The sequence below is a fragment of the Arachis hypogaea genome, chromosome 11 (genome assembly GCF_003086295.3).
Source record: "Arachis hypogaea cultivar Tifrunner chromosome 11, arahy.Tifrunner.gnm2.J5K5, whole genome shotgun sequence".
NCBI classification, from domain to species: domain Eukaryota; kingdom Viridiplantae; phylum Streptophyta; class Magnoliopsida; order Fabales; family Fabaceae; genus Arachis; species Arachis hypogaea.
Window position 1 is genome coordinate 119542800 of NC_092046.1, and position 72089 is coordinate 119614888.

The 72089-nt window shown below is 38.3% G+C and overlaps 1 protein-coding gene and 3 non-coding genes across 4 annotated transcripts; 2 read left to right on the forward strand and 2 right to left on the reverse strand.

The window, feature by feature from the left end:
• The first annotated feature begins 2582 nt into the window (after positions 1–2582).
• On the forward strand, positions 2583–2690 carry LOC112725802 (small nucleolar RNA R71). Its single transcript, XR_003164885.1, has one exon. It is a non-coding gene; the product is annotated as a small nucleolar RNA R71 (small nucleolar RNA).
• A 20769-nt stretch (positions 2691–23459) lies between these two features.
• LOC112725514 (small nucleolar RNA R71) lies at positions 23460–23566 on the reverse strand. Its single transcript, XR_003164618.1, has one exon. It is a non-coding gene; the product is annotated as a small nucleolar RNA R71 (small nucleolar RNA).
• Positions 23567–36132: 12566 nt separating this feature from the next.
• LOC112721687 (uncharacterized) lies at positions 36133–45311 on the reverse strand. Its single transcript, XM_025772725.2, has 9 exons — positions 45092–45311; positions 39571–39659; positions 38991–39042; positions 38816–38865; positions 37683–37865; positions 37303–37504; positions 36841–36954; positions 36605–36741; positions 36133–36511 (listed from the first exon to the last, which is right to left on the reverse strand). The coding sequence occupies exons 1-6, from the start codon at positions 45309–45311 to the stop codon at positions 37331–37333; spliced, it is 768 nt and encodes a 255-aa protein (XP_025628510.1). The 3' UTR covers positions 36133–36511; positions 36605–36741; positions 36841–36954; positions 37303–37330.
• A 10907-nt stretch (positions 45312–56218) lies between these two features.
• LOC112724442 (small nucleolar RNA R71) lies at positions 56219–56326 on the forward strand. Its single transcript, XR_003163604.1, has one exon. It is a non-coding gene; the product is annotated as a small nucleolar RNA R71 (small nucleolar RNA).
• Positions 56327–72089: the final 15763 nt, after the last annotated feature.

The following is a 72089-nucleotide window of genomic DNA, read 5'->3' on the forward strand; positions in this document are numbered from 1 at the left end:
GTAAATCACTGGTGAGAATTTCAGATAAGCGTATGGAGATGCATTCGTTCCTCTGAACCTCCACTTTTCTGCTGTCTTCATCCAATCAGTCTTACTCCTTTCTATGGCTGGCTTTATGTAAGGATGTCACCGGTGCTAATGGCTACTTTCAATCCTCTCGAGAAAATGGTCCAAATGCTCTGTCACAGCACGGCTAATCGTCTGGAGGCATCACCCTTGTCGTTGGTTGCATCCTATTCCTCTCTGTGAAAATGGTCCGATGTGCTGTCACTACATGGCTAATCATCTTGGAGGTTCTCGATCATACTAGAATAGGATTTACTATCCTTTTGCGTCTGTCACTATGCCCAGTACTCGCGAGTTTGGAGTTCGTCACAGTCATTCAATCCCAGAGTCCTACTCAGAATACCACGGACAAGGTTTAGACTTTCCGGACTCTCATGAATGCCGCCATCAATCTAGCTTATACCACGAAGATTCTGATTAAGAGATCTAAGAGATACTCATTCAATCTAATGTAGAACGGAAGTGGTTGTCAGGCACGCGTTCATAGGGAATGATGATGATTGTCACGTTCATCACATTCAGGTTGAAGTGCGAATGAATATCTTAGAAGCGAAATAAGATGAATTGAATAGAAAAACAGTAGTACTTTGCATTAATCTTTGAGGAACAGCAGAGCTCCACACCTTAATCTATGGAGTGTAGAAACTCTACCGTTAAAAATACATAAGTGAAAGGTTTAGGCATGGCCGAGAGGCCAGCCCCTCTGATCTAAGAACTAGGCATCCAAAGATGTCTAATACAATAGTAAAAGGTCCTATTTATAATAAACTAGCTACTAGGGTTTACAGAAGTAAGTAATTGATGCATAAATCCACTTCCGGGGCCCACTTGGTGTGTGCTTGGGCTGAGCTTGAAGTCTACACGTGGAGAGGTCATTCTTGGAGTTGAACGCCAGCTTTTGTGCCAGTTTGGGCGTTGAACTCCACTTTGCAACTTGTTTCTGGCGCTGGATGCCAGAATTGGGCAGAGAGCTAGCGTTGAACGCCAGTTTGCGTCATCTAAACTTGGGCAAAGTATGGACTATTATATATTTCTGGAAAGCCCTGGATGTCTACTTTCCAAAGCAATTGGAAGCGCGTCATTTTGAGTTCTGTAGCTCCAGAAAATCCATTTTGAGTGCAGGGAGGTCAGAATCCAACAGCATCAGCAGTCCTTCTTCAACCTCTGAATCTGATTTTTGCTCAAGTCCCTCAATTTCAGCCAGAAAATACCTGAAATCACAGAAAAACACACAAACTCATAGTAAAGTCCAGAAATATGAATTTAACATAAAAATTAATGAAAACATCCCTAGAAGTAGCCAGATTCTACTAAAAACATACTAAAAATAATGCCAAAAAGCGTATAAATTATCCGCTCATCATGGTGCCTATGGTACAAGGTATTAGGAACTTTCCAGGATCCTGTTTCTTCTGAGGCAATCTCAGTTGATCCAATGCATTTAGTTCATTGGTGAACAGGGGAGGTTCATCTCCCCAATTCTCTTTAACAAATAAGTTGGCATTCAGCTTCATGATTGCACCAAGGAACTTGGCAACATGCTCTTCAGTAACATCCTCATTCTCTTCTGAAGAGGAATACTCATCAGAGCTCCGAAAGGGCGTAAGGAGGTTTAATGGAATCTCTATGGTCTCTAGATGAGCCTCAGATTCCTTTGGTTCCTCAGAGGGAAACTCCTTGTTGATCACAGGATGTCCCAGGAGGTCTTCCTCCTTGGGATTCATGTCCTCCCCTTCCTCTTTGGATTCGGCCATGATGGTTACATCAATGTCCTTGCACTCTCCTTTTGAATTTTCTTCTATATTGCTTGGGAGAGCACTAGGAGTGGTTTCAGTGATCTTCTTATTCAGCTGGCCCACTTGTGCCGCCAAATTTCTAATGGAGGACCTTGTTTCATTCATGAAACTCAGAGTGGCCTTAGATAGATCAGAGACTAAGTTTGCTAAACTAGATAGATTCTGTTCAGAATTCTCTGTCTGTTGCTGAGTGGATGATGGAAAAGGCTTGCTATTGCTAAACCTATTTCTTCCACCATTATTAAAGCTTTATTGAGGCTTTTGTTGATCCTTCCATGAGAGATTTGGATGATTTCTCCATGAGGGGTTATAGGTGTTTCCATATGGTTCACCCATGTAATTCACCTCTGCTATTGCAGGGTTCTCAGGATCATAAGCTTCTTCTTCAGAAGATGCCTCTTGAGTGCTGTTGGATGCAGCTTGCATTCCATTCAGACTCTGAGAAATCATATTGACTTGCTGAGTCAATATCTTATTCTGGGCCAATATGGCATTCAGAGTATCAATTTCAAGAACTCCCTTCTTCTGATGCGTCCCATTACTCACAGGATTCCTCTCAGAAGTGTACATGAACTGGTTATTAGCAACCATGTCAATGAGTTCTTGAGCTTCTGCAGGCGTTTTCTTTAGGTGAATGGATCCACCTGCAGAAGTATCCAATGACATTTTAGCTAATTCAGACAGACCATCATAGAATATATCCAGGATGGTCCATTTTGAAAGCATGTCAGAAGGACACTTTTTGGTCAGTTCCTTGTATCTCTCCCAAGCTTCATAGAGGGATTCACCTTCTTTCTGTCTGAAGGTTTGAACATCCACTCTAAGCTTACTCAGCTTTTGAGGAAGAAAGAACTTGGCTGAGAAAGCCTTGACCAGCTTATCCCAAGAGTTCAGGCTATCTTTAGGTTGAAAGTCCAACCATGTTCTAGCTCTGTCTCTTACAGCAAACGGGAAAAGCATGAGCCTGTAGACTTCAGAATCTACTCCATTAGTCTTAACAGTATCACAGATCTGCAAGAATTCAGTTAAGAACTGAAAAGGATCTTCAGATGGAAGTCCATGAAACTTGCAGTTTTGCTGCATCAGAGAAACTAATTGAGGTTTCAACTCAAAATTGTTTGCTCCAATGGTAGGGATGGAGATGCTTCTTCCATGTAAATTGGAATTAGGTGCAGTAAAGTCACCAAGCATCCTCCTTGCATTATTATTATTTTCGGCTGCCATCTCCTCTTCCTGTTCTTAAATTTCTATAAGGTTATCTCTGGATTGTTGTATTTTAGCTTCTCTTAGTTTTCTCTTCAGAGTCTTTTCAGGTTCAGGGTCTGCTTCAACAAGAATATTTTTGTCCTTGCTCCTGCTCATATGAAAAAGAAGGAACAGAAAAATAATAATAATAGAGATCCTTTTTACCCAGGTATAGAGGTTCCCCTGTGTAAGTAGAAGAAGAAAAGAATGTAATGTAAAGAAGGGAAGAAGAGAAAATTCGAACACAGATGGAAGAGGGGGTTCGAATTTGGGTGAGATAAAGTGTTAATAGATGAATAAATAAATAAAAGGAGATAAGAGGGAAGGAGGATTTTCGAAAATAAAATTTTGAAAAGAGGTTAGTGATTTTTGAAAATTAGGAATGAAATCAAATTAAAATTAAAGATTGAAACAATTAGTTAATTAAAAAGAATTTTTGAAAAAGAGGGAAGAGATTTTCGAAAATTAGAGGGAGAGAGTTAGTTAGGTAGTTTTGAAAAAGATAAGAAACAAACAAAAAGTTAATTAGTTAGTTGAAACAAATTTGAAAATCAATTTTGAAAAGATAAGAAGATAAGAAGTTAGAAAATATATTTTAAAATCAAATTTTTGAAAAAAGATATGTTTTAAAAAGATATGATTAAAAGGATATGATTTTGAAAAAGATAAGATAAAAAGATCTTTTTGAAAAGATATGATTGAAATTAGTTTTGAAAAAGATTTGATTTTTAAAATCACAATTAATGACTTGATTCACAAGAAATCACAAGATATGATTCTAGAACTTAAAGTTTGAATCTTTCTTAACAAGTAAGTAACAAACTTGAAATTTTTGAATCAAAACATTAATTGTTGAGGATATTTTTGAAAATTATGAGATAAAACTAAGAAAAAAATTTTTGAAAAATATTTTTAAAATTTTCGAAAATAAATAAGAAAAATGAAAAAGATTTGATTTTTGAAAAAGATTTTGAAAAAGATAAGATTTTTAAATTGAAAATTTGATTTGACTCATAAGAAACAACTAAATTTTAAAAAGTTTTTGAAAAAGTCAATCCAAATTTTCGAAATTTATGAGTGAAAAAGGGAAAGATATTTTTTTTATTTTTGAATTTTAATGATGAGAGAGAAAAACATAAAAAAATGACTCACAACATGAAAATTATGAATCAAAACACATGATGCATGCAAGAACACTATGAATGTCAAGATGAACACCAAGAACACTTTGAAGATCATGATGAACATCAAGAACATATTTTTGAAAAATTTTTTATGCAAAGAAAACATGCAAGACACCAAACTTAGAAATTTTTCATGTATAGACACTATGAATGCAAGAATGCATATGAAAAACAAGAAAAGACACAAAACAAGAAAATATGAAGATCAAACAAGAAGACTGACCAAGAACAACTTGAAGATCATGAAGAACACTATGAATGCATGAATTTTCGAAAAATGCAAAGAATTTTTAGAAAAAATGCAATTGACACAAAACTTGAAATTGACTCAAGACTCAAACAAGAAACACAAAATATTTTTGATTTTTATGATTTTATGAATTTTTTTTTTGGATTTTTCGAAAATTAATGTGAAAAAGAAAAATAAGGATTCCAAAATTTTTAATATGAATTCCAGGAATCTTTCAATGTTAGCCCAAAGCTCCAATCAAAGGGTTGGACATGGCTTAATAGCCAGCCAAGCTTCAGCAGTACAAGCAATTCCCTAACATGTGGAGGCCTCAGTCCAAAAGAATTTAGACATGCCTCTATAGCCAGCCAGGCTTCAACATGCTTCATGAAACTCTAGAATTCATTCTTAAAATTTCTGAAGAATATATTTTTGAAAAGATTATAAATTTTTTTTTCGAAAATAAAGGAAAAATTTTTGGAATTTTTTTTTGAAAATAAAATAAGAAGAAAATTACCCAATTTGAGCAACACGATGAACCGTCAGTTGTCCAAACTCGAACAGTCCCCGGCAACGGCGCCAAAAACTTGGTATGCGAAATTGTTACTCTGAGGTTGTAAAATTTGTTGTTCATTCTCTACCTGGTAATGGCGCCAACAAACTGGTGCACAATACCATGGTCCAAACATAACTTCACAACTTCGCACAACTAACCAACAAGTGCACTGGGTCGTCCAAGTAATAAAACCTTACGTGAGTAAGGGTCGATCCCACGGAGATTGTCGGCTTGAAGCAAGCTATGGTCACCTTGTAAATCTCAGTCAGGCGGATATCAAATGGTTATGGAGTTTTCAAAAATTAATAATAAATAAATAGAAAATAAAGATAGAAATACTTATCTATATCATTGGTGAGAATTTCAGATAAGCGTATAGAGATGCTTGCGTTCCTCTGAATCCCTGCTTTTCCACTGTCTTCATCCAATCAGTCTTACTCCTTTCCATGGCAAACTTTATGTAAGGGCATCACCGTTGTCAATGGCTACATCCCATCCTCTCTGTGAAAATGGTCCGATGCGCTGTCACTGCATGGCTAATCATCTGGAGGTTCTCGATCATACTGGAATAGGATTTACTATCCTTTTGCGTCTGTCACTATGCCTAGCACTCGCGAGTTTGAAGTTCGTCACAGTCATTCAATCCCTGAATCCTACTCGGAATACCACAGACAAGGTTTAGACTTTCCGGATTCTCATGAATGCCGCCATCAATCTAGCTTATACCACGAAGGTTCTGATTAAGAGATCCAAGAGATATTCATTCAATCTAAGGTGGAACGGAAGTGGTTGTCAGGCACGCGTTCGTAAGGGAATGATGATGATTGTCACGTTCATCACATTCATATTGAAGTGCGAATGAATATCTTAGAAGAGGAATAAGTTGAATTGAATAGAAAAACAGTAGTACTTTGCATTAATTCGTGAGGAACAGCAGAGCTCCACACCTTAATCTATGGAGTGCAGAAACTCTACCGTTTGAAAATACATAAGTAATAATGGTCCAGGCATGGCCGAATGGCCAGCCCCCATGAAGGTCTAAGAACTAAACGTCCCAAGATGTCTAATACAATAGTAAAAAGTCCTATTTATACTAAACTAGTTACTAGGGTTTACAGAAGTAAGTAATTGATGTATAAATCCACTTCCGTGGCCCACTTGGTGTGTGCTTGGGCTGAGCTTGAATGTTACACGTGCAGAGGCTCTTTCTGGAGTTGAACGCCAGGTTGTAACGTGTTTCTGGCGTTCAACTCTGGTTCGTGACGTGTTTCTGGCGTTTAACTCCAGACTGCAGCATAGAACTGGCGTTCAACGCCCTTTTGCATCGTCTAAACTCGGCCAAAGTATGGGTTATTATATATTGCTGGAAAGCCCTGGATGTTTATATTCCAACGCAATTGGAAGCGTGCCATTTTGAGTTCTGTAGCTCCAGAAAATCCACTTTGAGTGCAGGGAGGTCAGAATCCAACAACATCAGCAGTCCTTCTTCTACCTCTGAATCTGATTTTTGCTCAAGTCCCTCAATTTCAGCCAGAAAATACCTGAAATCACAGAAAAATACACAAACTCATAGTAAAGTCCAGAAATGTGAATTTAACATAAAAACTAATAAAAACATCCCTAAAAGTAACTAGATCCTACTAAAAACATACTAAAAACAATGCGAAAAAGCGTATAAATTATCCGCTCATCATATTGCAAACTCATGCATTAAGTTTTAAATTTTGTCCCATGTGCATTGATTCTTTTTATTTTGCAATTGGGAAAATTTGTTATCCCCTTTTATTTAAATACTGAAAACTTTTTTTTTCAATGCACATGGTAATTCAATTGTTTTGCTTTCACATGAGCATGCTTCCCAAATCTGTTTTTGAAACAACTTATTCTTTTTTTTTTTAATTTCTACCTTGTTTCTATCATCCATGTTCCCATAAAGTTTCTCATACTTAAACAATACACAATTTCTATCTTAAGCTAACCAAGGATTCAACTTGGAATTTTTATTTTATTTTTCTGCTTAAGGCTAGTAATGTGGTTATAGAACAAGAGGGGATTTAAAAGCTCAAGGGGGCTAACAAGGGTGATGTAAAAGGTAGGCTAATTTGGGATAAGTGAGAAAAAATTCAAATAATGGCCTCAATCATCTCTTAGTATGTATCTATATCCTATAATTGGACATATAGATTAAAACAAAGTAAAGAACATCAGAATGAAAAAGAAGGGTAAGACACACAGGAATAAAATTTATGGTTTGAATGTAACCATACAATTAAGCTCAAAACTCACAGGCTGTATGTTCTCCAGCTCAAACAGCATATATCAGTTATATATGTCATGCAAGTAAAAATTCAGAGTTCCCATTATTCTCAATGTAAATCATAGGGTGGCCCTTAAAATCTTAGTATTGTTCCTTGATGAAATGTTGTTAACTAACTAACATATAATGCTATATATACAAGGTGTGTGGATTGTTTTAATATACTAAAGTCTCTAGTTTACTTCCTTTTTATTTTCAATTTAAACCAAACTATCATATGCTAAAAGGGTAAACTATACTAATGAATCCACATATTCTATAACTAATAAGTTTAGAATTGCAAACTAAACTAAATGGCTAAAATATGAACTAAAGTGCAAAATGCAAAAATAAAATAAAAATATAACAAAAAACAATGTATAAGTACTGAAAAATAAAAATAAAGATAAAAAATACAGAAAAATAACAAAATAAGATAAAAAGAGTCTATAGTGGTTCACCAAAAAATACGCCAAGGATGGCGACCTCTCCGCACTTAAAATAAAGCATCGTCCCCGATGCTCACTCAAGCTGGGTGTGAAGGAGTGTCATCACTGGAAGGATGGGCTGCTGGAGTCTCTGAGGTGGCCTGAGGATCTGCAGACTAGATGAGGGTAGGAGGATCTGTCTGCTGCAGTAAAGGCTCTGACTGTATAGGAATCTCTGGATCGGTGGCCTGTATCTGGTGCGGCTCCACATGCTGTGACGCAGCCTGCTCCAGTCCTGCCTGCTCAGCCTGGGCATGTGTCTCGTCCTCATGATCGCTCGCCTCCGCCTCAAATGTATCAGAAGGGGTGTTAGGCTCGGAGTGGATGTCGCCGCCGGATCGGATCATCAACTTGAGGTGCTCATAGTGTCGCTTATTGCGACGCTCCATACGATCCAAGCGGGTGAAGAGTCGATGTACCAAATGATAAATAGGCTCAGGAGCAGGTGGAGGTGCAGTGGGTGGGGCTGGTGCAGCAGTAGATGAAGAAGGGGCAGCCGAAGATGTAGCTGCCTCACCAGAAGTGGTAAGGAATGGAGGTCTGTGGCCTAAAGCCAGAAACTTCCTGCTGTGAGGAATGATCTTCTTGCAGTCTACAGCAGGTGGCTTCTCATCAGCAAGCTCCCAAGGCACGTCAGCTCGACAGCCTAGCTGGGTGACCAAATAAGGGAAGCGGAGAGTGCCTCTGACATGGACCCTGGCCATATAGTGCCGGATGAATCGTGGCAGATACAGGTCCTTACCCTCCAGTACACTCCAGAGAAGGGTGATCATAGTAGCAGGCAGCTCCATCTCATGAGTGCTCGGCATAACAAAGTTGCTCAGGATCTGGTGCCAAAGCTGAGCCTCATCATTCAGATACATCAGCTTGATTCCCTTAGGCATTGTAGTGTTCTTTCCCATGACCCATGGGACAGTAGGATCAAGGGCTATCCTCTGCTTGACAGTATCCCAGTCAAATCGCATAAACCTTATATCCTCTTCAGCCTTTTGGTAACCGTCAGGCTGATCTGACTTAGGCTGAAGGCGGAGGATAGCCTCAATAACTTCCTCAGTGACCAGTATTTGTTTCCCTCTGAGGTGCACTGCATCCAGGGAAGTCTTGAAATAGTTGCAATAAAACTCTCTAACCCAGGAAGCCATGACCTCTGTCAGGTTTCTCTCCAAGAAGAACCAGCCTCTCTGTTTTATCTGATCGGAGGTGTACTGCTGTAGTTCTTCTGGAATTTTCAGAGTTCTCTCCAGGTACAGGTTTCTGGAGGTGGCAAACACTGGATACTTCAGCTCACAGTATCTATTTGCAAATTTTACCGGATCATTGGCAGTGAGGAGCTGGTCAGCCTTCTCCTGCGGGGTAAAGTGCTTTTCCCGTCAGGAGTCATCATGCATAATATCCAGCATAGACATAGAGGATTCTCCTCTTTTCCTTTTACCAGTGGTTGCCTTGCCTTTTCCTTTTCTTTGAGGGTCAGACATCCTGAAAAGCAGAAATTCCAGGATATAAATGAAGAACAGAGCAGGAAAACAAGTAGGCAAATAGAATAATAGCAATATAAGCACATAGTGGCAAAAGAGCAGTAGAATTATGAGATGAGTTAAGTATATGTGCATAAGGGATTGTATTTGAGTTGGGAATCCGAGATGAAAAATCACAATCCAAAATGTAATATAAACAGAATTCATGTTAATTAGGAAAAACCATAATCATGCCTTGAGTTAAAAAGTTAAAGTAAATAGTTAAAAACCAAAAAGAGAAGTTTGAAGGTTAGATCGGTTAGGATTGAGAAAGAGGTTAGAAAGTGGAATTCAGTGAGTTAGTAAAAAGAAAGTCAGAGTAAGTGGCATGATGATCGGTTTCTAAGTAACAAGAATTTCACAATTATAAGCAACAGTTAACTCATATTCAAGCAAGGAAATCAGGTTGATGATGATTCATATAGATATGGAAATAGCAAAAATGGAAATCGAATCATCAAAAGTGCAATTTATTAACCAGAAAATCGAAAAGAATAAGAATGTTGGCCCGTGCATTCAAGAATTGGTTTGGTAAAAGCTAAGGAATGGAAAATTCAAAATTGCCAAAACCAATGCATGAATGAGAAGGAAACAATTTGCAGAAAATTGGGCAGCATTCCGGCTAAAATTAGATGTTCCCGAGTAACAAACAGCAAGCAGAATAGTTCATATAAGGTAAAATAAGGCTGCAATTATACATAAGTAATTTGAACATGAAAGAGCAATGGAATAGCAGCATGAAACAGTGAAGAATAGCATATGAACAGTATTAACATCACAGCAATATCAGAATTGCGAAAACTATAAAACAAGTAGCAAGAACAGCGCAATTAACAGGCCTAAATCCACTAACCACATCCTAGTCTACCTAACCACCTAGAATCCACTACAAACATGCATCTCTAACTAACCTAATTTGAACATAATTGGAAAAATATGCAACTAACTACGAATGAAAAAAATGGTGTTCGGCGGAACCTGGTAGGCGTATGAACTACGGTAAGGATCAGAGGGATGGCGGGGGTGTGGTGGTGGTGCTGACGCGGCGGTGAAGGGCGGTTGGTGCGGCGGTGGGTGGCTGTTCGGTGGCAAGGGGTTCGGGTGGGGTTTAATGGTGGTGGGTAAGAAGAATCGGGTTGAGGGTGGTGGTGGTGGGAGGCGCGGTGGTGATGGCGTGGTGGTGGTGGTTGGCCGCGGTGGGGGCAGCGGTGGTGGAGGGAAGAAGAGAAGAGAGAGAGAAGAAGGGGAGGGAAGGAAGAAGGAGGGGGGTGGGCGTCGCGGTGGGTTCGGGTGGCTGGGGGTGGTGTGGCGGTCGGAGGTGGTTGGGGTGGTGGTGTTGGAGTAGGGAGCAGAGAAGGAGCAGAGGGGGGTTGGGAGGGAAGAGAATGGGGGCGCGATGGGGTAGGGTTTCGCGTGACTGAGGGTTAATGGATTTGAATCCACGCGAACACATGAGGCACGCGATCGCATCGCTAGGATGAAATGGGGTTGACGCGGTCGCGTGGTTGACGCGATCGCATGGAATGGGTAAAAGTTGAATGACGTGGTCGCGTGAGGCACGCGATCGCGTCGCTAAAAATTGTTCTAATGCACAATTCCAGCATCATTTCAGCGCAACTCTGTGTCTCCATTTAGGGTAGTATGCAATCCACGCGACGCGGACGCATCGCTCACGCTTTCGCGTGGGATAGGTATTTTGCAAGTGACGCGTTCGCGTCAGGGATGCGAACCCGTGGGTCGTTTTGTGCTAAACGCACACCAGCCACACGATTCCAGCCCAGATTTCTGGGCGTTGGATTTTTACGCCGATTTCCAGATCACGCGTTCGCGTGATTGACGCGGACGCGTGGGAGGTGTTTTTCGCAACTGACACGAACGCGTTAGCAACGCGGTCGCGTCGCGCCATTTTTTTTTAATGCAATTATGCAGTATGCAATGCTAATGAATAATATTCAGGTTCAATGAAAATAATGTAATATATAAAAACAAACAAAATGAAATAAAATTGAAAAAGAAACGACCATACCATGGTGGGTTGTCTCCCACCTAGCACTTTTAGTTAAAGTCCTTAAGTTGGACATTGGATGAGCTTCCTGTTATGGTGGTTTATGCTTAAATTCATCCAAAAATCTCCACCAATGTTTGGAATGCCAACAGCCTCCGGGGTCCCAAACTAGGCATGTAAAGCTTCTGAGCAGCTTCAAACAGATTCTCAGGCTCCTGGGGTGACGAATATCAAAATATTTTCCAGGATAAATTCCAGGATCCAAAACTTTGCTTTTAAATCCACCTTTGTCTTGATATATAATTTTCCATCCGGGCGGTTTAGGAATTAGATTCTCACCAAGATGACCAAACGTTTTCCGAGATCCATTCAATTGAACATGATACCAATCCGTGCACTTTGAATTGAAGCGTGGAACCTTATTGAATCTTGCGCACCAGCTCTGAGTACGAGCCATTTTCCTCTTACTCTTAAAGCCGCAGAGAGCTCTAAGCTGGCCATCTGTTTCAAGCAAACCATATTCAAGTGGAAAAGTAAAGATAAAGGTTAAAGATTTTACCCACTTAAAGCTTGTATTAGGTGGTAAAGGCCTTGGGATAGGTGTTTTCAGTGGTTCTATAAGTTCTACTCCCTTGTAATCTTCTGTGAATTCCTCCACTTCTTTACAAGATTCTTCAACTGCAACTGCGTCCTGATCAAAGTCTTCTATGTCTTCCTCATCACTCAAGTCATAAGTTGGAGGTTGAGAGAAATCTACCTCCGCATCATCTTCATATTCACTTGGATAAGGTTCTTCAATCTCGGAGAATTCATGTGCGGATGCAAGTTCATTACTAGGAGAACTTGACTTGAGACTATCATCATCAAGGAAACTTGCGTCTTGGGTTATTCCGTCTAGTTCTTCATAAAATACCTGCTTTGAGGGTTGTGCACTATCCTCCTTAGCATCAATTGTAACGTCCTTGACGAAATTTTTCACAACTCTGGATTCGCATGGAGGTTCAGCATCTCCTAAATCTTCAATCAGTACTTCTTCTTCTTGGATAATTTGAGCTTCCTCCAATTGTTCCAGAACAGAGTTATGCTCATTATTGCCCACTGGGATTTCTAGTGTCTCCTTCATGCGACGTTTGTCATTAAATTCTCCACATAAAGCTATTGGAGTTCCTTGAGTGTCTAAACGTCTGGAAGATAATTGATGTATTGCTTGCTCCAGCTGATGAAGGGTTGTATGAAGTTGATCTACTGTTTCCTTGAGGCGACCCTGTGATTCTTGAGGTGATGGATATGGACATGGTACATAGGGAAGTTATGGTGTTAGGGAGTAATTGGATTGGAATTGGAGTAAATAAGGATCATACGGTGGTGAATGGTGAAAAGGAGCTTGTGAGTGTGGTGGTTCGAAGTTATGTTGAGAGGATGGTCTATAAGCACAGGGTGGGGCTTCTTGGTAACTACCAGGAGGTCCACCATATCTATCAGCTTGGTATGCATTGTGGAATTGTCCTTGCCCATGATATCTTGGAAGGTGTTGTTGCCGAAAGGGTTTATCAGATCCTCTTGGCTCTATCCATCTTTGATTGCTTAGACCTTGATGCATATTCCTGTTATAGCTTCTACTCCCTTCAACAAATTCAGAACCAAACTCAAAGCGAGAGGGGTGAGAGTTCATAGTAGCTAAATAGAAATAAAAGAGAAGAACTAAAACAAATAAACAAGTAAAAGAAAAATATTTACAATAACCAATAATAAGGCACACGTTTGCAGATCCCCAGCAACGGCGCCATTTTGACGATCGGTTTTTCTATCGGTAAAGAAATCTAAAAATATGATCGCGTTGTAAGTATAGCTTCTAAACCAACAGGAAATCCTTTCGTACAAACGTTTTGGTTGTCACAAGTAACAAACCCCTTTAAAATTGATAACCGAAGTATTTAAACCTCGGGTCGTCTTCTCAAGGAACTTCAGGGAGGTGTTCTTATTATTGGTTATGAGTTTTGTAAATTGGGGGTTTTGAAAATAAGGAACAAGTAATTTAAATGACATGTAAAATAAATAAATAACTGTAAAATAAACTCTTGGCAAGGTATGAAAATTCGGAAGTCCTATCCTAGTTACTCCTATGAGAATTGAAGTTAATCCCACTTAGTTAACATTTACGAAAGCAAGGGAAAGTCAAGTGAACTAATTAGTTAGATTCCCAAGTCCTAGCCAACTCCTAAGGAAAGACTAGAGTTAGTGAAATTCCAGTCAATTAGCTGACATAACAATCAATCCCGAAGTTGATAACTCAAGAGCCTCCAGTTAATCAATTAAAGCCAAGAATATAAAAAGCTAAATAAGAATTATAAATCTGAAATACCTCAATTGCATTAATAAGAGAAAATCAATCTAAACATAGAGAGTTCATAAGCCAATTTGGCAACATAAGTAATTAAAGGATAGCATTGAAGTATCTGAAAGTAAAAGAGAAATATAAAGTAAAAGAAATATTGAACCTGATAGGAAGTTGAAATACTAAATTGAAATAATAAGAAATCCTAATTTCTTTAAGAGGAATCCTAAATCTAAAACCTAAGAGAGAGGAGAGAACCTCTCTCTCTAAAAACTACATCTAAATTGTGAAAAGTGAATTATTCTAGAGCTCCCACTGAATGGATGTATTTTTCCACTTTATAACCTCTAATCTGTGTTTTCTGGACTTGGATCTAGGCCAAAAAGGGCTTCAGAAATCGCTGGTAGTGTTTTCTGCTTTTTCTGCACGTGGCGTCTGTCACGCGTCTGCGTGGGTCACACGGTCGCATCATCTGGGAGTTTTTCTTGTCACGCATTCGCTTTGGTCACGCATACGCGTCATCTGTACTCTGCTCAAGGCATGCGTCCGCGTCAGTCACGCATTTGTGTCGCTGCCTTTTCGCGCTGGGCATGCGGCCGCGTTGTCCATGTGTTCGCGTCGCTGCCAGTTTCTTCAAAAACTCCATTTTGTGCTTTCCTTCCATTTTTGTATGTTTCCTTTCCATCCTTTAAGTCATTCCTGCCTTAGGAGATCTGAAACTACTTAACACACAAATCACGGCATCGAATGGTAATAAAGGTAATTAAAATAATTATTTTTAAAGCATACGAAATATGTTTTTCACATACATCACATAATAAGGAAGGAAAAGTAAAACCATGCAATTTCACATGAATAAATGGGTGAAGGGTTGAGTAAATCACTTAAATTGAGCACAAAATATATCATAAAATATGCGTTTATCAGTGAGCCACTGCGCGGAGCTATCGCCGCCATTCCTGCCGCCGGTCTTGCCGCCGGGAAGCCTCGGTTAGTACCGCCGAAGCTCCGGGCATCACCGTCGTTGAGTAAGCCCACCGGAGTTGCTGGAGGCTGTTGCCGCTCTGTCTGGTTCTGTGTTGAGTCGCACCGCCGTGCCTGGCCACCAGAAAATGCCACTGCCGTCGCCGGAAAATCCTGTCAGTAAGGGTGTTAAGTTGGTTCTCCTTTCCGTTGAGTTTCTTGGAACCTCATTGTCACTGTATATTGTTCCGGTCATCGTTGCCGCTTGAGGTGGCTGCCGGGCTGCCGCCGAACCGGCTCAGAGACCGCCGTTGTTTTGGTTCAGCCATTCTTTCTTAGTTTCAGTAAGTATTTCTGTTTTGAAAGCCCTACGTTAGTGTTCTATTCCGTGTAATAAAGTGTTTACGATGTTGATGGTTCTAGGAGTTAGAAACCGAGTTTACTTGTGGCGTTAAAGCTGTTTCTGCTCTTGAGAGAGAGCGAGTGGAGCCGAGGTTTTGGTTATCGGTGATTTCGGGTTGAGAGAGAAGGTCCCTGTGACGCGTTTGGGTTGTGGTTTCGCATGTCGAGGTAGGGACTTTTTTCGAAAACTCTGTTTTATATATTGGAATTATTACATATGGATACTGATGTGAGACATGGTATATTTGGTGATTGTATCAGTCTTATGTATTTTTTGGTTGACTTGAATGATTATGAATGTTTGTTTGACTGGATTGTTGTGCGGCTTTGTGAAACGGAATGCTTTTGAAGTTAATTCTTTTAAAGCTTTGAGATCGAGTTTAATCCATTGGAAATTGATCTGAGTTGAGTTGATTTTCTTAATAATGTGAAAAACAGAATATTCTCCTGGATTCAGCCTGGTCTGCTTTAAATGATCTAGTTTTGATAAATGATTGTTGCTGAACCGTTTCTTTAAAGCTTTAGAAATGAGTTAATCGGCTGATAATAATTTGATTTTGAAACGGTTTCCTTGAAATATGAAAATGAGGTGACTGTTGGATTCAGCTTGTCTTTGAACTGATTTTGGATTTTGGAACGGTTTAGTTGGGACCCGAACCGGGTGGCAAAGTCCAAGTTTTAGGGGAGGTGCTGCCGAAATTTCTATAAAATCCTAGACTTTGTTTGACAAGTTATTTAGAAAAGTAAAATATTTGAGAAATTATATTAATTGATTTATTAAGAAAATATTTATGTTTTCGAGCCTAATTTATTTAAGTAAACTATATGCCTCGAGTTCGATTTATTTGGAAATGAATTATTTTACCATTTGAATCCCTGAAGGAAAGTATTATGTTCTAATATTGGTTTTAATATAAAAAGGGGCTCTTGCTTTTGGTTATACTTAAAGGCTTCGTTCAGATGAGCTCTTTGTGATTTTAAAAGAAATGGGACTTTTGATTGAATAATTACGTTTGAGACCTTTTTGGAAGAGGTTAGGGAATTGGTTTCAAGAAGAAATCTGAAAGTGGTTTGATTCAAATGGACTGGTTCCGTTTCAAGTGAATGGATTTTTGGATTGGGTTGGGATTCATGATTTTGTATGACTCAGTTTCATAATAAATTCAGTTTTTATTTACTTGAACCGAGAATCCATAATTTTAAGAGTTTCAATGAGTTTTTAAAGAGTTGAGATAGGTTGTCCTTCCCTAAAGACTTGAGACTCTACCGAGAAATTTTTGTTATAAAATCCCATTGTTGGATGGGTAATTTTGAATATTTCAAAGAGATCCTTAATTTGCCCTGGTTTTGAAAGTTTTGGAAAGAGGATGTCCAGAGTGGCTTATTTTTTTAAAAGGGGAACTTACTTTGAGTAAAAGGGGCTTATGAGCCATAGATAATTTGAAGAATGAGAACTTTAAAGCCAAGGCTGAAAAGAGTTGAAATTTGATTTTAAAGTGAAATGAATTGAGAAAAAGTGATTTATGGCTTAAATGCCGATTTTATGAATTTGATGATGTTGAATGGTGGAAGTGCTATTTTGTTATGAGCCGGAATGGCTGTGTATGATAATAAATCATAGCTGATTGCGAAATATGTTATGAGTCGGATGGCTAACTATGAATTATGAATTTAAGCCGGATGGCTGAGATGAATGCATATATGCTAAAATATTGATAATTGTGATTTTGCACTTCCACTATCTGAGGCACGAGTTTCCCTGGAAGAAAGCAGTGGCTAGCCACCATGTGCTCCAGGTGGAGACTCGAGACTCTGTTGACCCTATGTCGTAAGTGTGGCCGGGCACTGTGAAAGTCCCGGATGAGCTCGCCCCCGTGAATATACATCAGTGAGGGTGTTGGATATGGATTATGATTATGATCATGATGATGATCGAGAATAACTCGAGTTGGGGATGCACGACAAAGGGACAGTCTAATGGTTAGCTACCAGGAGTTGTCGGGCTGGCTATATAACCGACAAATGATATCATCAGCCACTAGGACAGGCATGCATCATATGCATCTATGTGACATTATTTGGGTGTGCATATTGTACTTAGTTTGCCTTTGTGATTACTTGTGATTATTTGATAATTGTTCTACTTGTTGTAACTGTTTGTTTGTGCTTGAACTTTCCTACGTGTGTTTGTGACTGGGATTCTTTTGGACCGTGGTGATTGGTTGTTGGTTGGACTGTTTGGGCCTGGGCCGTGGTTGATCATGATTTGGGCCGAAGGCCATGTTGGTTGGTGTTTCTGGTTTGGAAAAACATGAAAGGCTAATTTGGTTCAGCTTAGATAAACCCTTTTGAAAGGCTTTTGAGTTTTTAAGAATTGAACGTTTCTTCTTTAAGAAAAGATTTCAGACTTCTCTTTTATAATAAACCGTTATTTTTGAAAAGATACATAAGGCGGTTATCAATCACTGTAACGATTTTATCTCTCGTATCCTATTATAGTAATTCTGCAACCCTACGGTGAGAACCCTTTCGAGGATGATGTTCTCACCCCCTACAATTTTTCCCTTTTAGGATATGAACGCAGAAGTCACGAAGAGCTTATCTAGATGATGTTGGGATGTTTTGTATTGCTTTAGTTATTGTTTCTTGTACCCACGCCTTTACCTTTATACTTTCTATAAGATGGATAGGGATTGTATTGATTAATGCTTGTAAAGTTATTTAATATATATGTACATATGTATGTACTCTTTGAGAGTTTCTATAAGTTGTATTGTATGTATGGATGTACGTTACATAATAAAAGTACTTTGGAGTAGTGTTGCGGTTTAAAGTTTTAAACAGGCTCATATTTTAGTATTAAATAGTATAAAAGTCGTCGTAATGTCCGACCTATCAGAGTCGCGCAGCCGGAAGCGTGAACTTTGGTAGTTAGGGTGTTACACAGAGTCCTTTCTGCCTCAACCCGAATTGACGGCAACCAACAACTCGACTCCACTTGCTTTCTCAACCACCACAACGACTCTAATTGCAACACATAATGATCCGGACTCGACCCCACGTTACCAAAGCTCATATTCATTAATCGAACACAACAAAATACTAACGCGAGGCTTTTCGAAATATACTTACTTACCAAAATGACAAAAGGAGGTAGCTGCGATTCCGAACCGTCCCGGTAATAGCTCCGGTAGCTGCCAAAAGCTCCGGTGGGTCAACTATAATAACCACGCAACATCAAAATCTTCTCGAAACCCAAAATGACAAAAACCACAAATTTAAAACCCTTACCAAAAAGTCGAAACCCGCATAAATCACTGAACAGAGCAGCTCCATCAACGGCGGCTTGTACCACAGCGACCCAGGCAATGGCATCAACTGAACAACAGCTCCGATGATGCCATTCCGGTGAGTTTTCTTACTTCGGCAGTGACACGGCAACTTAGAATCAGCATAGCCGCATCACAATCATCAATAGTGGCTCCATTAGCAACCACCAAAGCATCCTGGCCTCAGCAGCGGCTTCCAAAGGCAACGGCGGCGAGCTCAACCCAGAACCCAAATAGAGCAACGGTAAGAACGGCGGCCATGGATGACAGCGACGTGAGCTCCGATGGTGGCAAGATGTGATGGCGGTTGAGCGGGGTGGCTACTCCCTCACGGCATGTCTCTTTATCGCGCGACTGGCGATGGCGCGGCTAGAGGTGACGGCTGATGCCAGGGCATTTTGGCCAGTTTTACTGACCTTTTCTTTACTGTTTTAGGGTAGTTTCTTGCATTTTCTTAGTTAATAAGCAAGTCTTGGGTAGATAATCACTTACATCTTGATTCAAGCAAACATTATGAATTTTATGTGATTTTATGAGAATTATGCATGAATAGAATGACAAATTGGATAATGCATGTCTCATAACGTGGATTAGAGCTTTGATGCACTTTATTTGCTTGATTTCAGGACAAAGGAAGCAAGGAAGAGCCACGTTAGCAACCACGTTAATCTAATTAACGTGACCTCTAACGTGGAATGGGAATAAACTTGCAACGTTAATGAGAAAAGTGATTGCCAATAACGCCTTTGAGACCATCATGGCTCACGTTAATTGTCACGTTAACTACATTAACGTGGTAGTTAACGTGGAGAAAAAGGGAGCTCCAGCGTTAGTGGTAAAAGTGAACACCACTAACGCTCCAAATTGGCAATTAGCCACGTTAAGAGTCACGTTAACTTAGTTAACGTGAACTCTAACGTGGAAAGGAAAACCATGCCAATGTTAGCGACACTCACCTTTGTCACTAACGTTGAACTAAGCTCAATTGGCCACGTTAACTACATTAACGTGAACTCTAACGTGGAGGAGCAAGGAATCGCCAACGTTAGTGACACTCACCTTTGTCACTAACATTAGACCAAGCCACTATGAGCCACGTTGGCTGCCACGTTAATTGCGTTAACGTGGAGGAAGGAATGATGAGCCAACGTTAGTGACACTCACCTTTGTCACTAACGTTCGAGATGGCTATCACCACAACGTTAGTGGCCACGTTAAGACAATTAATGTGAGGCACTAACGTGAGAAGGGGCGTTTGGAGCGTTAGTGACAAAGGTAACTGTCACTAACGCTCTCGAGGCTAAGGCATGCCCACGTTAAGAGCCACGTTAGTTATACTAACGTGGACTCTAACGTGAGAAAAGAGGGGCTAAGAGCAACGTTATTGGCAAAGGTAAACGCCAATAACGCTTGCGATGGACTAAGAGGCAATGTTAGTGGTCACGTTAGTACCACTAACGTTGAAGTTAACGTGAACCATCTTGGGCTAGGAATGTTAGTGAAAAAGGTGATCGTCACTAACGTTCTCGAACCCACATTTTTACTTAACGTTAACGCCACTAACGTGCTAGCTAAAGTCCATGCCTACTTCACACTTTCTCTGCAAGTAAAGCTAAGCCCACTGAAGATTCCAAACTACTTCAAACTCAAGATCCAAAGGCCCATATCCAAAGACTTGAAGAGCCAACTAGAAGATCAGAAGAGTAGTATATATAGGAGTAGTTTTGAACTAGAGAGAGCTTTGGGGGGAATTGAGAGAACTACTCTCTGTATAATTTTACTTTCTCTACAACTTCTAGTTTTACTTTCAGAATGTATTTTCCATTTTTGCTTTCCATTCCCAGAGCCATGAACAACTAAACCCTTTTCATTGGGTTAGGGAGCTCTGTTGTAATTTGATGGATGATGAGACGCAGAAGCTGGTGAATTAAAAATTATTAAATGGTTACGTTGCAAGTATAGTTCTTAACTCACCGAAAATCTGCCTATCAATTTAGAAATATGTCACAGAGAATTAAATTAAAAATTACTGGGAGTTTTAAGTCCCAGGTCGTCTCCCAACGAGTTGCAGAAAAGTGTGCTACCTTATTAATCAGATGTTCCAAGAAGTTGAGCTAAGTAAATTGGAATGTAAATTGAGGAAATTTAAATAATATTAATAAAAGCCTTGACTGGGAGTTGATTGGTTGGAATTTCTACTATTGATGGAATGATTGTAAGATTAATTTATAATTAATGATTGTTCTGTTTGGTTATCCTTTACTAGGTAAGGGAAAGTCAAACAAGTTGGAATGCCAGATCTGTTCACAAGTTGCAACCCACTTAGTTCAAAGGGATTGGCGTTGGTGATAGGATAGCAATCTAACATTTAACCCAATTACAAATTTTTCCTTCAATCCTTCCAACTCAAGAGTTCCTTTTAATCAACTCCCCATCAAGTAAGGAAACTACTCACGCATTGTAAATAAAAAATCCATAGCGCATGAAAGGGAATTAAAAGAAGACATAATTATTGGAATTGAAATTGAATTAAAAAGAAATAATCCTTGCATTAAATAATCATAAAAGTATCTGAATGACAAAATTAAACGAGGCAAAGAACATGGAAGAATTAAACCAAGTTAAGAAAACAAACTAGAATGATGAAGTCTTGATGAGGAAAATAACTCTTCTCAATGTTCCAATGCTAAGACCAATTAAAATTCTAAAAACCTAGAGAGAAAAACCTAAGAGAGTAAAACTAAATCTAAAAACTGTCTCTAAATGAATGTGTTATTTGTTTCTGCATGTTCTCTGACTCTAGTCTGCTGTTCCGGGCCAAAAACTGGGCCGAAAAAGGGTCCAAAATCACCCCCAACGAATTCTGCAGATTATGCAGATCGCACATGTCACGCGATCGCGTCATCCATGCGGACGCGTCATTCGCGTTTTTTCCTTGCCACGCGTTCGCGTCGTCCACGCTACCGCGTCGCATGAGCTTTTCCAACCCGCGCGGCCGCGTGAGCCATGCGGCCGCGTCGCTGCAATTTGCTCTCCTTCGCGCGGTCGCATGAGCAATGCGACCGTGTCACTTCTCGCTGGTTATCTCCTCAAATTCTTGTATTCCTTCCATTTTTGCTAGCTTCCTTTCTAATCTCCAACTCATTTATGCCCTGTAAAGTCTGAAACACTCAACACACAGATCATGGCATCGAATGGAATAAAGGAGAATTAAAAATAAATAATTAAAGTCTCTAGGAAGCAGTTTTCAAACATGTAATAAATTCAGGAAGGAAATCTAAATGCATGCTAATTTAATGAATAAGTGGGTAAGGATCATGATAAAACCACACAATTAAACACAACATAAACCATAAAATAGTGGTTTATCAATGGATCAATAATAGTTTTCGTTATTCTTCTTCTTTCTTTTCTCTTGATTTTACTAGAAAGCTTTCAATCTTTATCCAATTGGATAGTTGTCTTGAAAAAGAATCTATTCATACTTGGATCTCTTCGGAACCTTGGAAGAGGAATGAAGAGATCATGCTAGAATTGCTTTCTCATGTTGGACCAAATTGGGGTTTGGATGGATATGGTGACATATAATCCTCCCAATACTTTGATTTGGAAATACATATAGTATAATCAGTGACCATACTTCATCTCTTCTCATGAGCAATTAGACCAAGGAATTGGCTATTGATCAAGGTTTGAGAGATTGGGTTGCCAAGGAATTGGAATCCAATCACTTAAGATTGCCAAGGAGATCAATGAATGCATTGATTGAGGAAGAGATGAGAATAAACTTGATCCGGAGAATACAACATCTCCTGAGCCCAATGAATTCCCTATTTCTGATCTTACCCATTCTCTTTACTTTTTGCCATTTACTTTCATGCTCATCTTCCCCATTCCCCATTTAAGATTCTGCAATTTACTTTCCGTCATTTACATTCAGTTCTTAATTTCCAGCAATTGCATTTTCTGCCATTTACTTTTCCGCCATTAAATTTCCTGCAATCCTCCAATTAAATTCTGCTTAGCTCAACTAGAACATTCCTCCAATTAAAGTTGCTTGACCAATCAATCCCTGTGGGATTCGACCTCACTCTATTGTGAGTTTTTACTTGATGACAATTCGGTATACTTGCCGAGGGAAAATTGTTGAGAGACAAGTTTCCGTGCATCAAGTTTATGGCGTCGTTGCCGGGGATTGATTTTGTATCAACAATAATTAAATTGGTGGATAACTAGATTGAGCATTTTTCTTTTGTTTGATTTAAATTCTGTTTGAGTAATTTACTTTCAGTTTTAGTTATTTCCTTCCCTTTACCCCTACCCGTTAGTGGTGTTCTCGTAGTTGTTACAATTTAGTTCACTAACCCACTAACTGTTTGATATATTGCATCACTCACACTAACAGCATTTTTTTTAACAAAGAATACTCTCTATCTCCCTTTTGCTTTGGCCTTGTTGGTTGTATGACAGGTAGAAGAAGTGGGGCTTCAACTTCTTTTGATTCTGAACCTGAGAGGACCTTCCTTAGATTAAGGAGGGAAGCAAGAGGAAAGAGAGTTGTTGGTGCTGAGGAAGAGGAAGAGTACTTTGAACCAGACATGGATGAGAATATGGAGAACCATCATGAAGAAGAGGCTCACAACCATGGCAGAGAAGGCCTAGTGCATCATGCTGGACAAGAGAGAAGAGTTCTAGGCTCTTATATCAATCCAAACCCAGGAAACTGTGGAAGTAGCATTCAAAAGCCAACCATACATGCCAATAACTTCGAATTAAAGCCACAGCTCATCACCCTTGTTCAGAACAACTGTTCATTCGGAGAAAGTGTCCAAGAAGACCCCAATCAACATCTAACCACATTCCTGAGGATATGTGATACTGTGAAGTCTAATGGTGTTCATTCTGACACCTATAGACTGCTTTTGTTTCCCTTCTCACTCAAGGACAAAACATCCAAATGGTTGGAATCCTTCCCGAAGGAGAGTTTAACAACCTGGGAAGATGTGGTAAACAAATTCTTGGCAAGATTCTATCCTCCTCAACGAATCAACAGGTTGAGAGCCGAGGTACAGACCTTCAGGCAACAAGATGGTGAGACTCTATATGAAGCATGGGAGAGGTTTAAGGACTCGACAAGAAGGTGCCCACCAGATATGTTCAACGAATGGGTGCAGTTACACATCTTCTATGAGGGTCTTTCTTACGAATCAAAGAAGGCAGTAGACCACTCATCTGGGGGATCTCTGAACAAGAAGAAGATCATTGAAGAAACCATAGATGTCATTGAGACTGTAGCCGAGAATGACTACTTCTATGCTTCTGAAAGAGGCAACACTAGAGGAGTAATAGAGCTGAATAATGTGGATGCACTGCTGGCCCAGAACAAGCTGATTGCCAAGCAGCTGGCTGACCTTACCAAAAAGATGGAGAGGAACTAAGTAGCAGCAATCACCACCTCATCAGCAACTCAAGAAGGAGTAACTGTAGAGGCAGAGGGTGATCAGGAACAAGCCAACTACATTGGAAACTCACCTAGGCAGACCCATGATCCATATTCCAAAACTTATAATCCTGGTTGGAGGAACCACCCAAACTTTGGGTGGAGAAATCAACAAGATCAAGGCCAAGATCAGAGACGCCACAACCCCAACAGCAATGCAGCTCACCAACATTCCACACAGAGATCATATCAGCACCCACCTAATAATACACCTCAACATCCATACCAAAGCCAAAATGGCCCTTCTCATCACTCCAACTCCAACTCATCAACGTCTGAGGATAGACTCTCAAGGATTGAGACCTTACTTGAAGGCATATGTAAGGAACTCTAAGAGAACAAGGTGTTCAAGGAGGAGGTGCGAGCTAATCTCAAAAACCAGGGAGACACCATTCAGAGGCTAGAATTTCAAGTGGGATACCTCTCTGAGAAGATTTCCAAACCCACTGACAGCTTCCCAAGTGACACAGAGAAAAACCCGAGAGGTGAAGCAAAGAAAGTAAGATGGGAAGACTGCAAGATGGTCACTACAAGTGATAAGGGGACTGAGGAAGAGCCGAACAAACCATTAGAACAACCTGGAGGTACCTCAGCAAAGAAACAAGAAGAGGGTCACCAAGAAACCAAAATTACACAAAAAGAGATGCTGAAACTCTATGCACCTTTTCCCCAAAAACTCAAGGGTGGTGTATTAAAGAGAATATACTCAAAGTTCCTTGATATGTTTGCATCTCTCCATGTGAACATACCATTCATCAAGGCTCTCCAACAAATGCCATCATACATTATGTGTATGAAAGAGCTGCTGACCAGGAAAGGCTCACTCAAAGGAGAGCAAACAATAGTGATGAATAAGGAGTGCAGTGCTCTCATTCAACCAGAGTTGCCTACAAAAAGAAAAGACCCAGGGAGTTTTCACATCTCCTGTGCCATAGGAGACACACTAATTGATAAGAGACTCTGTGATCTAGGAGCAAGCATCAACTTAATGCCTTTATCCCTTATGAAGAAGTTGCAGATCAATGAGCTAATGCCCACAGATGTAGTCATCAGGCTGGCTGACAAAACTCAAAAACAAGCAGTAGGAGTGGTGGAAAATGTGTTAGTAAAGGTTGGGAACTACTTTCTTCCTACAGACTTTGTCATATTGGAAATGGAAGAGAGTCACCTTCACCCAATCATATTGGGAAGACCATTCCTAGCTACAGCCAGAGTGCTCATAGATGTGGAGCGAGGAGAGCTAATACTGAGGATACATGACAAACAACTCGCATTCAATGTCTTCAAACCCTCACAAGAAGCAGATCAGGAAAACAAGAACCCAAGGGGAGAGCACAATAAAGCACTGGTGGAAGAAACAAGCATCGAAGCACAAGCTGTACACCTGGGAATCCCTTTGGTTGATGAACAAGACAGTCAGCAGTTGTCACAGCAAAAGGAAAACCAGGAGGAACCTAAACCACCAGAGTCATATGAGACCAGCAACAGAATTTCCTTGGAAAAAGAGGTCACAAAGAGCAGGGCAACATCAAAAGGAACAAAGAAGAAGGCACCAAGGAGGTGGAGGAACAAGAAGATCCCTACAGAGGACTTCTCTCCAGGAGATAAAGTGATCTCAGCTTATTTCCCAGTCTTCCCACCTCATCTCCCCACCATCCCATCTTAGCTACCTAAAGTTTTCACCATCAACAGAATTCTCTCCCTAGAACATGTAGAGATCCTTGATGAAGCCAATGGAGATAGATTTACTGCGAGGGGAGAAGATTTGAAGCATTACCAACAACCCTGACAAAGGAAGAACGTCAAGCTAGTGACGTTAAAGAAGCGCTTCATGGGAGGCAACCCATGTTTTATATGCTTTAAAGTAGTTAATAATGCAAGGTTCATGAATTCCAAATTAACATTGACATATACTTGACTGAATCCTTTTATGCAGCACATAGTGAAGAACAAGTTTGGTGTTCAAGGCATACTAAGAGCCTGAATGCAATTCATATCATGTCACTCTTAGAGCCTTGAACAAAACTTTGTATACCACATAGCCACAAACTAAGTTTGGTGTCACCAACGTTGCATACATGGACAATTAAATAGTCAGTTGGTTTGCATTCATGAATAGCACTTAATTAGTTAGAAACAAAAACTTTAAAAAGTAGTTATCCCAATTTTTTATTTTGCCGCCACTATCCACAATTTCATTAATCACATTCCTTGTGTTTTGTAGGAAAATTGATGGGGCAATTGAAGGAGGAAGGGTTCGGCCACTTCAAAAGAAGAGGACTATACACGTGTCTTCAAGGGGAATGCATTGGAAAATGTTGCCATGCAACATTGAAAGAATGACACGCTTGGAAATCGAACCAACCCCATCATAAATTTGATGATCCTTGTGCTCATCCCATGCTAAACCCCATCCGTTCATCATACACCCACTCCATCAATCCACACCTTTCATTCACTCACCACCTCCCTATATAAGGAGTTCCTAGTCCGTACTCCCCTTCACATTCCAACACCCACTTCTTCAAGCTTTTCACTCTCAAAACACAATTCTCCAAGCTACACCCTATCCAAACCCAATCAAATTTCACCAGCAACTCATACTCCTCACCACCTTTACATATCAACTCCTATTCATGGCATCATCAAGCTCTAAAAGAAGAAAGGGAAAGGAGCCTATGGAGCAACGCCCTTTCGATGAGAAGAAATTTAGAACCTTTCACCATGCATTACAATTCGGGTGGATGGTTGATAAGGAGATCATCTATGAGCTAGGCTTTCAAGTCAGAAAAATTGAGTGCCCCGAAATCACACAGAAGGTGGAAAAGAGGAGATGGGAGCTCCTCACTGATCCGGTCATAAAAGTAAATGCAACTCTTGTAAAAGAGTTTTATGCAAATGTAGTCAGGTATGATAAGGCTGATGAATCCTATACAAGCTTTGTAAGAGGGGTGATCGTGGATTTCAGTCCCATGAGCGTCATGAGGGCATTGAAACTACGAACCATACCATTTGCAGAAGAAAGCTATCACTCCAAAATAGATAGCAGTCCCAACTATGACTAGATTATGCAAGATATTTGCATACAAGGAGCTGATTGGGTACGAGATCCCCAGGGGAAGCCCAAGTTCATCAAGAGAGGGGACCTCACCTCTGAAGCGAAAAGGTGGTTCAAAATTGTAAGGAGATCCATCCTCCCTACCGGGAATAACTCAGAGATGAATCTTAAGAGAGCAACAATGGTGCAATGTATACTTAAAGGGGGAGAGATCAAGGTTCGTGAACTCATAGCCCAAGGCATTAGGAAGATGGCTGAGAAAAGTAATTCTGGAGGAAGGTTAGGCTACCCCAGCACCATTTTCCGTCTATGTGACAGGGCTGGGGTGGTGTTCAAGGATGAGGACCCTGAGTGGATAAAAGTAGGCATCCCAATTACTGTTTGACGGATGCATGCTGTTGCATCTCCCCTACCTCAACGGAAGCCAAGAAAGAGGCCAGCCCATCAAGTGGTAGAAGGACAAAACCTAGAGGAGCAAGCCCCTTTAGACATGCACCAACTACATGAAGCCATTGAGGGCTTATCTAGACAATACTTGGAAAATCAAGGGGCACAGAAAGAGCTGCAACTACAGTTGGTGGACCGTCAAGAAGAATCACTCTCTAGATGGATGAATCAACAGGGGGAGTGGCAAAAACAAATGATGGAGCAGCAATTGGAACAAGGGAAATAATGGGGTGAATCCTTCCACAGGATAGAGCAAAGGAAGGATCAACAACAAGAAGCCATCCAAAAGCTAATCAACATCCAAGCACATCAAGGTGCACACATACATGAAATGCATCAGAAACAATTGGAACAGGCAGAACTCTTTGACGACAGAGCATTTGCAGAGGGAGTTTACATGAACGAGACTGGACATCATGTAAACACTCAAGCCAGGCTCGGGTACTTAGTTAGACAACTGCCTGTACTACATCCGGAAATCACAAGATATGAAGAAGTAAAGGATGAATTAGCGCGAGAAGAAAGAGAGAGGATAGAAAAGAGTCATGAATCAGTAAGGAAGGCACTTGAGGAGTGGAAGAAAGCCAGACTGGCACGGATACAAGGAAGCACAAGTGGACACAAAGAGGACAAACAAGAGGGAGAGCATGAGCACTCCCATGAGTAAAAGGTGGTGAAGTTCCCTCTTTGTCCCATCTTTTTCAAGTTTTAAATAAGGAAAATCATGTATGAAATAGAACATGCTTCCATGGTAATTTAGGATTTTAAATTCTGGCTTTAAGTTTTTACTGCTTAGGTCTATGCTAGCTGTGCCAAATGATCTGCTGCATATTCACCTTGCTTACTTGTATGCTTGTCTTTTAAGTCAAATAAAAAGAGATGTTATGAAAGACCAGAGTGATGTTCAATTTGTGGATTAAAGTTCTTAAGCTTGTGGTGTAGTAATTACTTAGCTAAGTTGGTTCACCAACAAGGTAGGAAGGCAACTATCTGTCCTGAATCATATGCTTGAAACACACCCCATGAGACTAGCTAAATAACAATATCCTAATTAGAAAAAGAGAAAGAAAAAAATAAAAGTTGAGAAATAAAGAAAAAGAATAAGAAATAAGGCTAGGCACCAAGGGTTGAATTTTAAGGCATGTGTCTGTGGTGCTCTTGTGCAAAGGATATACTTGGATGAATAAGCTCTCAGGGGTGCCTTATCACTTGGTAACTTGGGTTAACTAACCTGGGATTATCAGCTCAAAGTCCACTATCAAGAGTAACCTTTGCTACAGAACGCTTAGTGACCCAAAGAGGTACTGGACACCAAGGTCTCAAGTAAGAAAATAACAAACCATGTGCCTGTGGTGTGTATGTATGGGGGAAAGAGACTTGAGGGAGTAAGTCCTTAGGGGTGTCTTAACACCCAGCACCTTGGACCAACTGGTTCGGGAGTGCTGGCTGAAAGCTTATCTTAAAGAGTCGCCCCCTTACAAAGCACCTAGTCTAAAGAACACAATTAAACCCTAAAAAGAAAAAGGGATCAATAAATAAAAGTCTCATAGGGTGCAATCAAGTGAGTATTCCAGGGCATGGTAAAGGTCTGAAAGCCAATAAAGGAATGAACCTAAGTTGCTATGCATGAAACCCCATAAAACCAAGGACATGACTTCCACAATAATGATTCATTTTTCTTGTCATTTCATTCATCATTCTTATGTTTCAGTACTTGCTTAGGGACAAACAAGCTTTAAGTTTGGTGTTGTGATGCCAGGGCATTTTGGCTAGTTTCACTGACCTTTTCTTTACTGTTTTAGGGTAGTTTCATACATTTTCTTAGTTAATAAGCAAGTCTTGGGTAGATAATCACTTACATCTTGATTCAACCAAACATTATGAATTTCATGTGATTTTATGAGAATTATGCATGAATTGAATGACAAATTGGATAATGCATGTCTCATAACTTGGATTAGAGCTTTGATGCACTTTATTTGCTTGATTTCAGGACAAAGGAAGCAAGGAAGAGTCACGTTAGCAGCCACGTTAATCTAATTAACGTGACCTCTAACATGGAATGGGAATAAACTTGCAATGTTAATGAGAAAAGTGATTCCCAATAACGCTTTCGAGACCATCATGGCCCACGTTAATTGTCACGTTAATTACATTAACGTGGTAGTTAACGTGGAGAAAAAGGGAGCACCAGCGTTAGTGGTAAAAGTAAACACCACTAACGCTCCAAATTGGCAATTAGCCACGTTAAGAGTCACGTTAACCTAGTTAACGTGAACTCTAACGTGGAAAGCAAAACCATGCCAACGTTAGCGACACTCACCTTTGTCACTAACATTGGACTAAGCCCAATTGGCCACGTTAAGAGTCACGTTAACTACATTAACGTGAACTCTAACGTGGAGGAGCAAGGAATCGCCAACGTTAGTGACACTCACCTTTGTCACTAACGTTGGACCAAGCCACTATGAGCCACGTTGGCTGCCACGTTAATTGCATTAACGTGGAAGCTAATGTGGAGGAAGGAATGATGAGCCAACGTTAGTGACACTCACCTTTGTCACTAACGTTGGAGATGGCTATCACCACAACGTTAGTGGCCACGTTAAGACAATTAACGTGAGGCACTAACGTGAGAAGGGGCGTTTGGAGCATTAGTGAGAAAGGTAAGTGTCACTAACGCTCTCGAGGCTAAGCCATGCCCACGTTAAGAGCCACGTTAGTTATACTAACGTGGACTCTAACGTGAGAAAAGGGGGGCTAAGAGCAACGTTATTGGAAAAGGTAAACACCAATAATGCTTGCGATGGACTAAGAGGCAACGTTAGTGGTCACGTTAGTGCTACTAACGTTGAAGTTAACGTGAACCATCTTGGGCTAGGAATGTTAGTGAAAAAGGTGATCGTCACTAACGTTCTTGAACCCACATTTTCACTTAACGTTAACGCCACTAACGTGCTAGCTAAAGTCCATGCCTACTTCACACTTTCTCTGCAAGTAAAGTTGAGCCCACTGAAGATTCCAAACTGCTTCAAACTCAAGATCCAAAGGCTCATATCCAAAGACTTGAAGAGCCAACTAGAAGATCAGAAGAGTAGTATATATAGGAGTAGTTTTGAACTAGAGAGAGAGCTTTGGGGGGAATTGAGAGAACTACTCTCTGTATAATTTTACTTTCTCTGCAACTTCTAGTTTTACTTTCAGAATGTATTTTTCATTTTTGCTTTCCATTCCCAGAGCCATGAACAACTAAACCCCTTTCATTGGGTTAGGGAGCTCTGTTGTAATTTGATGGATCAATAATAGTTTTCATTATTCTTCTTCTTTCTTTTCTCTTGATTTTACTAGAAAGCTTTCAATCTTCATCCAATTGGGTAGTTGTCTTGAAAAAGAATCTATTCATACTTGGATCTCTTCGGAACCTTGGAAGAGGAATGAAGAGATCATGCTAGAATTGCTTTCTCATGTTGGACCAAATTGGGGTGGATGGATATGGTGACATATAATCCTCCCAATACTTTGATTTGAAAATACATGTGGTATAATCAGTGACCATACTTCATCTCTTCTCATGAGCAATTAGACCAAGGAATTGGCTATTGATCAAGGTTTGAGAGATTGGGTTGCCAAGGAATTGGAATCCAATCACTTAAGATTCCCAAGGAGATCACTGAATGCATTGATTGAGGAATAGATGAGAATGAACTTGATCCGGAGAATACAACATCTCCTGAGCCCAATGAATTCCCCATTTCTGATCTTACCCATTCTCTTTACTTTTTGCCATTTACTTTCATGCTCATCTTCCCCATTCCCCATTTAAGATTCTGCAATTTACTTTCCGTCATTTACATTCAGTTCTTAATTTCCAGCAATTACATTTTCTGCCATTTACTTTCCCGCCATTAAATTTCCTGCAATCCTCCAATTAAATTTTGCTTAGCTCAACTAGAACATTCCTCCAATTAAAGTTTCTTGACCAATCAATCCTTGTGGGGTTCGACCTCACTCTATTGTGAGTTTTTACTTGACGACAATTCGGTATACTTGCCGAGGGAAAATTGTTGAGAGACAAGTTTCCGTGCATCAACAGTGCGACGAACAGAGGCGGCGGCTGTGCCAGGCTTCCAGCAACGGCAATGAGGATGTGCGGCGGTGGCTTCTCCTTCCCAGTCTTGGCCGCGCTTGTCACCCTCTCTCATGGCTCGTTTCGATCTCTCTCTCCCTCAACCTGATTCGGCGGCTTCATGGTGGCAGGGATGGCAGGACGCGACGGCGGCAGTGGCGCCAGGCCGGCGATGCCCTTCCTTCCTCTCCTTCCCTTGCGTGACAACCCTCAAGGCATGACACGACGGCGCGGCAAGATGGAACGGCGGCGTTGAGCTGGACGGCGGCGGTAGTGAGGCCCCAGCCATCATCGCCCCTCCTCTCTTCCCCACTTCTTTGTTCTGCTACTGTTTCTGTGTATTGGTTTGAGGAAAGGGAGAAGTGTTTGTGTTGCTGCTGCTGGGTTGGGTGAGAAAGGAACCGGGTCACTGGGTTTCAGGGTTAGGGTTTCATTTTCAAAAATTAGGGTTAGTGGCATTTTAGTAATTTCAAATAAAAATAAGAACAATATGGTAATGAAAACCCAAATTAAATCCAACACTAATTATATATAGAAAAATACTATTTGCTCATCAATTTTACAAATTATTTTCAATAAAATGTTTGAATCCAAAAATTAGAAATAATATACTTAATTTCTTTATTTTTCCAAAATAGTAGTATTAAATATTTAAAATATTAATTATTTAATCCAAATCATATAAAATCCTTATTATTCCACAACTTACCAACCTTATAATTTGAATATAGAAAATAATTCAATAATTGTAAAATTGGATAATAATCTTAATTTATTTCAAATTCAATTAATCGAAATTTGCTTTAATTTTTTTTAATAAAAATTTTCTGAAATTAAAACTACAGAATTACTGAATTTGAAATTAGTTCAAGATAGCATTTTTTCAAAAGTTCTGGGTCTTATAATTCGCCATTTTGATTATATTATTATTATTGTTAGTTAGTATTAAAAATAATACCAGTACTATTAATATTATTATATTATTATTAGATTATTATTATTAATATTTTTATTGTTGTTGTTATTATTATTATTATTAAAATGCAACGTGCGTTTTATATTGTTCAAAAACAAACAAAAAAATAAAAAATAAAAAAGCAAAACGTAATTTATAATTTATACTGATATTATAACAGTGTAAATACAGTATAAATATCTCTTTTATGGTGTAATATCAATAATTTTTTCATATATAAAAAAAAAAAAAACCTCAAAATGGGTGTAATGCAGCTGTATATGAGCCAGAAGGGTTTGGTGACTTTTATAGTTTTATAGACAGATTTTGAATTTTTAAAATTAATTTTTTTATTGCAAAAAAAATTGTAGTAAAAAAAATAGTAAATTAATATTATCCTGCACAGTTCGCGAGACTAAATCCATCAAATCATTCTGATAAAATAATCTTCTTGTTTGGACAATTCATGACATTTTTTTTAGCTCTTTATGAAAAATTATGAAACACGAAAACTCTACTAAGTTATTATATGTGTATTGGATATATTTTAAATTCGATATTCATTTGACATTTGTGCAATATGCCTGTTTAATTATATTATATTAATAAAAAAAAATTTAAATTCGCTTAAACACACTTAAATAATATAACATGTATTATCAGTATATTTAGTTTTATTTTTAACATATATTTTTAAAATAAAATTATAAATATTATATAATTAAAAAATAAAAATTATTTTAAATAATTTATATAATTAAAAATACATTAAAAATATTTAAAAAATTAATTTATATTTTAATATTAATAAAATATTAAGATATTATTACAATTTGTCTAAATAATACTTTATATTTTATATATATTACATGTCTTTATGTCTTCATGTCATATTATATCCTATATTAAAATTATTTTTTATTAGGATCGAAAAGTCCTTAAAAAAAAATTTTCAAAATCTTCAGGTTTGGAATTGAGAAGTCCTTTAAAAAATAAAAAACCTTCTAAACTCATATACATTAATTGACCAAGCTCCATTTTGGGACTTATGTCAATTTTTTGGCCTAAAAGTATTTTAATTATTTTTTTTACAATTATTGGCTAATCAAAATATTTCTAAACATTTTTATATATAATTATTGACGAGAAAAAATATTTTTAAAGACACCTAATAATAGAATGAACGAATCTTTTACTAAATTAATGTGATTTAACAATTGTAAAAGATAAACTCGAATGAATAATAGGTTGGAGGTGATGAAGAACTCTCTATCACTATTGATCAATAAATTATTTTTCTCACATTTAGGAACCACTCATACATCATACAATAAGATTATCACTTTATTACGGCAGGACTAAATGACTTAATTAACACGTGTATATATATATATAGAATAAAACTTCGCAAGAAAATTAAGAACAAATGGAAGATTGGATGTTTTTCGTCAAAATTATTCAAAAACTCCTTATTATGCTTATATAATATTATTTTTGCTAGTTTTTTGTTTATCTGTTATTGTTTTTTTTTTTAGTAAATAATTATTTTGATTTTCGAAAGATTTTGATGTTGACAAAATGACCTTCTTAAATGATAATAATAAAATAATCTCAAAAAATATGTTCTATTTGATAAAATAATTCAAGTATTCATTCAATTGTTACAATTTTTGTAAAATTATTAAATTACACTTACTTTCTCTATAAAATTACTATCCTACTTTTTCTCTCTCTCCATTCTTTTTTTATCACCATCACCCATGGTCAATCCGTTCTCTCCCCCTTTATTTTATCATCACTCACCACAAATACTCGCCCCTTTTCATCACTATTATCTAATACCAATTTTGTCACCTCTAATCTATTCTATTCTGCTACCACTATCTCATTATCATCATTTTGCACCATAATCACCATTCTACAATCTTATCACGGCCACACCTCTTTAATTACTGTCATCACCTTCATTGAATACCACCTTTATCTTCATTTTAAAAAATTTTTGTTATTTTTCTTTATTTGTTTTGTCATTATTTTTTTTCTCTTAATCTTCAATTTGTTTTTTTTCTTTCGATTTCTATTTTTTGAATTTTTATTATTAATAATGATGATAATTTTGGATGTAGGACAGTGATGAAAGAGTTAGAGTTAAGTATTTCATAGTATAAATTGAAGGTGACGATAGTGGTGGGTGGGAGGCTGCGAGGGGGTACTCGCTCGAGTGGGATGTGATAATAATAAAGACAATAATAATGCCAATGGATGAAGGTGCGACAGGTGAGATGAATTGGTGACAATGGGATGGAGTGTGATGGTATTGGTAGTGGTAGTAATGATAAATGATGATAATGATTTCAATCGTGGGTGAGCGGTGGTGGATGGTAGGACCGTCAAAATAGGTTAAATTTATCGGACTAACCCGTTTACTCGTTTAAACGGAGGACCTTTGCCTCTGAAATTAAACTCGTTTAAATTTCATGCTAAACGGGTTGAGCCCAATTAAAATGACGTACTAAACGAGCAGTCCGTTTATTTTTTTTTACATTTTTTTTTAAAGTAGTACTTTTAGTCAATATTTTCCTTTATGCGATTTGAAAATCTGACTTATCAACTAAAAAAATACTGTTTATTTAAGATTTTTGACCTAAAAATAATTTTTTAAAAAAAAAGGCCAGCCCATTTAATTTATGGGATAGACCATAAGTAGTCTAAATTAAAAAATTATGGCCTATAAATAAAACAGAGTTAAACAAACCAACTCATTTAACCCACGTACTTAAACGAGTTGGACCTAATTATAATTATTAATTCATTAGTCCATTAACATTCATATATGTTCTAAATCTGATGTTTTATTATTCTAAAATAACTGAAAACACAACAAAATAGAGTACAATGTTAAAAAATAGTTTTTAATAACAAATTTTTACGACCACTGCTTTGTAATTATAAATTATTTAATTTTTTGTAATAAATATATTTATTATTATTATTATTATTATAAGCTATAAGACTTTTGTGATTATTAAAAAAATTTTACCGATTATAATTGTTACTAAAATTTCCTAACTGAAAAAATAAGATAATTAATATTTAATTACTGATAAATATATTAATAATTATTTTTATTACTAAAGGTAAAATAAATTACCACAATGCAAGTATCACTACAACAAACATCGTTAAAATCGACGGCTTAGCCGTCGATAATATTAAAAATCAACGGCAAAATGGACGGCGGTGGTGATCGCTATTAAGCTTGTCGATTTTTCAGAATTTGAATAAAATCGACAGCTAGCCTGGCCGTCGATAATAATTTAATAAAATCGACATTATTTCCGTCTATAATATGAGTTTGAAAATTTTAATTACTCACTAAAATCGACAACCCTGCCGTCGATATTATTATAAAAAATCGACGACATTTTTGTCGATATTTGATTCAATATAATCGACAACATTGCCGTCGATATTATTATATAAAATCGACGCCGTTTCTATTGATATTTGATTTAATAAAATCGACACAGTTGCCGTCGATTTAATTATTTAAATACCGACAAAAAGCGACAACGCTACCGTCGATTTTAATAGCTATATTTTTTAATTATTTTTTCTATTTAAAAAATAGTAATCAATTCATACAAACAAACTTTTAAATATAGAAATAAAATTTTTAGAATATTAGATAACAGGTTGATTGATCGAAACCAAGAGGAAACAAGGGTTCTTGTGAACTAACTCTATTGGTTGGTTGATCGAGCTGTTCGACACTTCGAATCTAAGTCACAAACATCAAACAAATGAAACACACACACACACAGAGTGCAGCATTGACATCACTGCTCCATCGCATTGTTGTCCTCTGATTGCCGTTGGGAAACAGAGACTTTGATCTTTTGTGGTAATGTAAGAGATGGGTCCTTCTGAAGGGCCAAAGGAGATTTGACCAACCTGATGCCCTGCTCCAACTCCTTTGCTGCCTCCTTTTGTATCTTTTCTTTCTTGCCCTTCATTCTATTAAAAATTTGACAAAATGTCAGCAAATAACAAAATGGGAGGGCATTGTAAGGCTTCCTCATACATGTAAAAGTGGAACTGATGAATTACCTATTCTTATGGTGCCTCTCCTCCCTGGTGAATCTGATCTTTTCAATCTTTGGAATGGCCTTGAGGACGTTCTCCGCAAGATTCCTGTCATATCTCTCTGGCCTGTTTTGCTTTCTCTCAAACTCAAAGGTTGAATCCTAAAGAAATATATAACAGACATGAAGCTCTTTCAAACCACAATTATGAACGACACATACACGTAGGCCAAAAGAAAGGAAATATAAAGTTTCATTTACCTGAGTCATATCCTTTCTATGCACTCGCCTATACGCCTTGGTCCATTTTACTTTCCGAGGATTCCTCTTCATTTTGAAGTTCTTGTGGCATTTAGATCTACAAAATTAGAAAATCTGCAAGAGAAGTTTGTCATAAATCTGCACCATATATAGCATGTAAACCGGGGCTATAAGCCTATAACCAACCATACATACCTACCTGTCACTCTAGAGCATTTCATGAGCAACCGATAGAGTATAAATCAATCTTAACTGCTATCATAAGTATAAGTATAGGACAATCCCTACTAGAAAACTAATGTCGAAACTTGGGAATAGATGGAGTAAATGAATTTCTAGATTTGTTAGTTAATGAAGCAATGAGCAAAGTAGTACTTCAGTATTGTTGAGAAGGCAACAAAGGTTCTCAGATTTTTAGAGGAAACAAAGTATGTCGAAAAAGCAGCAAAATTAATGGCTTACCAATGGTACTACTCCCACTACATCCATATCAAGTTTTGGTCCAACCTCCATACTGAAATCCAAGATCATCGGCATAAGTCCCAGCAACAAGGATTCTCTTTGCTTTCCTATCTAATGGAAGAAAGGGTTTGCTAATATCTTTTCCATTTTTCAACAGAACCAAGGACTTTCGAACTGCTTCGCGTGCTAGATCTCTATGTTGCTAAACAATGAGGGTAAACAGAGTTAGAACTAATTTTTTAACTATTTCTCACTTGACTTTATTTAAATATAGACATAGTTAAGCAGCAATAGTTTACACAATTACCTGCAATGATGTTGATATTTGAATCATGAAATAAAAATCAACTTAGAAAGGGTCAAAGAGATTATTTTCTTACCTTGCATCCAACCATATCTAGCAAAGATCTGTCACTAAAAGGAAATTCAAAAAGACCAGCGGCAAACTTCACTCTCAAAATTCGCTCAACAGCATCATCAATTCTGCTTATTGGTACTTCCCCAGATTTAACAAGAGAGGTCAAATCTTCAATAAATGGTTCAAATTGTAAACCCACCATTACCTGTATGTAATCTTAAATAAATGAACAATTTCAAGTCTTTAGATTTGTTTACATTAGAATATGTATGTTAGCATCTTAGTTTAAGTGGTTTTTTATTGGTAGATTAAAATAACTTCTGAGATCACTTATGCTGAGATAACAAACAATTTTATAGTGAATTCTATGGTTTTAAATGATAGTTTTTTTTTCTTTTAATAACTCAATTTTTTATTTTGAAAAATAGTTTTTTATATGCATTTATTAGCTTATGAAAAACTCATTCTTTCTTTTCAATCTATAAAACTTGCATTTATAGCTTGTGAAGAGTAAAAAAAATTAACTGATATTGACTGAAAACAATTGATTCTCTAATATTGAATAGAAAAATATTTTTTGAACATCTATTTATCTGTAGAGTGTAGACAGTAGTCTTAATACATAATATAATTGACTACTATTTTAATTTGGGGTAAAATCTTTGTTTTAATACTATTGTAATTATTCTTATTATTTCATTTTCTAGTCTTACGTTATGCAGATATATATTGCAACCCTATAAATTAAAAAGATGTGCCAATGAGGTTGGTTTAGTCTTACTCTATGGCTTGTTATTAACTAATTCTATTATGATGCGTACATGGTTTTATAAAGTTGATGACACATATATAGAGGATATTTAATGAATACATCTGGACAAATGAATGCAAAGTTTCTATTATGGTTTGGAATCCTTTAGTGAAGAGTAAAAAATAGTTTTAAGTAGATGACACTCAAGGAAAGAAAAATAAAGCATAATAAAATTCAGTAGTTATTTTACAATTGAATCTCTATATCACCTAAAATGAAGAAAATCACAAGGTTTGTTCTTCAGTATAGAAATGCCAAAGTAGAAATGAACTAGCAATGAAGTTACAGTGAACAAAAATAGAAATGCGAATATAAAACTGAGGAGGAATGATTTTATCATTTACCTTGATAACTTCGTCGAGCAGTTTGATATCCAAAATGTTTGGCATGAAACCTGCATCAAAAATTGGAATACAGTCAACAGCTGAGAAGAGAATCAATAGCTTGAAATTAATATAAAAAAGCAAAACAGTTAAAAAAAGAACGAGTGCATTTATGAACTTTGCAAAAGATTCATACCTGGATTGTCTCCTGAGATTATACTTCTGTCAGCAGGTTCCACACCAACCACCTAAGAAAGATATAATAAAGCATACTATAATGATAGGAGAAAGATGATAGAACAAACAATGAATTACTGGCACTGTTAAATGCAAGCAGCAGATTAACCATATGGCATAATTGTCTAAACATCTAACCAATGGATATAATTCAAGTCTTAATTTGGAAACATAATCAAAATTAATGGTTTAACCACACATGCAATTAGTTGTACAAATATTCTCTGTCTTCTTTCTAGTCCCATTTTTCCTTTCATAATCTTCTCTTTCTCTCCTCCAACATAAGAACACCAAAATCATAGAGCCTATTCCTTAGGGATTTAGAATATGAAAATGATAACGCACAAGTTATCATCATTTATGTATTTTATTATTCCAATTCAATAACAACTGCACCTAATTCCTTTCAAGTTATGAAATTGGAATTCAGGAGTCAGGACCCCGTGTTAGTTTAAAGTGGAAGTCAATGACACACCATCAATAAGTGTATTTCACTAAATTGAAATAACAAATAATTACATTCAAAGAAGTAATTGAACCTTTATGTTGGTGTTCATCATTTTTAGGTAACGTTCAGTGCCGGTGACAGTGCCACCAGTTCCAATACCGGCAACCAATATGTAACACCCTAATATGCAAATCCTTATGCTCGAGTCATAAGTCAATGATACTACAGTGGTATGACACTCAGGTGGATTTTTAATATATAGATATAGGTAAATTCGAAAGGAATATTAATCGAGAAGCCTGAAAAGAGTAGAAATAAAATCGCGAAGACATACCACTCACGTTTCGACAACAAAAAGATAAACAGTGAAGCCGAAAGCGATATACGAACAAGGCATAAAGGAGATTAAGAGATAGATAACAGATATATATATATATATAAGTAAATAGCCACTAGTCGCGATCCGTGAAGTTTAGGCCGGCTAGGGTACAGTATGAAAGTAGTTGACAACAGTATATCCTAATCTCTCCCAAAGAAAACACGAGAGCCTCTATAGGCCAGTTTAAAAGAGTTCAATACATAATATAATCTTTTCGAAACAAAGGTGGAGAGATTCTAAGCAAAACACAAAGTAGAGAAAATAAAGATCTTCGCCGTCTCTCAGACGACCCACAACTCACTTCTGAGCACCTGGACTTGTATCTGAAAAACAAGAGATATATACAGAATGAGAACCCCGGGCCTATGGGTTCCCAGTACGGTAAAAGTGTCAAATAAATACAATGCACTGCAATAAAAACTCATTAAGCATCCTAAACTCCTTTTCACCAAGTATCCAGCCTAGATTATCACTAATCCATGAATAGGCAACTGTCGTAAGGGGATACTAAATCTAGTTCATATCTCATATGATTCCCAACTCGCTGACCCTCCCACGAATCGGATTCAGAATCATAAACAAAACCATCATCAGTCGTCCTATCTCAGCAATTCTATATCAATACATCATACCCTCACCTGGAGCTAGTGAAATCACATCACTGCGTCTACCCAGGGAGCTCAAATCATCTCATCTAATGGTCATCATCATCATGCAATCGCATCATCAATTCATCTCATCAAGAACAGCCCTCAACCTCTACCGACACCAACATGAGGGGTCTCTCAGTTGTACAAACACAAGCAATACAGGCAAGTAATACACAATTAAGGTACAAGTAGAACATGTAGCACATAATCAGGTAACATAGCATATATAATGTAGAAATCCAAAACAAATAGGCAAACCCAAACAATTCAAACATATGCAAATGATGAGTGCCTGCCCTATGGCTGATGATATCATCTGTCGGTTATCAAGCCAACCCGACGTGTCCGGTAGCTAACCCGGGCACAGTCTCTCTGTTGCGCAATAATATCATTAGAGGGAATATGTGCCCTGTCACCATTAGAGGGTATCTGCGCCCTGTCGCCATTATAGGGTATCGGTGCCCTGTCACCCTTACAACCAGAGAGAAAACACAAGCATACTTACATTCAACATTTTCCATCATTATTCATTTATCATATTCGTTCATTTATCATATATGCATTTATACTCAGCCATAATCCATAATGGCTTTGCCGTAACCCGGCAATAACTCAGCCATCCGGCTCACAGTTCAATCCAGAACTAGCCAATTTATCAACATGGCTCCGCTGTATTCGGCAATAACTCAGCCACCCGGCTCATGGTTCAATCAAGAACCAGCCATTTATCAATAAATATAGCCCTTCGGCTCATGGCATACACAGTACTTCCACCGTCATCCTCCATATCTCATATAATCATCTTTGATCATCGTTTATCATAACTTTTCCCCTTGCTTCATTCGTAAGTTACCACATCCCCTAGCTCCTTTCTCATTGCTAGGCATATCGTAATGATTTAATACATAAGGGGTGAGATCGGAGGCTTAGAAGTATGAGGTTTGGCTTTTTAAACTCAAAAATTAACTTTGGCATGAAAACAGGGCCATGCGTACGCGTCCTCCACGCGCACGCGTGGATGGCCACAAAGCTCATCGACGTGTATGCGTCATACACACGGACGCGCGGGTTGAAACATAGCCAGACGACGCGTACGCGTCAGCCACGCGTACGCGTGGGTGCATTTGTGCCCCAGGCACAAAACTGGCACAACTCTGGCACAACTCTCGGGAAAATGGCTCGGCATTGGGTGCAACGCATCAACGCGCACGCGCGCACCATGCGCACGCGTGGATGGTGCCTTCTTGAAGAACGACGCGTACGCGCCAAGTGCGCCTACGCGTGGAGGGTCATTCTACTAAAATTTTCTAAGTTAAAAGCTGCAGAATTCACAGATTCAACCCCCAATCTTCCGACGGACATAACTTTCTCATTTTAAATCGTTTTTCGCCCGTTCTTCGAACAGCATGGACATCCTGGATCCAATTTCACTTCTAAATAAGTTTGGAACAAAACAAAAATCTGCAGTCCAAGTTATGTCCCATCAAAGTATGCCCAAAAACCATGTTTTCACACAAGACCACAAAGTGCCATTTTCAAAACAAGCCATTTTCAACCCTTTTCAAAATCAACCAAATCATGCCAATTTCAACCCCTTTTGAAATCAATCAAAATATACCAAAACCAACATCAAGCCTCCTCAACTCATACATTAACACTTTACCACAATTCACAAAACCGCCATATAACCGTTTTTACCCATTTCAAACAAATGGCTAAATTGCAAACACATTAACATGTCATACATCCTTCCTCATCCTAATTTCGAACAATATTATTTTCAATCAATCATCATTATACATAATCAATATCATACTCACTATCACGTGGTTTCACCCACTAATCAACCTTAATCATTCCTCAATCATATATCACAACATACATATCTCTCATGCATCATCATACCATCAAGGCATCATTAATCATAATCACATATATGACCACATAATATATCTCAACCAAAACTAAGCATACCTCATCTACATAATTTCACCCAAAATTACCAAATTCCACACTTCAACTCCTCAAACCTTATTATTCAATAACCAACCCAATTATTCATATATTCATTATCTGAAATTCATCCAATCACTTGTGTCATCATACAATGCACACATCAACTTACCTTCCTTACCTCTTTCAGGCCTTCGGCCCAAAATTCACGGCCTCTGGCCCAATTCATAATTTAAAAGCATAGACCTCAATTCAATACTCATTACCCAATACATACAATTCTCAATACACCAAGCATACAAGGCCACACAATTCTCAACCCAATCATTAATTCACATTACATACCAACTATGCATATTAGCACCAACCATTTACACAATCCAAACTTAATCCTAGGGGTATCTAGCCTAGGAATTCTCATCACACCATACGGTACTTAAATGAAACTTAAACCGTACCTCTTGTAGCCAAACCAATTGAGCCCCTTCTATGGAAGTCTCCACCAACCCTTAGCTCAAAGCCTCACCAAAGCTCCACAAGCAACACCAACCTCCCAATTGTGTTTCAAAATCACCAAGTACACTAACATAACCAATATCACATACATACATCAACCTAGGGCTCATAAATATGATAAATCACAAGGGTTGGAGGGTTTCTTACCTTAACCCACTGAAGTTTGTGATGAATATCACCCATGGCTCATACTAGAGCACTCCTAAACAACCAAAATCATAAGGTTTCCACAAAACCCAAACCAAATTCGAATTTGAAGAGGAAAATGAAAACTGGGCAGAGGACAGTGGATTACTCACCACAAAACTTAGATAGAATTGTAGAGAATGAAAAGAGCGATGCGTGGCCGCAAACGGCTCGTCAATCGGAGCTCCGTAGCTCAAGTTATGGTGGTTTGAAGATCAAAGAGAGTTAGGTTTTCTCTCTTCCCTCCTCTCTTCTCAATTCAGCGCCCCAACCCTTCCTTTTAGGGTAGAATGAGCTGAAATGCTCATAACTAATGTTTATATATATTAGGTCTTGGGCCCACTTAGGCCCGGTTTACTTATTTTTGTCCGTTAGCCCAATTTTGGGCCAAAACCTTTAAGATTAGCGCTCCAAATCGCATTTTAAATATTTCTACCTTCCCTAATTAAAATTCCTCCTTTCTTAACCTTATTTACTTATAATCAATTTTCTCAACTGCAGTACCAGACAGATCTCAGTCGGTACTGCCGGTCAAAATTTCACTGCGTGTTTTTACGCAGAAAACTATGTTTTCCGACTCGAAAAAATTCACTGAATCCAAATATCATATTTAAATGATCAAATTCCAATTGCCAAATCTTCCAACCATATTCGCTCCTATTTAATTTACTATTTAATTAATTTTCGTTAGACCGGGTATTACATTTTATCCCCTAACAGAAATTTTTGCCCTCGAAAATTCCATCCATCACTGCGAGTACGCGAGCATAGTCTGCCTTTATATCCAACGCATAACAGTTCCAAGGTCCTTTTACTCTGCGCGCTTCCATTGTCCGCTCTGATTTTTATCTCCGGGTCTCGTTCATCGTTCCAACGCATTCACACTCGTTCTTCTTTATCTCATCAACTCACACCCTATTAAATCTCAAATCATGTCATCAATAAGATTGCCATCATCGTTAATCATAGCCATCATCCCACATCACTATAATCAATCAAAGATCATCACCACACCTTAATCATACTCCATCACTATCCTCTCTCTCTGCCAAGCCAATTCCTCTAATCATAGTTCAACTCCAAACATAACCTCCAAACTTACTTTCTTATTCTCAAACCCTTGAAGTTCTACATGACTTGCTGTTATGAAGTCTCTGACTTGTCAATCAAAAACCCCTTTCATTTCTAGAAATCAAATGAGTTTGAAATAACAATTTAACAAAATCATGAGAATCCGCTTTCCTTTAATAATCCATAAAAGCATTCGAGACACATCACTTTTGTTAGAGTTACTCATATCAAAAATCATCTTCAAAACCATAACCAACACTCTTTCAAATTCTTGGGAAAAAAAATTTTTTCAACAGTACCTCCCCAAAAATTGGAGTTTACCACCTGTCACGGGTTCCCTCAAACCAATCTCAGTACCGCATCAACATTTCAATTTAATGGTTTTCACATTCGTCTTTCAAAACTAACCATTATAAATCTCAATATAAATCCAAGGTCACTATGACCAATCATCATAGTACTCATCTCTCAAATATGACAACTTGCACCCTCTCATCATCTAAATCCAATTATGCATCAATGATAATTTTCTCATCCGCTTTAGAACCATCAAAGCTCGCAGCCGCAATCAATTCCAACTATTTGGGGATCATTACTTGCAGTAACCCGCTTAACCCTTCTAATATTCAAACTTAAGATATTATAGTAAACTTTTACAACTCCTATTCATAGCTATCTTGTGTTACTACTTCCGCAAGTTTCTGCTGCTTTATTCTGATCTCTCGTCTAGTACTAGCTCTATCACTTACTTCCTCAAGTACTCAACCACAACTTAGCATGACTGGCATTCACTAGATTTCTATCTATGATAGCCAAAAATACATACCAACTTAATCATACTTTTAACACCTTGTTACCGATCTTTCGCTTACCAATTCCCAAACCGTCAGATCTATCGGTATCACCCGTTGTTTTAGTGAACACACAACTTTGTTGTTGTCCCTTGGTAGTATTCCGGTTGACCTTCTTAGGACGTTTCCAGGACACGTGTCCAACTCCTCTATAACCATGGTAAAGTCCCAATCCATCTCGACACGGATTTACCGGATTATGGCTTTCACATCTCCCACAAGTCATCCCACTCTGAGGTTACTTTCCATAAAGGCCTACCTAATCATTATGCTCACCAAACCTTCTATTAAGATAACTTAGGGTTATCTAGAACAGATCATAATTTTTTATTCGACCATGTATTATGAGTGAATACCAGCCTTCAGCATTGTCTAAAGTGGTAAAGAATTAAGTTATCAGTTTTCTTATTACCTCAGGTACGAGAATCGGACCTAGCAGTCTCCCGGTCCTTCCGGTGTGGACAATCTCTGACCAAATGTCCTAGCTTTCCGCAATTGTAACACAAACCCGAACCATAACGACACGGTCTATTTGGGTGATGACCTCCACATCTCTGACAGCTCAAAACATCTGAAGCAGCCACTATCTGTTTTCTCCTACCTTTTCCTTAGGAATTCTTATTCGTCGCAAGGTCATTTCGCCCTTGGGGAAAACGTTGTGGGTATCCTCTTCTCTTAAACTCTTGACCCCTGTTGGGTATTCTTGATTGTGCTCCCTGCGGTGGGACTCCCGACGGTCATTCTTCGCCTCAACAGCCTTCCTCACACATTCTTCAGCAATACGGCTCTTGTTCACAAGTTCGGAGAAGACCCTAATCTCCATCGGTCCAACGGAGCTCAGGATTTCACTTCGAAGTCCTCCCTCATACTTAATATACTTCCATTCCTCGAAGTCTCCCGGGGTTCCTTGACACATACGAGAAACCTGAATAACTCCTCAAATTTATCCGTATACTAAGATACGAACATTGTACCCTGCTTCAGCTGCAGTAATTCAAGTTCCTTGGCCGTTCTAGTAGAATTCGGGAAGTCTACTCGGAAGGCACCCCAGGTGATAGGATTATTCCTCTGCTGCAAGAGATGTCGAGCCCCTTGCCACCAATGTGATGCTTCCCCCGTGAGCAGATAGGTAGCAAATTCAACACATTGCTCTTCAGGCACCAACTGCGCTTGCAGTGCTCGCTCCATGGCCTGAAACCAGGTGTCAGCTTCAGTCGGATTGGTGGTTCCCTTGAACTTAGGTGGATTAACCTTTAAGAAAGTTGCCAGTGTCATCGGGCCCTGAGCTCCACTTCCGCCATTGCCATTATTATTTATCTGTTGCCCAAGAGCCTCCGCAGTGGCCTGCATAGCAGCAGCCATATTCTCCAATACCGCCATAAGGTTTACCGGGTTATTCGGGTTGATTTTCGGTTCCTGAGTACTAGTACGATCTCTCTCACGTCCCCGACCGGGTCCACGAGGCGCCATCTGGTTCCTATACACACCAAACAATCGATATCAAGTTGATCAGTCTCAATATCGGAAGTATAGTGCTTCAAAGTACCAAAGGTACACTCATGGACTTCATGCTAGATGTATCGGTTAGATACCCTAACTAGCACAGGCACAGACTCAGAGTATGCACTTAAGCATAAGCAGTTCCATCCCTCAGGCTCACGACGACGAACTACTCTGATACCATAATGTAACACCCTAATATGCAAATCCTTATGCTCGAGTCATAAGTCAATGATACTACGGTGGTACGACACTCAGGTGGATTTTTAATATATAGATATAGGTAATTTCGAAAGGAATATTAATCAAGAAGCCTGAAAAGAGTAGAAATAAAATCGCGAAGACGTACCACTCACGTTTCGACAACAAAAAGATAAACATTGAAGCCGAAAGCGATATACGAACAAGGCATAAAGGAGATTAAGAGATAGATAACAGATAGATATATATAACATAAGTAAATAGCCACTAGTCGCGACCCGTGAAGTTTAGGCCGGCTAGGGTACAGTATAAAAGTAGTTGACAACAGTATATCCTAATCTCTCCCAAAGGAAACACGAGAGCCTCTATAGTCCAGTTTAAAAGAGTTCAATACATAATATAATCTTTTCGAAACAAAGGTGGAGAGATTCTAAGCAAAACACAAGGTAGAGAAAATAAAGATCTTCGCCGTCTCTCAGATAACCCACAACTCACTTCTGAGCACCTGGACCTGTACCTGAAAAACAAGAGATATATACGGAATGAGAACCCCGGGCCCATGGGTTCCCAGTACGGTAAAAGTGCCAAATAAATACAATGCACTGCAATAAAAACTCATTAAGCATCCTAAACTCCTTTTTACCAAGTATCCAGCCTAGATTATCACTAATCCATGAATAGGCAACTGTCGTAAGGGGATACTAAATCTAGTTCATATCTCATATGATTCCCAACTCGCTGACTCTCCCACGAATTGGATTCAGAATCATAAACAAAACCATCATCAGTCGTCCTGTCTCAGCAATTCTATATCAATACATCATACCCTCACCTGGAGCTAGTGAAATCACATCATTGCGTTTACCCAGGGAGCTCAAATCATCTCATCCAATGGTCATCATCATCATGCAATCGCATCATCAATTCATCTCATCAAGAACAGCTCTCAACCTCTACCGACACCAACATGAGGGGTCTCTCAGTTGTATAAACACAAGCAATACAGGCAAGTAATACACAATTAAGGTACAAGTAGAATACGTAGCACATAATCAGGTAACATAGCATATATAATGTAGAAATCCAAAACAAATAGGCAAACCCAAACAATTCAAACATATGCAAATGATGAGTGCCTGCCCTATGGCTGATGATATCATCTGTCGGTTATCAAGCCAACCCGACCTGTCTGGTAGCTAACTCGGGCACAGTCTCTCTGTTGTGCAATGATATCATTAGAGGGAATATGTGCCCTGTCACCATTAGAGGGTATCTGCGCCCTGTCGCCATTAGAGGGTATCGGCGCCCTGTCGCCATTAGAGGGTATCGGTGCCCTGTCACCCTTACAACCAGAGAGAAAACACAAGCATACTTACATTCAACATTTTCCATCATTATTCATTTATCATATTCGTTCATTTATCATATATGCATTTATACTCAGCCATAATCCATAATGGCTTTCCCGTAACTCGGTAATAACTCAGCCATCCGGCTCACAGTTCAATCCAGAACTAGCCAATTTATCAACATGGCTCTGCTGTATTCGGCAATAACTCAGCCACCCGGCTCATGGTTCAATCAAGAACCAGCCATTTATCAATAAATATAGCCCTTCGGCTCATGGCATACACAGTACTTCCACCGTCATCCTCCATATCTCATAAAATCATCTTTGATCATCGTTTATCATAACTTTTCCCCTTGCTTCATTTGCAAGTTACCACATCCCCTAGCTCCTTTCTCATTGCTAGGCATATCATAATGATTTAATACATAAGGGGTGAGATCGGAGGCTTAGAAGTATGAGGTTTGGCTTTTAAAACTCAAAAATTAACTTTGGCATGAAAACAGGGCCACGCGTACGCGTCCTCCACGCGCACGCGTGGATGGCCACAAAGCTCATCGACGCGTACGCGTCAGCCACGCGTACGCGTGGGTGCATTTGCGCCCCAGGCACAAAACTGGCACAACTCTGGCACAACTCTCGGGAAAATGGCTGGGCATTGGGTGCAACGCATCGACGCGCACGCGCACACCACGCGCACACGTGGATGGTGCCTTCTTGAAGAACGACGCGTACGCGCCAAGTGCGCCTACGCGTGGAGGGTCATTCTACTAAAATTTTCTAAGTTAAAAGCTGCAGAATTCACAGATTCAACCCCCAATCTTCCGACGGACATAACTTTCTCATTTTATATCGTTTTTCGCCCGTTCTTCGAACGGCATGGACATCCCGGATCCAATTTCACTTCTAAATAAGTTTGGCACAAAACAAAAATCTGCAGTCCAAGTTATGTCCTGTCAAAGTATGCCCAAAAACCATGTTTTCACACAAGACCACAAAGTGCCATTTTCAAAACAAGCCATTTTCAACCCTTTTCAAAATCAACCAAAGCATGCCAATTTCAACCCATTTTGAAATCAATCAAAATATACCAAAACCAACATCAAGCCTCCTCAACTCATACATTAACACTTTACCACAATTCACAAAACCGCCATATAACCGTTTTTACCCATTTCAAACAAATGGCTAAATTGCAAACACATTAACATGTCATACATCCTTCCTCGTCCTAATTTCCAACAATGCTAATTTCAATCAATCATCATTATACATAATCAATATCATACTCACTATCACGTGGTTTCACCCACTAATCAACCTTAATCATTCCTCAAGCATATATCACAACATACATATCTCTCATGCATCATCATACCATCAAGGCATCATTAATCATAATCACATATATGACCACATAATATATCTCAACCAAAACTAAACATACCTCATCTACATAATTTCACCCAAAATTACCAAATTCCACACTTCAACTCCTCAAACCTTATTATTCAATAACCAACCTGGTGCACGAAATTGTGATATCTGGTAATGAATTGTTGTTCGAAATTGATTCACTGGCAATGGCACCAAAAACGGATGCACAGAACCATGGTCTAAACATATCTTCACAACTTCGCATAACTAACCAGCAAGTGCACTGGGTCGTCCAAGTAATACCTTACGTTAGTAAGGGTCGAATCCCATGGAGATTGTTGGTATGAAGCAAGCTATGGTCACCTTGTAAATCTCAGTCAGGCGGATATAAAATAGTTATGTAGTTTTTGAAATCTAGTAATAAAAGAAGGATAGAAATACTTATGTAAATCACTGGTGAGAATTTCAGATAAGCGTATGGAGATGCATTCGTTCCTCTGAACCTCCGCTTTCCTGCTGTCTTCATCCAATCAGTCTTACTCCTTTCCATGGCTGGCTGTATGCAAGGGCATCACCATTGTCAGTGGCTACATCCCCTCCTCTTGTGAAAATGGTCCAAGATGCCCTATCACGGCACGGCTAATCATCTGAGATTCCCGATCATGCTGGAATAGGATTCACCCTCCTTTTGCGTCTGTCACTACGCCCAGCACTCGCGAGTTTGAAGCTCGTCACAGTCATTCAATTATTGAATCCTACTCGGAATACCACAGACAAGGTTTAGACTTTCCGGATTCTCTTGAATGCCACCATCATTCTAGCTTACAACACGAAGATTCCGGTTAAGAGATCTAAGAGACACTCATTCAATCTAAGGTAGAACGGAAGTGGTTGTCAAGCACACGTTCATAGGGAATGATGATGATTGTCACGTTCATCACATTCAGGTTGAAGTACGAATGAATATCTTAGAAGCAAAATAAGATGAATTGAATAGAAAACAGTAGTACTTTGCATTAATCTTTGAGGAACAGCAGAGCTCCACACCTTAATCTATGGAGTGTAGAAACTCTACCGTTAAAAATATATAAGTGAAAGGTCCAGGCATGGCCGAATAGCCAGCCCCCAAAACGAGATCACAGGATCAAAATACAATCCAGGATGTCTAATACAATAGTAAAAAGTCCTATTTATAATAAACTAGCTACTAGGGTTTACAGAAGTAAGTAATTGATGCATAAATCCACTTCCGGGGTCCACTTGGTGTGTGCTTGGGCTGAGCTTGAATGTTACACGTACAGAGGCTCTTTCTGGAGTTGAACGCCAGGTTGTAACGTATTTCTGGCGTTCAACTCTGGTTTGTGACTTGTTTCTGGCGTTTAACTCCAGACAGCAGCGTAGAACTGGCGTTCAACGCCCTTTTACGTCTTCTAAACTCGTTCAAAGTATGGACTATTATACATTTCTGGAAAGCCCTGGATGTCTAATTTTCAATACAATTGGAAGCGCGCCAATTTGAGTTCTGTATCTCCAGAAAATCCATTTTGAGTGCAGGGAGGTCAGAATCCAAAAGCATCAGCAGTCCTTCTTCAGCCTCTGAATCTGATTTTTTTCTCAAGTCCCTCAATTTCAGCCAGAAAATACCTGAAATCACAGAAAAAACACACAAACTCATAGTAAAGTCCAGAAATGTGAATTTAACATAAAAAACTAATGAAAACATCCCTAAAAGTAACTAGATCCTACTAAAAACATACTAAAAACAATGCCAAAAAGCGTCTAAATTATCCGCTCATCACAACACCAAACTTAAATTGTTGCTTGTCCCCAAGCAACTGAAAATCAAATAGGATAAAAAGAAGAGAATATACTATAAATTCCAAACTATCAATGAAACATAGCTTCAATCAGATGAGCGGGACTTGTAGCTTTTTACCTCTTGAATAGTTTTGGCATCTCACTTTATCCATTGAGGTTCAGAATGATTGGCATCTATAGGAACTCAGAGTTCAGATAGTGTTATTGATTCTCCTAGTTCAGTATGATGATTCTTGAACACAGCTTCTTTATGAGTCTTGGCCGTGGCCCTAAGCACTTTGTTTTCCAGTATTACCACCGGATACATAAATGCCACAGACACATAATTGGGTGAACCTTTTCAGATTGTGACTTAGCTTTGCTAAAGTCCCCAATTAGAGGTGTCCAGGGTTCTTAAGCACACTCTTTTTTTCCTTTGGACCTTGACTTTAACCGCTCAGTCTCAATTTTTCACTTGACACCTTCACGCCACAAGCACATGGTTAGGGACAGCTTGGTTTAGCCGCTTAGACCAGGATTTTATTTCTTTAGGCCCTCCTATCCACTGATGCTCAAAGCCTTGGGATCCTTTTTATTTGCCCTTGCCTTTTGATTTTAAGGGTTATTGGCTTTTTGCTCTTGCCTCTTGGTTTTAAGAGCTTTGGCTTTTTCTGCTTGCTTTTTCTTTTTCTTTTTTTTTTTGCCTTTTTTTTTCTGCAAGCTTTGTTCTTTGCTGCTTTTTCTTGCTTCAAGAATCATTTTTATGATTTTTTAGATTATCAAATAACATGTCTCCTTGTCATCATTCTTTCAAGAGCTAATATATTTAACATTCTTAAACAACAACTTCAAAAGATATATGCACTGTTCAAGCATACATTCAGAAAACAAGAAGCATTGTCACCACATCAATATAATTAAGCTAAGTTCAAGGATAAATTCAAAACTCATGTACTTCTTGTTCTTTTGAATTAAAACAGTTTTCCTTTAAGAGAGGTGATGGATTCATAGGACATTCATAACTTTAAGACAAAGTTACTAACTACTAATGATCATGTAATGAAGACACAAACATAGATAAGCACTTAACATAGAAAATGAAAAACAGAAGAAATAAGAACAAGGAATGAATCCACCTTAGTGATGGTGGCGTTTCCTTCTTGAGGAACCAATGATGTCCTTGAGCTCTTCTATGTCTCTTCCTTGTCTTTGTTGCTCCTCCCTCATTGCTTTTTGATCTTCTCTAATTTCATGAAGGATGATGGAGTGCTCTTGATGTTCCACCCTTAATTGTCCCATGTTGGAGCTTAGTTCTCCTAAGGAGGTGTTGATTTGCTCCCAATAGTTTTGTGGAGGAAAATGTATTTGAGGCATCTCCGGGATCTCATGGTGATGAGCTTCATGCGCCTCTTGAGCTCCATGAATGGGCTCTCTTGCTTGCTCCATCTTTTTCTTAGTGATGGGCTTATCCTCTTTAATGAGGATATCTCCCTCTATGTCAATCCCAGCTGAATTGCATAGGTGGCAAATGAGATGAGGAAAGCCTAACCTTGCCATAGTGGAGGACTTGTCAGCCACCTTGTAGAGTTCTTGAGGTATAATCTCATGAACTTCCACCTCTTCTCCAATCATGATGCTATGGATCATGATAGCCCGGTCTATAGTAACTTCAGACCGGTTGCTAGTGGGAATGATTGAGCATTGAATGAACTCCAACCATCCTCTAGCTACAGGCTTGAGGTCCAGTCTTCTTAGTTGAACCGGTTTGCCTTTTGAGTCAGTCTTCCATTGAGCTCCTTCTACACATATGTCCATGAGGACTTGATCCAACCTTTGTTCAAAGTTGACTCTCCTTGTGTAGGGCGTGCGTTCTCTTCCATGTTTGGCAAGTTGAACGCCAACCTCACATTTTCCGGACTAAAATCTAAGTATTTCTCCCGAACCATGGTGAGATAATTCTTTGGGTTCGGGTTCTTACTTTGATTATGGTTCCTAGTGATCCATGCATTAGCATAGAACTCTTGAACCATTAGGATGCCGACTTGTTGGATGCGGTTTGTTAGAACTTCCCAACCTCTTCTTTGAATTTCATGTCGGATCTCCGGATACTCATTTCTTTTGAGTTTGAAAGAGACCTCGAGGATCACCTTCTTCTTGGCCACAACATCGTAGAAGTGGTCTTGATGGGCTTTGGAGATGAACCTTTCCATCTCCCATGACTCGGAGGTGGAAGCTTTTGTCTTCCCTTTCCCTTTTCTAGAGGATTCTCCGGTCTTAGGTGCCATCAATGGTAATGGAAAAATAAAAAGCTTATGCTTTTACCACACCAAACTTAGAATTTTGCTCGCCCTCGAGCAAGAGAAGAAAGAAAAGATGAAGAAGAAGAAGAAGAAAATATGGAGAGGAGGGGGAAGGTGTGTTTCGACCAAGAAGAGAAAAGAGGGTTGTGTTGTGTGAAAATGAGGAAGAATGGAGGGTTATATATAGGGAAGGGAGGAGGGGTAAGTTCGGCCATTTAGGGTGGGTTTGGGTGGGAAATTGGTTTTGAATTTTGAAGGTAGGTGGAGTTTATGAGGTAGGTTTATGGGGAAGAGTGGATGGATGTGAGTGGTGAAGAGGTGATGGGGAAGAGAGATTGAGGTGATTGGTGAAGGGTTTTGGGGAAGAGTGTTTATGGGATTGTGTGAAAGAGGGGTGAGAAGACATGAGTGGAGGTAGGTGGGGATCCTGTGGGGTCCACAGATCCTGAGGTGATCCTGTGGGGTCCACAGATCCTGATGTGTTTAAGGATTTACAACCTTGCACCAAATTGGGCATGCAGAATGCCCTTGCACACAACTCTGGGCGTTCAGCACCAGATTGGTGCTTGTTCTGGGCGTTCAGCGCCAGCTCTTCTCCAGGGTGCATTTCTGGCGTTCAAACGCCCAGATGCTACCCATTTCTGGCGTTCAGCGCCAGAACCATGCTCTGTTCTGGCGTTGAACGCCCAAAACATGCTTCTTACTGGTGTTTAAACGCCAGTAAGGTCTTCCTCCAGGGTGTGATTTTTCTTCTGCTGTTTTTGATTCCGTTTTCAATTTTTATATTTATTTTGTGACTCCACATGATCAAGAACCTAATAAAACATGAAAAACAAAAATAAAATTAGATAATTAAACATTGGGTTGCCTCCCAACAAGCGCTTCTTTAATGTCAATAGCTTGACAGTGAACTCTCATGGAGCCTCACAAATGTGCAGAGCTTTGTTGAAACCTCCCAACACCAAACTTAGAGTTTGGATATGGGGGTTTGACACCAAACTTAGAGTTTGGTTGTGGCCTCCCAACACCAAACTTAAAGTTTGACTGTGAGCGCTTTGGTTGACTCTGCTTTGAGAGAAGCTTTTTCTGCTTCCTCTCCATGGATGCAGAGAGAGATCCTTGAGTTGTAAACACAAGGTTGTCCTTATTTAATTGAAGGATCAATTCTCCTCTGTCCACATCAATCACAGCTCTTGCTGTGGCTAGGAAAGGTCTTCCTAGGATGATGGATTCATCCTCTTCCTTTCCAGTATCCAGGACTATGAAATCAGCAGGGATGTAAAGGCCTTCAACCTTTACTAACACGTCCTCTACTTGTCCATAAGCCTGTTTTCTTGAATTGTCTGCCATCTCTAATGAGATTTTAGCAGCTTGTACCCCATAGATTCCCAGTTTCTCTATTACAGAGAGGGACATAAGGTTTATTCCTGAACCGAGGTCACACATAGCCTTAAAGATCATGGTGCCTATGGTACAAGGTATTATGAACTTTCCAGGATCCTGTCTCTTCTGAGGCAATGTCAGTTGATCCAGATCACTTAGTTCATTGGTGAACAAGGGAGGTTCATCTTCCCAAGTTTCAATGCCAAATAATTTGGCATTCAGCTTCATGATTGCACCAAGGAACTTGGTAGCTTGCTCTTCAGTAACATCCTCATTCTCTTCAGAAGAGGAATACTCATCAGATCTCATGAATGGCCTAAGGAGGTTCAATGAGACCTCTATGGTCTCTAGATGAGCCTCAGAGTCCTTTGGTTCCTCAGAGAGAAGCTCCTTATTGATCACTGGACCTCCCAGGAGGTCTTCCTCCTTGGGATTCACGTCCTCTCCTTCCCTTACAGGTTCGGCCATGGTGCTTATGTCAATGGCCTTGCACTCTCCTTTTGGATTCTCTTCTGTATTGCTTGGGAGAGTACTAGGAGGGATTTCAGTGATCCTTTTACTCAGCTGGCCCACTTGTGCTTCCAAATTTCTAATGGAAGACCTTGTTTCATTCATGAAACTTACAGTGGCCTTGGATAGATCAGAGACTAAGTTTACTAAATTAGATGTATTTTGTTCAGAGTTCTCTGTCTGTTGCTGAGTGGATGATGGAAAAGGTTTATTATTGTTAAACCTGTTTCTTCCACCATTATTAAAGCCTTGTTGAGGCCTTTGATCCTTCCATGAGAGATTTGGATGATTTCTCCATGATGGATTATAGGTGTTTCCATATGGTTCACCCATGTAATTTACCTCTGCTATTGCAGGGTTCTCAGGATCATAAGCTTCTTCTTCATAAGAAGCCTCTTGAGTACTGTTGGATGCAGCTTGCATTCCATTCAGACTCTGAGAAATCATATTGACTTGCTGAGTCAATATTTTGTTCTGAGCCAATATGGCATTCAGAGTATCAACTTCAAGAACTCCCTTCTTCTGAGGCATCCCATTACTCACAGGATTCCTCTCAGAAGTGTACATGAACTGGTTATTAGCAACCATGTCAATAAGTTCTTGAGCTTCTGCAGGTGTTTTCTTTAGGTGAATGGATCCACCTGCAGAAGTGTCCAATGACATCTTTGATAGCTCAGATAAACCATCATAGAATGTATCCAGGATGGTCCATTCTGAAAGCATGTCAGAAGGACACTTTTTGGTCAACTGCTTGTATCTTTCCCAAGCTTCATAGAGGGATTCACCTTCTTTCTGTCTGAAGGTTTGAACATCCACTCTAAGCTTGCTCAACTTTTGAGGAGGAAAGAACTTGGCTAAGAAAGCCGTGACCAGCTTATCCCAAGAGTTTAGGCTATCTCTGGGTTGAGAGTCCAACCACACTCTAGCTCTGTCTCTTACAGCAAAAGGGAAAAGCATGAGCCTGTAGACTTCAGGATCTACTCCATTAGTCTTAACAGTATCACAAATCTGCAAGAATTCAGTTAAGAACTGAAAAGGATCTTCAGATGGAAGTCCATGAAACTTGCAGTTCTGCTGCATCAGAGAAACTAGCTGAGGTTTCAGCTCAAAATTGTTTGCTCCAATGGCAGGAATAGAGATGCTTCTTCCATGTAAATTGGAATTAGGTGCAGTAAAGTCACCAAGCATTCTCCTTGCATTATTGTTGTTGGGTTCGGCTGCCATCTCCTTTACTTGTTCGAAATTTTCAATAAGGTTGTCTCTGGTTTGTTGTAATTTAGCTTCTCTTAGTTTCCTCTTCAGAGTCCTTTCAGGTTCTGGATCAGCTTCAACAAGAATGCCTTTTTCTTTGTCCCTGCTCATAAGAAAGAGAAGAGAAAAAGAAAAGAAGAGGAATCCTCTATGTCACAGTAAAGAGGTTCCTTATTGTTAGTAGAAAAAGAAAAGAAGAAAAAAAATTCGAACACAGATAGAAGAGGGGGTTCGAATTTGGTGAGTGATGTGAGGAAGAGATGTTAGTAAAATAGAATAAGATGAGAGAGTGAGAGGATTTTCGAAAATAATTTTTGAAAAAGAGTTAGTAATTTTCGAAAATAGTTTTTGAAAAATGTTAGTAATTTTTGAAAATTAAGATTTAAAAATTGAAATAATTAGTTAATTAAAAAGAAATTTTGAGAAAGAGGGAAGATATTTTCGAAAATTAGAGAGAGAGAGTTAGTTAGGTGGTTTTGAAAAAGATAAGAAACAAACAAAAAGTTAGTTAGTTAGTTGAAACAAATTTTGAAAATCAATTTTGAAAAGATAAGAAGATAAGAAGTTAGAAGAGATATTTTGAAATCAAATTTTGAAAAAGATAAGATGAGAAGATATTTTTGAAAAGATATGATAGAAATTAGTTTTTGAAAAAGATTTGATTTTTAAAATCTCAATTAATAACTTGATTCACAAGAAATCACAAGATATGATTCTAGAACTTAAAGTTTGAATCTTTCTTAACAAGTAAGTAACAAACTTGAAATTTTTGAATCAAAACATTAATTGATGATGTTATTTTCGAAAATTATGGTATAAAATTAAGAAAAATATTTTTGAAAAATATTTTTATAATTTTCGAAAATAACTAAGAAAAATGAAAAAGATTTGGTTTTTGAAAAAGATTTTGATAAAGATAAGATTTTTAAATTGAAAATTTGATTTGACTCATAAAAATAACTAGATTTTAAAAATTTTTGAAAAAGTCAAATCTAATTTTCGAAATTTTAAGAGAGAAAAATGGAAAGATATTTTTTTTTATTTTTGAATTTTTATGATGAGAGAGAAAAACAAGAAAAATGATGCAATGCATGAAAGTTATGGATCAAAACAATGAATGCATGCAAGAATGCTATGAATGTCAAGATGAACACCAAGAACACTATGAAGATCATGATGAACATCAAGAACACATTTTTGAAAAAATTTTAATGCAAAGAAAACATGCAAGACACCAAACTTAGAAATCTTTGATGCTTAGACTCTATGGATGCAAGAATGCATATGAAAAACATCATACAACACAAAACAAGAAAACATCAAGATCAAGCAAGAAGACTTACCAAGAACAACTTGAAGATCATGAAGAACACTATGAATGCATGAATTTTTGAAAAATGCAAGATGAGTATGCAATTGACACCAAACTTATAACATGACACATGACTCAAACAAGAAATACAAAAATATTTTTTTTGATTTTTTATGATTTTCTAAATTTTTTTTTGGAATTTTTTTTCGAAAATTGATTTGAAAAAGAAAAATAAGGATTTCAAAATCTTTAATATGAATTCCAGGAATCTTGTACTCTTTAGTCTAAAGCTCCAATCTGAGGGTTAGACATGGCTTAATAGCCAGTCAAGCTTTAGAATGGATTTACATCCATTGAGGTGATTAGTTGAAGACCAATCCCAAAGGAGTTTGGGTATGGCTTTTCAGCCAGATAGGATTCAACATGTTACCATGAAACTCTAGAATTCATTCTTGAAAGTTTTGAAGCCATAGAATAATTTATTTTTGAAAACATTATTTTTATTTTAAAATTTTTTTTTTAAAATATTTTTTTTTTTGGAAAAAACGAAAAAAGAAGAAAATATTTTTGAAAATTTTTGAAAACTTTTTGAAAACAAAATAAGAAGAAAATTACCTAATCTGAGAAACAAGATGAACCTTCAGTTGTCCAAACTCGAACAATCCCTGGCAACGGCGCCAAAAACTTGGTGCATGAAATTGTGATCTCTGGTAATGAATTATTGTTCGAAATTGATTCCCTAGCAATGGCACCAAAAACGGATGCACAGAACCATGGTCTAAACATATCTTCACAACTTCGCATAACTAACCAGCAAGTGCACTGGGTCGTCCAAGTAATACCTTACGTGAGTAAGGGTCGAATCCCACGGAGATTGTTGGTATGAAGCAAGCTATGGTCACCTTGTAAATCTCAGTCAGGCGGATATAAAATAGTTATGTAGTTTTCGAAATCTAGTAATAAAAGAAGGATAGAAATACTTATGTAAATCACTGGTGAGAATTTCAGATAAGCGTATGGAGATGCATTCGTTCCTCTGAACCTCCGCTTTCCTGCTGTCTTCATCCAATCAGTCTTACTCCTTTCCATGGCTGGCTGTATGCAAGGGCATCACCGTTGTCAGTGGCTACATCCCCTCCTCTTGTGAAAATGGTCCAAGATGCCCTGTCACGGCACGGCTAATCATCTGAGGTTCCCGATCATGCTGGAATAGGATTCACCCTCCTTTTGCGTCTGTCACTACGCCCAGCACTCGCGAGTTTGAAGCTCGTCGTAGTCATTCAATCATTGAATCCTACTCGGAATACCACAGACAAGGTTTAGACTTTCCGGATTCTCTTGAATGCCGCCATCATTCTAGCTTACACCACGAAGATTCCAGTTAAGAGATCTAAGAGACACTCATTCAATCTAAGGTAGAATGGAAGTGGTTGTCAGGCACACGTTCATAGGGAATGATGATGATTGTCACGTTCATCACATTCAGGTTGAAGTACGAATGAATATCTTAGAAGCAAAATAAGATGAATTGAATAGAAAACAGTAGTACTTTGCATTAATCTTTGAGGAACAGCAGAGCTCCACACCTTAATCTATGGAGTGTAGAAACCCTACCGTTAAAAATACATAAGTGAAATGTCCAGGCATGGCCGAATGGCCAGCCCCCAAAACGAGATCACAGGATCAAAATACAATCCAGGATGTCTAATACAATAGTAAAAAGTCCTATTTATAATAAACTAGCTACTAGGGTTTACAGAAGTAAGTAATTGATGCATAAATCCACTTCTGGGGCCCACTTGATGTGTGCTTGGGCTGAGCTTGAATGTTACACGTGCAGAGGCTCTTTCTGGAGTTGAACGCCAGGTTGTAACATATTTCTGGCGTTTAACTCTGGTTTGTGACTTGTTTCTGGCGTTTAACTCCAGACAGCAGCATAGAACTGGCGTTCAACGCCCTTTTACGTCGTTTAAAGTCGTTCAAAGTATGGACTATTATACATTTCTAAAAAGCGCTGGATGTCTACTTTCCAATGCAATTAGAAGCGCACCATTTTGAGTTCTGTATCTCCAGAAAATCCATTTTGAGTGCAGGGAGGTCAGAATCCAATAGCATCAGCAGTCCTTCTTCAGTCTCTGAATCTGATTTTTTGCTCAAGTCCCTCAATTTCAGCCAGAAAATACCTGAAATCACAGAAAAAACACACAAACTCATAGTAAAGTCCAGAAATGTGAATTTAACATAAAAACTAATGAAAACATCCCTAAAAGTAACTAGATCCTACTAAAAACATACTAAAAACAATGCCAAAAAGCGTATAAATTATCCGCTCATCACAACACCAAACTTAAATTGTTGCTTGTCCCCAAGCAACTGAAAATCAAATAGGATAAAAAGAAGAGAATATACTATAAATTCCAAACTATCAATGAAACATAGCTTCAATCAGATGAGCGGGACTTGTAGCTTTTTGCCTCTTGAATAGTTTTGGCATCTCACTTTATCCATTGAGGTTCAGAATGATTGGCATCTATAGGAACTCAGAGTTCAGATAGTGTTATTGATTCTCCTAGTTCAGTATGATGATTCTTGAACACAGCTTCTTTATGAGTCTTGGCCGTGGCCCTAAGCACTTTGTTTTCCAGTATTACCACCGGATACATAAATGCCACAGACACATAATTGGGTGAACCTTTTCAGATTGTGACTTAGCTTTGCTAAAGTCCCCAATTAGAGGTGTCTAGGGTTCTTAAGCACACTCTTTTTTTGCTTTGGACCTTGACTTTAACCGCTCAGTCTCAAGTTTTCACTTGACACCTTCACGCCACAAGCACATGGTTAGGGACAGCTTGGTTTAGCCGCTTAGACCAGGATTTTATTCCTTTAGGCCCTCCTATCCACTGATGCTCAAAGCCTTGGGATCCTTTTTATTTGCGCTTGCCTTTTGGTTTTAAGGGTTATTGGCTTTTTTCTCTTGCCTCTTAGTTTTAAGAGCTTTGGCTTTTTCTGCTTGCTTTTTCTTTTTCTTTTTTTTTGCCTTTTTTTTTCTGCAAGCTTTGTTCTTTGCTGCTTTTTCTTGCTTCAAGAATCATTTTTATGATTTTTCAGATTATCAAATAACATGTCTCCTTGTCATCATTCTTTCAAGAGCCAATATATTTAACATTCTTAAACAACAACTTCAAAAGACATATGCACTGTTCAAGCATACATTCAGAAAACAAGAAGCATTGTCACCACATCAATATAATTAAGCTAAGTTCAAGGATAAATTCAAAACTCATGTACTTCTTGTTCTTTTGAATTAAAACAGTTTTCCTTTAAGAGAGGTGATGGATTCATAGGACATTCATAACTTTAAGACAAAGTTACTAACTACTAATGATCATGTAATGAAGACACAAACATAGATAAGCACTTAACATAGAAAATGAAAAACAGAAGAAATAAGAACAAGGAATGAATCCACCTTAGTGATGGTGGCGTTTCCTTCTTGAGGAACCAATTATGTCCTTGAGCTCTTCTATGTCTCTTCCTTGTCTTTGTTGCTCCTCCCTCATTGCTTTTTGATCTTCTCTAATTTCATGAAGGATGATGGAGTGCTCTTGATGTTCCACCCTTAATTGTCCCATGTTGGAGCTTAGTTCTCCTAAGGAGGTGTTGATTTGCTCCCAATAGTTTTGTGGAGGAAAATGCATTTGAGGCATCTCCGGGATCTCATGGTGATGAGCTTCATACGCCTCTTGAACTCCATGAATGGGCTTTCTTGCTTGCTCCATCTTTTTCTTAGTGATGGGCTTGTCCTCTTTAATGAGGATATCTCCCTCTATGTCAATCCCAGCCGAATTGCATAAGTGGCAAATGAGGTGAGGAAAGGCTAACCTTGCCATAGTGGAGGACTTGTCAGCCACCTTGTAGAGTTCTTGAGGTATAATATCATGAACTTCCACCTCTTCTCCAATCATGATGCTATGGATCATGATGGCCCGGTCTATAGTAACTTCAGACCGGTTGCTAGTGGGAATGATTGAGCATTGAATGAACTCCAACCATCCTCTAGCTAAAGGCTTGAGGTCCAGTCTTCTTAGTTGAACCAATTTGCCTTTTGAGTCAGTCTTCCATTGAGCTCCTTCTACAATAGTAAAATGTCCTATTTATAATAAACTAGCTACTAGGGTTTACAGAAGTAAGTAATTGATGCATAAATCCACTTCCGGGGCCCACTTGGTGTGTGCTTAGGCTGAGCTTGAATGTTACACGTGCAGAGGCTCTTTCTGGAGTTGAACGCCAGGTTGTAACATATTTCTGGCGTTCAACTCTGGTTTGTGACTTGTTTCTGGCGTTTAACTCCAGACAGCAGCGTAGAACTGGCGTTCAATGCCCTTTTACGTCGTCTAAACTCGTTCAAAGTATGGACTATTATATATTGCTGGAAAGCCCTGGATGTCTACTTTCCAATGCAATTGGAAGAGCGCCATTTTGAGTTCTGTAGCACAAGAAAATCCATTTTGAGTGCAGGGAGGTCAGAATCCAACAGCATCAGCAGTCCTTCTTCAGCCTCTGAATCTGATTTTTTGCTCAAGTCCCTCAATTTCAGCCAGAAAATACCTGAAATCACAGAAAAAATACAAAAACTCATAGTAAAGTCCAGAAATGTGAATTTAACATAAAAACTAATGAAAACATCCCTAAAAGTAACTAGATCCTACTAAAAACAATGCCAAAAAGCGTATAAATTATCCGCTCATCACAACCCAATTATTCATATATTCATTATCTGAAATTCATCCAATCACTTGTGTCATCATACAATGCACACATCAACTTACCTTCCTTACCTCTTTCTGGCCTCCGGCCCAAAATTCACGGCCTCTGGCCCAATTCATAATTTAAAAGCATAGACCACAATTCAATACTCATTACCCAATACATACAATTCTCAATACACCAAGCATACAAGGCCACACAATTCTCAACCCAATCATTAATTCACATTACATACCAACTATGCATATTAGCACCAACCATTTACACAATCCAAACTTAATCCTAGGGGTATCTAGCCTAGAAATTCTCATCACACCACACGGTACTTAAATAAAACTTAAACCGTACCTCTTGTAGCCAAACCAATTGAGCCCTTTCTATGGAAGTTTCCACCAACCCTTAGCTCCAAGCCTCACCAAAGCTCCACAAGCAACACCAACCTCCCAATTGTGTATCAAAATCCCCAAGTACACTAACATAACCAATATCACATACATACATCAACCTAGGGCTCATAAATATGATAAATCACAAGGGTTGGAGGGTTTCTTACCTTAACCCACTGAAGTTTGTGATGAATATCACCCATGGCTCATACTAGAGCACTCCTAAACAACCAAAATCATAAGGTTTCCTCAAAACCCAAACCAAATTCGAATTTGAAGAGGAAAATGAAAACTGAGCAGAGGACAGTGGATTACTCACCACAAAACTTAGATAGAATTGTAGAGGATGAAAAGAGCAACGCGTGGCCGCAAACGACTCGTCAATCGGAGCTCCGTAGCTCAAGTTATGGTGGTTTGAAGATCAAAGAGAGTTAGGTTTTCTCTCTTCCCTCCTCTCTTCTCAATTCAGCGCCCCAACCCTTCCTTTTAGGGTAGAATGAGCTGAAATGCTCATAACTAATGCTTATATATATTAGGTCTTGGGCCCACTTAGGCCCGGTTACTTATTTTTGTCCGTTAGCCCAATTTTGGGCCAAAACCTTTAAGATTAGCGCTCCAAATCGCATTTTAAATATTTCTACCTTCCCTAATTAAAATTCCTCCTTTCTTAACCTTATTTACTTATAATCAATTTTCTCAACTGCAGTACCAGACAGATCTCAGTCGGTACTGCCGGTCAAAATTTCACTACGGGTTTTTACGCAGAAAACTATGTTTTCTGACTCGGAAAAATTCACTGAATCCAAATATCATATTTAAATGATCAAATTCCAATTGCCAAATCTTCCAACCATATTCGCTTCTATTTAATTTACTATTTAATTAATTTCCGTTAGACTGGGTATTACACAATACATCAATATTACCAATGGTATCCTCCCATATCTCTGGTCCTCTAGTTTCGAAGTGGATCTGTAATTTGTGCACATAAAGCTTAACAACATGTATCTTAATTTCAGAAATGTACCAAACAAGAGATAATCGAGGGGGAAAAGGGGAATTTAGGGTTTCGGGGATAATGGAAGAGCAGAGGGGTTATCGGCGTGGAGAGGATAAAGGGGATTAGGAATTTCCAAATGAAATTGAAGGGGATACCAGAGCAGCGACAGTGGCGGCGCGAGCAAACGGAGTGATGGTGGCGCAACCGTGACGCCGGTTGCAGAGAATGAGGGTTGGTGAGAAAATTAACAATATTGTTTCCCGTAAGCTCGAATGCGAAAAAGAAAAGGATAAACTTGTGTTTTTGAACTTGGAGCGGGAAGTGGGCGCGGGATTGGTGTTTTTAGCAATAAAAATCGACGATAGGTTTGTCAATTTTAATTTGAAAAAAAGCAACACCTTTAGTGTCTATTTTATACATTAAATCCACACCATTTATTTGGTTTAAGAAAGCAATCTGGACTGTTAAATTTATCGACGGAAAGGTTGTCGATATTTTAAATATAAAAATAGACGCCATGTCTGTCGATTTTAAAATAAAAGCATTTTCGTCTTCTGGTTCGTCAACAATATGACGATAGTTAAAAGAGATTTAATGCATCATAAAAAAAATCGACGAAAAGGCCGTCAATTTTATTATTTTATTTTTAATTATTTTTTTTAAAATATCGATAGCAAGCCGTCGAAAAATATCGACGGGAGAGATAGCCGTCGATTTTTTGCGTCGATAAATACTCTTTCTCTTGTAGTGTATTATTTTTCTTATAACGTGGTAACAAATTATCTCTTGTATATTAATTTGAATGTAAGGGTATATTTTTTTAGGATAATTTACCGCTATAAACCAAAACAACTTTAAAATTATCTGAATTTCTCAAACCCCAAAATGTTACTTAATTGTCTTTGTTTACATTTTTATGTAAATCAAATTCAATGAATTCGAATTAGGGGTTTTAATAGTAAATCGAATCTATAAAATTCGAATTACTTGATCATATGTAATACTAATCGAATGAAGAAGACTTGATTTAGCTAAATCCATAGTAAATCGAATTTGTTGAATTCGATTTACAATGGGCTGATATAAATTTAAATTTTTTCCATAGTAAATCGACTGAAACAGTTTCGATTTAGGACCAATAGTAAATCAAATGCAAAAGCTTCGATATACTAACATCAATTCCCTCTACTAAATCGGATTAAATAGATTCAATTTACCTTTGCGTGCCTATAAATATAATTCGAATTCAGTTCATTCACAACTAGAAAATGGATTAATACAGACAGATTTACAGACAGATTTAGTCTTTATTACAGATGAATTTTTGGTTACCGATGGATTTTGTCCCTCTGTAAAAGCCTCGTCGAAAATTATTTACCGACGGATTTTCCCTCTGTAAATTCTCCATCCATTTCCCGAAGGCGACGAACTTTCCAACGAATTTTCCATTGGTAATTACAAACGAATTTTCCGACAGATTTTTCGTCTGTAATTTGAACCTTGGAAAATCATCTGACACTCTGATTACAGATAGAAAATCCATCTGTAAATCCGTCAATAAGTTAAAATAGAATTTTTTTTATTTTTATAATTACAAAATAAACTTGTTTTCATACAAAATAAATATAAATTTAATACATATTTTTATCTAATTTGTATTCAAATATTTATAATATTTTAAAAATAAACAAATTCATCATATTTATCAAGCAAGTCAATATAATTCAAAACATAAACAAAATGTATTGATACATTAACTATAATCCTCAGTGTATTGTTCAACCATACTAAATTTATCAACTATAATTCATAACATTGTATTATATGAGAAAAATTACATTATGCAAATCTCTACAAGCCAATCAACCAGTATCCTGCACATGCTTTGAGTAATGTCGTGTTGTTTTATATCTCTTAATGCAATTGGAAAAGGGATACACTTCTTGGCTGCAAAAACTTCAAAGTATTATGTCAGTAAAAGTACACAGCAGAGAAAAATACATGAAAAAATATCAATAGTAAAAGTTATTCACTTTGTTATGGCACAAAAAACTCATTACTCAACATCCTTGATAAAAATTATGTCAATTGAAAGCATAAGAACTAACTATGATCTGTACAATATGAAAATATTTCAATATATAATTTATTAACTCTTAGAAATAAAAGACCAAACAAACAAGTTTTATGGAAAGAAAAGGCCAATGAGCAAAATTTCAAATTAACTTTCCAAGGTTAAAAGTCTATATAGAAAGAGACATTGTCAAAATCCATATGCATGCAAATATCCAAACATGCATAGATGCATAGATGTATGCCCTGTAATTAGTTACCTAAAGATGATAGCCAGCAAAAAAGTAATTGTCGGAGTCAAGTTGCTCATAGCTGATCCAAGAGTGTGAGAGTTGTAGCTTATGCTAGTGAAAACAAAATTCTGCATCATAGTTATGCTGCAATGTATATCTCAGCAACAAAAGGTATCATCACTAAATGAGAAACCAAAGATATAAGAACAATTCCCAAAAATATTATATTTTAGCTACTTTTGGGGCATACCCAACAAGGGCAAGGAGGAAGAATTTGCAAAGAAGTATGATAGATAAGTTTGACATACCAACAGTTTGAGCTGTAATAGGTTGATATACTTGTCCTCTTCTTCCTCCTGCATTGCTGGGAGGGAATGTTTGCATATTTTCTAAAGGGGCTGCATCCATTATCAGGGGAACCAAGCTTTAACGCAAGGCATTACAATAATACACAGCTCCAATTGAAAAAATTTAAAAAAATTAATGCTATAGTTACATACCATCTTGTTTCGTAGTACTCTTTTCTCCAGCTGTGACAGCCTGATTCTCAAACAAAAATAGTTCATTACTAATTAGATCAGAAAAGTTCATTGGCATCAAATAACTTAATAAAATTTAATTCCAAATTATATAAAACCACTTCAACTGCTAGGAAGAGGAGAAGGAGGACTCACTGGAATAGAACTGGCCAAATGGCTGGTGGGGAGGCCGGTGGTGTATGACTCTTCCATGGAACGCAAACTCACAGCAGCAACGTCTCGCAGCTCAGTCTCACAGTGAAAGCACCAATCATTGGGGGGAAACAAAAAATGCAAATTGTGAGGATGATTGGTTTTGGATCAGAATTCTGAATCCCTAGATTCGGATTTGGGATTATTCTATTGCACTTGAAAAAAAAGTCAAAAGCTCATAAAATCGTTGCTTTTTAACGGTCAACGTCTCTAACTGAAAACTAACTCGAATCATAAAAGGAAAAGAATTCAACCTAAGGTTCAAAATCTTATGCATTAGGCCTTAGACAGATATAAGATGAGAAAAACTATTACCATTCCAGTAAAACTTGTGATAAGGAGACTTTTCCTTCCTTGTTTGTCCATCAAGGATAAAGCGATTACAGTGCCTGCAACAAAATCAAACACCAGCAGGAAATAACTTCTTCACCTTTGTTTACATTATCCAGTTTTTCAGGACAAAAATAATGATACTAATGTAACTTGAAGGGAACAATATAATGATAGAGACAAGAAAGACAATATAACTTGAAGGGAATAAACTAATGTGCACATTACAACACCGAATTTGCATATGAAGCATTAAGCATTGAAATTGATCAGAATCTAGGTGAACAAGGTTTTCAAACTCTCCAGCTACCTTATACGAGTTTTACTAGCTTAGGTCTTGAAATCATATAATTTAAACCAACCTGTAACGTGGCAATGACATTATACTTGGGCAGCACTAAACAGAAGCATTTATTTGTGAAAAATGGGAAAATGTGGAGTCATGATCAGAATGGACAGCACTGAAATGGAATAAATTGGATCTTTTGCTTCTTTTGACAAATATCTTTTGACTTAGGCATCTTTACAGGGCTTCCCATCCATTCCCAATTTTAACCTAAAATTTTCCAAAACAAATAAGAGAATAACTTTGAGAATCACTTTTGAATCATTGATAAACTGCATAAACAATCTACCCATTTTTATATTTTATGACACTATCTTATTTTACAATTTACATTATACAATACATTTTTAAATATGGTAGCATATGGTTTTACTTACACAGGGAATGCAAAAGAAACATTACTGCCTTCAGATCGGTTAGAATTACTTAATTCAGAATACAATATTCCAAACTCATCAATTCCTTCTCGGATTTGCTCCCTTTCCATCGCTTTTATCTCTTCCTACAAAGTAATAAAAGAAGATATAAATCAATAAGAAACTAATAGTTTGGTGATAACACTAAAGAAGAATAATCCATGTAAATTGTAAAGAAACATCTAGTTAGACACAAAGAACCTCACCTACCATGTCACTAGACCCTTCATGTAGCCAAGAAGACATTCAAATTCTGTTTCCAATATCCTTATAAGAGAGCTGGAAGGTTCAGGTGACTCTAAATTCTCCTTGTTTGCCTCTAAATTTAGTTTAAAAATAATACATAAAAAAATCTCTTTGTGGCTTATGGTGGGATTTGAAGTATTGAAGCAAGAAAGAAAACTATTACCATCAGATAATAAATTCCTCCCCTCAAATGCCACTATTCTGTCTACCACAGGTTGCTGCTGCTGCTTAAACTCTTGTTGCCTGTTCAACCATTGCTCAGGAAATGAGAAACTTGCAGCAATCATCTACAAAAAAAGTTTTGTTTTCATGAAATCAACATCAACATGACCACAACACCAGATCAAGTGACATCCCTTTTAACCAGAAAATGAAGAATATTGAAACTAAAATATATGCATGAAATTCTCACAACCAACAAGAATGCTAATGGAGGCAAGTAGCATATCAGTATCACTAACCTCCAGATGCCAACGTGGCCATACAAGCATCTGAGAGTCCAAGTTATTTCAAACTCATAGATTCATCAAATATGAAGAGAACTAGATTAAGGGACAGACACCAATAAAATCAAACGGGATGAAAATATCATATCGTCATCTAATCTTTTCAGTTTTCATAGCTTTAATATAGAATTTCTGAAAACAAAGTACAGAAATAAATCAAATGGATGAAAAATGTAAAACACAATCATATGTGAATTGATTTTGGTATCATTCAGGGTGGCAGATCAACATAATTTCACTATTTCATCTACAGAATTTTTTATTTTTATTTTTTTCAGTTCTATGTTAAAAATTGTTCAGCAGCCAAAAATTGGAGAAGGATACAAATCATCTTCATTGAAGCTAGAATCCAGCACAGGAGCTAAAATCTCTCCTTCTTCTTCTTCTTCTTCCCCGTCCTCTTCATCCTCAAAATCTGGAGCTAATTGCTCAATCCAACAAAACAAAGGAAGGAAAAAATTCAAAGTAAAAATGGAAAGAGGAGCGAGAAGAGGAAGTAAAAATGGAACGTAGCCGTAGCTACTGTTGAGACGATCTTCGAGTTCAAGTAAATCGGAGTGGTTTTTCTTGAAACTACTAGATTTGCCATAAAAAATGATTCCTTGATTATTTTAAAGTAGGGTACAGAACACAGCAAGAAGCAATTTCAACAAATTAAATAAATAATTCAATTCCAAACTCTCTGCACAAATTTAGTTCAGAATCTTAAAAATTAATTGGAAAAAATGAAAATGAAGAAGCATTGGCTTACCGGAGAGATAGCAAGATGATAAAGTGAGGAGCAGAGAATTAGAAACGGCGAGGAGCAGAGAATCAGAAATGACACACGGCGAGGAGGGGAGGAACCCTTCGCGACGGTGACGCCACGAGCTCAACTTAGAACTTCGTGCGACGGCGAGGAGAGGAGGAACGATGCGAAGAGGGCCGAGTAGAGCTTCCACAGATGACGAAGTCACCCACAGTCTGTCTCCGCCGGCGGCGACAGCACCTTCTATTGGAGGAGAAGAGTTCGACGACAACTTTGAAGAGGGATGAGGGTGATGAGCGGATAATTTATACGCTTTTTGGCATTGTTTTTAGTATGTTTTTAGTAGAATCTAGTTACTTTTTGGGATGTTTTCATTAGTTTTTATGTTAAATTCACATTTCTGGACTTTACTATGAGTTTGTGTGTTTTTCTGTGATTTCAGGTATTTTTTAGCTGAAATTGAGGGACTTGAGCAAAAATCAGATTCAGAGGTTGAAGAAGGACTGCTGATGCTGTTGGATTCTGACCTCCCTGCACTCAAAATGGATTTTCTAGAGCTACAGAACTCAATATGGCGCGCTTCCAATTGCATTGGAAAGTAGACATCCAGGGCTTTCCAGCAATATATAATAGTCCATACTTTGCCCAAGTTTAGATGACGCAAACTGGCATTCAACGGCAGCTCTCTACCCAATTTTGGCATCCAGCGCCAGAAACAAGTTGCAAAGTGGAGTTCAACGCCCAAACTGGCACCAAAACTGGCGTTCAACTCCAGGAATGACCTCTACACGTGTAACACTCAAGCTCAGCCCAAGCACACACCAAGTGGGCCCCGGAAGTGGATTTATGCATCAATTACTTACTTCTGTAAACCCTAGTGACTAGTTTATTATAAATAGAACTTTTTATCATTGTATTCGAGTCTTGGTTACTCCGGTTCCCCTCTGGGGCCGAGACCAATGAACTCCATTATCACTTATGTATTTTCAACGATAGAGTTTCTGCACTCCATAGATTAAGGTGTGGAGCTCTGCTGTTCCTCAAAGATTAATGCAAAGTACTACTGTTTTCTATTCAATTCAACTTATTCCACTTCTAAGATATTCATTCGCACTTCAACCTGAATGTGATGAACGTGACAATCATCATCATTCCCTATGAACGCGTGCCTGACAACCACTCCCGTTCTACCTTCGATTGAACGAGTATCTCTTAGATTACTAATACAGGGGACCGAGTCCGAGATATTGGGATCTTTGTGGTATAAGCTAGATTGATGGTGGCATTCATGAGAATCCGAAAAGTCTAAACCTTGTCCGTGGTATTTCGAGTAGGATTCTGGGATTGAATGACTGTGACGAGATTCAAACTCGCGAGTGCTGGGCGTAGTGACAGACACAAAAGGATAGTAAATCCTATTCCAGTATGATCGAGAACCTCCAGATGATTAGCCATGCAGTGACAGCGCATCAGACCATTTTCACAAGGAGGAATAGGATGCAACCAACGACAAAGGTGATACCTCCAGACGATTAGCAGTGCTGTGACAGAGCATTTGGATCATTTTCCCGAGAGAGATCGAAAGTAGCCATTGGCACCGGTGACATCCTTACATAAAGCTAGCCATAGAAAGGAGTAAGATTGATTGGATGAAGGTAGCAGGAAAGCAGAGGTTCAAAGGAACGAAAGCATCTCTACACGCTTATCTGAAATTCTAACCAATGAATTACATAAGTATTTCTATCTTTATTTTAGTAGTATTTTCAAAAACCCCATTACTGTTTTATATCTGCCTGACTGAGATTTACAAGGTGACTATAGCTTGCTTCATACCAACAATCTCCGTGGGATTCGACCCTTACTCACGTAAGGTATTACTTGGACGACCCAGTGCACTTGCTGGTTAGTTGTGCGAAGTTGTGAACCATGGTATTGGCATCATGTTTTTGGCGCTATTACCAGGGAAAGAAAGAGCAATGAATTTTACATAATCAAGGTGTAATCACAATTTCGTCCACCAAGTTTTTGGCGCTGTTGCCGGGGATTGTTCGAGTTTGGACAACTGACGGTTCATCTTGTTGCTCAGATTAGGTAATTTTCTTTTTTTTTTATTTTCAAAAATTCTTCAAAAATCTTTCAAAAATTTCTCATCTGTTTTCGAAAAAAAAATGTGTTTTCAAAAATATATTTTTCTTCAGAATTTTTAAGAATGAATTCTAGTGTTTCATGAAGCATGTAAAGCC

Bases quoted from the DNA above. Each gene is read 5' to 3' on its own strand.
- LOC112721687 (XM_025772725.2), bottom strand. From the start codon at position 45,311: ATGACTTGTGGGAGATGTGAAAGCCATAATCCGGTAAATCCGTGTCGA. The intron at 39,043-39,570 runs GTTCAATTACTT...TATCTTTCTTAG, and splicing joins TGATGAACACCAACATAAAG to GTGGTTGGTGTGGAACCTGC. The intron at 38,866-38,990 runs GTATGAATCTTT...TTTTTGATGCAG, and splicing joins AATCTCAGGAGACAATCCAG to GTTTCATGCCAAACATTTTG.